The sequence below is a fragment of the Tasmannia lanceolata genome, unplaced genomic scaffold (assembly GCF_043159265.1).
Source record: "Tasmannia lanceolata isolate RefF3 unplaced genomic scaffold, GAP_Taslan_0.1 ptg000012l, whole genome shotgun sequence".
NCBI lineage: Eukaryota > Viridiplantae > Streptophyta > Magnoliopsida > Canellales > Winteraceae > Tasmannia > Tasmannia lanceolata.
Genome location: NW_027518689.1, coordinates 51,711,728 through 51,783,816, shown reverse-complemented (window position 1 = coordinate 51,783,816; position 72,089 = coordinate 51,711,728). Strand labels below are relative to the sequence as shown.

The 72,089-nt window shown below is 37.6% G+C and overlaps 1 long non-coding RNA gene and 1 pseudogene across 2 annotated transcripts; both read right to left on the bottom strand.

Annotated features, from left to right (window-relative positions):
- Positions 1-15,674: 15,674 nt before the first annotated feature.
- On the bottom strand, positions 15,675-67,146 carry LOC143888442 (glutamine--fructose-6-phosphate aminotransferase [isomerizing] 1-like; annotated as a pseudogene). Its single transcript, XR_013254597.1, has 12 exons — positions 66,613-67,146; positions 62,421-62,593; positions 53,550-53,661; positions 53,244-53,389; positions 34,050-34,214; positions 24,645-25,005; positions 24,291-24,541; positions 24,095-24,209; positions 23,686-23,941; positions 23,428-23,594; positions 22,621-22,709; positions 15,675-15,891 (listed from the first exon to the last, which is right to left on the bottom strand). The product of XR_013254597.1 is annotated as a glutamine--fructose-6-phosphate aminotransferase [isomerizing] 1-like (transcript).
- LOC143888441 (uncharacterized) lies at positions 26,088-27,192 on the bottom strand. Its single transcript, XR_013254596.1, has 2 exons — positions 26,908-27,192; positions 26,088-26,824 (listed from the first exon to the last, which is right to left on the bottom strand). It is a non-coding gene; the product is annotated as an uncharacterized LOC143888441 (long non-coding RNA).
- Positions 67,147-72,089: the final 4,943 nt, after the last annotated feature.

Below are 72,089 nucleotides of genomic sequence, written 5' to 3'. Positions count from 1 at the left end.
GGCAATACTTAAATCCTTTTTGTAGGGGTGCTTGAGCTCAAGAGCCACAACGGATAGATGGTACTTGGACAGTGGATGCTCAAGGCACATGGCTGGAGACCCCACCAAATTCTCAAGCATTGTCGTGGGAGACTAAGGACATGTCACTTTTGGAGACAATGGCAAAGGAAAAATTATTGGGGAAGGTACTATTAAATTTAAAGGCCTTAGTATAAAAAATATTTTTCTTGTTGAAGGCCTACACCAAAACTTGCTAAGTATTAGCCAACTATGCGATGTTGATTGTGAAGTTTTATTTAAAAATAACAAATGCATAGTTAAGAAAGAAAAAGAAAGTAAAATCAAATTTGTAGCGGCTAGAGACGGAAGTCTATTTTCATTGGTCCTAGAAGAGCTAGATGACCAAGACGAGAAATGTCTTCCTTCCGTGGAAGACAATTCATGGATTTGGCACAAAAGGCTAGGCCATGCGAATATGGATCTAATGTCGAGGCTTGCTTCAAAAGAGATTGTAAAAGGTTTACCAAAATTGAAATATGAAAATGATCTAGTTTGTAGAGGTTGTCAACTTGGTAAACAACATAAAGACTCTTTCAAACCCAAGCATATTGTAAGCCAAAGGGTTCCCATGGGTTAATCATTCACCTTACCTTCTTATTTTGATGGTAGCAAACAAAATTGATTAGCTTTTATGAACTAATGTGTTGCTTTGAGGTAATGTGTTGTATACAGGAATTTCATGTCATAATCACCATTGCACAACTCTTCACAACACATGGCTTGTGGATCAAGAGACAAAGGAACAAAGAGCTTGCACATACATTGGAGTCATCACCATTTGGAGATGATCAAGTCAAGGAGCACAACATGAAGATCCCACAAGTTCCCCAACAAGTGTTAAGAAGGAGCTTGGAGTTGAACATGCCATGGTGACTCCTCATGCACCTCAACATGCATTGAAGATTTGAGGACAAGTTACAAGAGCCAAGATAAATTTCAAGATGTTCAGTCAAGCTAAAGAAGTCCAAGGAAGTGTAAAGAGCAAAGGCATTCCAAGAAGACTCAAGGTTCTTATTTTTAGAATGTATTTGGAGTCCTCTTGATTTTATGTTTAAATGCACCTTCAAAAGGTTTTCAAAATGATTTTCATACCTAAGTTTTTACATCTTTGAAAACCATACACACACTCAAATATGTGTTTAAAAACCTAGGACTTAAGCCCAAGACCAAAGCCCGAAGCGCCTGGAATTTAAAATGAAAAATGACATTTTACTCAGGGCCGGTCGACCGGGCTATTCCGGGCGACCGCGGGATGCTACCTGGAACTCCAGGGCATCTCGAAATTTATCGGGTCGGTCAACCGAGGTAAGCCGGGCGACCGCGAATATGTTTTCTGGAAATCCAGAAAACATCCAGGTTGGGCTTGGAGGTCGACCGCGATAGTGTTTTTGACCCAAAAATTAATTTCAAATAGGTAGCCCTCGTCGGGCGACCGCCCTAGGGTCGGTCGACCGCGCCGGTATTAAATTTGAAATTCAAACTAAGAGCCCGATAAGGGCGGGCGACCGTCGTGCCTCGGTCGACCGCCGTGACAAGGAAATAGATTCGTTGGGGCTTTCGCAGGTTGACTTTTTCAACCCTGTAATTTACAGTTTCACCCCTGTAAGCCCAATGGTTCTCACCTTGGCAATCTTCTATGTTTTGATGATTCCAAATACAAGTTGAAATGTGTTGTATTTCTAATGTGTTTGATGTTTAAGTGCATATATTGAAGATTCAAGTATTTCAAACACTTGATCAAGGAAAACGGCATGGATCGAGGCTTATACATCCTTGAACACCATTTGAAGCCAAAAGATGATGAAAGCTTGGAGCATTCAAGGAGAGATCTTGAAGAGCCAAAGAAATGGAGGTGATCCATGCAAGAGTTCAAGACTTGAAGATGTACTTCAAAAGACGAAGATTTGAAGGCTTAAGTCTTGTGTTAGATTGTACATCTAATCCCTATTAGGTACCCCACCTTGAGGCATAATGGAGTCACCAAACAACTGACCTTAATTGAATAACAATCCCATCTAAGTCGAATTTGGAAACCCTTGAAGCCCAAAAATTATCAGCATAAAATAACTTGAAAATCGGCTGATTTAGGCTTCTCGGAACTCTGAGAAAGTTCTCGGAGCTCCGAGATTTGGTCCAGTAGCTATTTTCCAAATTCTGTTTGTATTCCTGGAACTCCGAGAGAAATTCTCGGAACTCCGAGACCACTGTGTTGGGAACAAAATTATGACCGTTTGGGATTTTGCCAGAATTACGACTATGCCCCTGTAACGGTCATATTTGGGTTTTCCCTATATATATGTGATCTCTATGCCTTTGAACATATCTCTCTCATTACCAAACATGTTCTAAACATATTAGAGAGTGGTAATCACCCTTGTGCCTCAAATTGAGAAATCTAAAGGGATTAGACCTAGGCTTGAATTTGTATATCTTTCCAAAGAGTGGAATTTGTGTGAGCTTGAGAGCTATCTACCCTTCACGAGGGAGTTGTATTTTTCTATTTTCTTTGATTGTAATTTGGGCGAGTGCGAAGGGACGCGAAGCCATCCCAAGGGCAAGTGTTCGGAGAAGCAGAGCCCTCTCTCCGTGGTGAGGATTGCCACAAAGGTTAAAGCAATTGTAATCGGCACCGATCTTCGCCGTGGTTAATAAGATCAAATAGTGAAGCCATCAACAGGTTTGGTTGGTGGAGTGGAGTAGGCCTCGTGTGTTTGAGGACCGAACCACTTTAAATCTCGGGTGCACTCTTTCTTGTCTCTTGCTTTATATTTGCATTGCACTTTAGATTTAACTCACTCGCTTAAATTGCTTTATTCCTTGATCTCTTAATCCTTCTTTGGAGAGCCTAAATATTTTAGGTTAAAATTTCAAAAGGTAAATTTTATTTGTATCAACCTATTCTCCTTTTAGGTTGCCAATTGGGCCCACACTTGGAATTTCACTTGGTATCAGAGCAAGGGCTCTTGTTAAAAGCCTTAACCGGTAAGAGTTAAAAGATCATTATTTGGCAAAATCTATGGATTTTAAAATTGGTCATGACATCTCTATCCCTCCATCCTTTGATGGAACTAATTATGGGCAATGGAAAACCCGTATGAGGTTCTTTTTAGGATCTTTGGATTTAGAGATCTTAAATCTTGTAGAAAATGGTATTTCTAAAAAGGGGAAAATAGGATCCAAATTGCAAGCATTAAATAGTAGAGCTTTAATTGCAATTTGTTGCTCGTTGTCTCCCCATGTTTTTGAGAAAATTTCAACATATAAAGATGTACATGAGATTTGGATTAAACTTGAAGAAATCTTTAAAAATCATACTTGTCATCTTTCATTAGAAGATTCTAAGGTTTCTCATTTACATGATAGTGTTGTGAATCCTTGTTTAAACACTTTTGATATTAAGAAGGATTTCAACTCCTCAATTTCCAAACTACAAAATGAGATTGATTCTTTGCACTTAGAAATTGATAATTTCTCGCTCAAAAATGATGCTTTGAATCAAATAAACAATGATTTGATAAATGTAAACAAAGACTTGATTCAAAGATGTAAATCATTTGCAAAAGAAAATGAGATATTGGTTTTTGTAAACCAAAATTTGCAAGAAGAGAAGAAAAATGTTGACAATCTTAAATCTTCTTGTAGTGTTTCATGTCCATCTACTTGTTGCACAAAATGTCATTTTTGTGGTAGATTAGGACATTTTAAAAATGAATGCGTGCTTAAATCTTTACCTAAGACTAAGATAATTTGGGTTGAAAAGAACACTTTAGGTAAATCTAAGCCATTTGGAACCAAATGGATGTGGGTTCCAAAAGCCCCAACCTAGTTTTCTATGCTTTTGCATTAGATTAGGGGCATATGCTTAATTTGAATATCTTTATGAATTTGGTTCTTTGTGCCCAAGACTTTTACTTAGATTGTTATATCTTTATCTTGGGAATTTGATTTGGATGATCCCCATTTATTGATGATTGGGGACATTTGATTTAGGGGGAGTTAGAAAATGAGTTATCTTTCAAAACCCCATATGAGTTTTCAAAACCCTCCTTGTTTTGAATTTCGCCTTTATTAAGGGGGAATTTTGATTTGATTTATTCCTTGACAAAGGGGGAGCTACACATTGCATATATATTTTTTCCTTATGTTTAAAACTTTCATCCCTTCTTTTTGTGATGACAAAGGGGGAGAAGTTTTATGGTTAGTATGCTTAAATGTGGCAATCACCTTGTGTGTTGTCATCATAAAAAAGGGGGAGATTGTAAGCCCAATGGTTCTCACCTTGGCAATCTTCTATGTTTTGATGATTCCAAACACAAGTTGAAATGTGTTGTATTTCTAACGTGTTTGATGTTTAAGTGCATATATTGAAGATTCAAGTATTTCGAACACTTGATCAAGGAAAACAGCATGGATCGAGGCTTATACATCCTTGAACACCATTTGAAGCCAAAAGATGATGAAGGCTTGGAGCATTCAAGGAGAGATCTTGAAGAGCCAAAGAAATGGAGGTGATCCATGCAAGAGTTCAAGACTTGAAGATATGCTTCAAAAGATGAAGATTTGAAGGCTTAAGTCTTGTGTTAGATTGTACATCTAATCCCTATTAGGTACCTCACCTTGAGGCATAATGGAGTCACCAAACAACTGACCTTAATTGAATAACAATCTCATCTATGTCGAATTTGGAAACCCTTGAAGCCCAAAAATTATCAGCATAAAATAACTTGAAAATCGGCTGATTTAGGCTTCTCGGAACTCCGAGAATATTCTCGGAGCTCCGAGATTTGGTCCAGTAGCTATTTTCCAAATTCTGTTTGTATTCCCGGAACTCCGAGAGAAATTCTCGGAACTCCGAGACCACTGTGTCGGGAACAAAATTATGACCGTTTGGGATTTTGCCAGAATTACGACTATGCCCTTGTAACGGTCATATTTGGATTTTCCCTATATATATATGTATTCTCTATGCCTTTGAACATATCTCTCTCATTACTAAACATGTTCTAAACATATTAGAGAGTGGTAATCACCCCTGTGCCTCAAATTGGGAAATCTAAATGGATTAGACCTAGGCTTGAATTTGTATATCATTTCAAAGAGTGGAATTTGTGTGAGCTTGAGAGCTATCTACCCTTCAAGAGGGAGTTGTATTTTTCTATTTTCTTTGATTGTAATTTGGGCGAGTGCGAAGGGACGCGGAGCCATCCCAAGGGCAAGTGTTCGGAGAAGCGGAGCCCTCTCTCGGTGGTGAGGATTGCCACCAAGGTTAAAGCAATTGTAATCGGCACCGATCTTCGCCGTGGTTAAGAAGATCAAATAGTGAAGCCATCAACGGGTTTGGTTGGTGGAGTGGAGTAGGCCTCGTGTGTTTGAGGACCGAACCACTTTAAATCTAGGGTGCACTATTTCTTGTCTCTTGCTTTATATTTGCATTGCACTTTAGATTTAACTCACTCGCTTAAATTGTTTTATTCCTTGATCTCTTAATCCTTCTTTGGAGAGCCTAAATATTTTAGGTTAAAATTTCAAAAGATAAATTTTATTTGTATCAACCTAATCTCCTTTTAGGTTGCCAATTGGGCCTACCCTTGGAATTTCAACCCCCAAAAAGTCATATTTCCTTGTGGGCTATATATACACTATCAAAACCTCTCTAAACAACCTTTTGGCCAGATTAAATCTTATCTTCTTGAACCTAAACTTTTATATGAAAGGTTAAAACCTCTTTGAACTTGTATTTGTACATTCTATCAAGAGGTACTCCATAGGCTTTACATTTTATCTTCCTTGGAGTATTTGTGAGCTTTCAAAGTTGCAATCACCCATTCTAAGAGGCAAAAAGAGTTCTTTCTTTTATTTCTTCATTTGTTTGTGAGGGTCTCTGATTCGGCCCGTTAAGAAAGGTGAATCATTGTAAGAGGGTGGTGCCCTCGCAAGACTTTGTGTGAAAAGGGTGTGATCCCTTTGAAGGAGAAGTTGGTGTATGGCTTTGAGATTCACCCGATGAAGAATCTTATTGGTTTAGTGGAGATCCCAAGAAGGAAAACTTGAAAGAGTGGAGTAGGTCAAGTTATGACCGAACTACTTGTGCCTTGTGGATGCTTTCTTATCTCCTTCTCTTTACACTTTGGTGGTTGGTAATCCCTACCATTTACTTGTGTTTATGTTTCATTGAACAAGGGTTAGAGTATATAAGCATAAAGTCATATATAATCCCTATCCTACATTATAATTATTGATTGATAAAGGGTTAGACTTGTTAAGGCTTAGTGGGTAAATTGATTTTAATAATCCACTTAATTAAGCCCCAAAATTTTAATTAGCCAATTCACCCCCCCTTGGATTGTCATCTTGTATTTCACATATCATACTACTTCTAGACCATTACAATTATTGCATATGGATTTGTTTGGTCCCATAAAAACATGTAGTCTTAATGGTAGAAGATATATGTCTGTGATTGTTGATGATTTCTCTGATTTACTTGGGCTTGTTTTCTTGCATCCAAAGATGAAACGTTTGAAAATTTTCGTACTTTGTACATTAGATTACAAGTTGAAAAATGTTGCAAGATTTCAAAAATTAGGAGTGATCATGGAACTGAATTTGAAAACATTCAATTCAGTTCATATTGCAAAGAATATAGAATTGATCACAACTTTTCAACACCTAGAACCTCACAACAAAATGGTGTAGTGGAGAGGAAAAATAGGGTTCTTCAGGAAATGACTGTCTATGTTTCATGATAAAAATGTGCCTAGAATCTTTTGGGCGGAGCTGTTAACACGGCTTGCTATGTCATTAATAGGGTCATGATTAGGCCTCACACTCACAAAACACCTTATGAGCTTTGGAATGATAGAAAGCCCAATATTAATTATTTTAAGGTGTTTGGTTGTAAGTGTTATATCTTAAATATAAAAGATAACCTTCACAAATTTGATACGAAACCGATGAAGGTATTTTTCTTGGATACTCTACTAGAAGTAAATCATATAGAGTATTCAATAGAAGAACACTATGTGTTGAAGAAGTTATCCATGTGAAATTTGATGAACTTAATGAAGAAATGAAAAGATCACATGATGATGAAGATTATGATGTTACCCCCCAAAACACAAACCAAAGCAAAATTGAAAATGAAGTGCCTATTGACAATATTAGTGAAACCTTAGAGACACTAGAGCTAGAAAGTCCTCCTAAAGAGGATGATGATCAAGAAAAAGGGAAACAGATTCTATCCAGTTACCCAAGTACCCAAATCATCGGTGACACCTCTCAAGGAGTCAAAACAAGGTCTCATTATAGAAATATGTGTGAGTTTGCTGCGTTTTTGTCACATATAGAGCATAAGAGTATAGATGAGGCGGAGAAAGATAATTTTTGGATTATTGCCATGCAAGAGGAGATAAATCAATTTGAAAGAAATAAAGTTTGAAAATTAGTTCCTAGAGCTAGAGACCATCCCGTGATTGGTACTAGATGGGTCTATAGAAATATGTTGGACGAACAAGGGGAGATTCAAAGGAACAAAGCTCAATTGGTAGCCCAATGTTACAATCAAGAAGAAAGAATCGACTATGATGAAACCTGTGCACCCGTAGCCCGGTTAGATGCCATTAGGATGCTTTTTGCATTTGCTTGCCATAGAGGATTCAAGCTATATCAAATGGATGTCAAGAGTGCATTCCTAAATGGATATATAATAGAGGAAGTTTATGTTGAACAACCTCCCAGATTTGAAGATTTCAAATTTCCTAACCATATCTATAAGTTGGAAAAAGCCTTATATGGACTGAAGCAAGCTCTCACAGCTTGGTATGATAGGCTTAGTTCATTCTTATTAGACAAGGGCTTTGATATGAAGGTAGATAAAACCCTTTTCATCAAACGTCAAGAAAATGACATACAAATTGTACAAGTATATGTTGATGATACCATCTTTGGATCAACAAATGAGAGTATGTGTAAAGAGTTTGCTCAATGCATGCAAGATGAATTTGAAATGAGCATGATGGAAGAACTCAAATATTCCCTAGGTCTACAAATTCATCAATTAAAAAATGGCATATTCATTAATCAAGAAAAATATACTAGAGAATTGCTTAAAAAGTTTGGGATGGATAGCTCTCCAACAAAGCCTACTCCTATGAGTACATCCACCAAATTAAGCAAAGAAGATCTCGGCCCATCTATTGATCAAAAGAAATATTGGGGTATGATAGGAAGTCTACTATATTTGACTACTAGCCGACCGGACATTATGTTTAGTGTTTGTTTATGTGCTAGATTTCAGTCAGACCCTAAGGAATCCCATTTATGAGGTGTCAAGAGAGTATTCAAATATCTCAAGGGGATTCCTAGTCTAGGTTTATGGTATGAAAATTTCAATGATTTTAACCTAGTAGGGTATTCGGATGCTGATTTTGCCAGATGTGGAGTGAATCGAAAAAGTACAAGCAGCACTTGTAAGTTCCTAGGTAGATCCCTTGTTTCTTTGTTTAGTAAGAAGCAAAATTCAGTCGCTATATCCACTACAAAGGCCGAATATATTGCTGCAGGAGCTTGTTGCGCACAAGTCCTTTGGATGAAGAACACCTTGGAAGACTATAGTCTCAAATTTGATTGTGTTCCAATCCATTGTGATAACACTAGTGCGATCAATCTAACCAATAACCCTATTCAACACTCTATGACAAAGCATATAGAGATAAGACATCATTTTCTTAGAGATCATTCAAAGAAATGTGACATATCAATTGAGTACATTCACACTGATGCTCAACTTGCAAACATATTCACCAAACCTCTAAGTGAAGAAAGATTTTGTGATCTTAGAAGTGGTTTGAATATGTGGTCACTTCAAAAGGTAAAAGAATTTTGAACTAGCATGTAAATACATATATTCTATGTACTTAAATGGTTGTGTGTTATTGAATGCATGGTCATTGTGTCAATTTAAATTTAAAATATACTCAATTGGTACTCTTAGTCCTCTTACACAGTAAGATAGAGAGTGTATCCTCACCTTCTAACTAAGACATCTAATCATTTGGCTTCATGCCTCATCAAGACCATGAACATGTTTATTTGCTTGATTAGTAATATATTTACTTAGGCATGTATTCTATAAAACAGGGGGAGAAAAGGTTTTCTACAAAAGTTTTCTTTTTACAAAAAAAAACGAGGGGGGGGGGGATTTTCACTTGTTTTATCTTTCTCCATTCTTTTTTATGTGACGAAAGGGGGAGAAGAATGGCAAATTGATTATGTTTGCATGTGTGCTCTCTTGTTTCATAGGTATGTTCTATGCATATAATTTTCCTTATCACCATGTTAGCTCTACCTATGCTCATCTTGTGCTCATTGTCTTATGATCCAAATGAATGCATAAATCTCTTAATTTTCACACTTATGATCAGCATATATTGAGGGGGAGGCACAATGTGCATAATTGTTTTGTTAAGGGGAAGCCTCCAACCCCATAATCAATTTAGGTTTGTCATCATAAAAAAGGGGGAGAATGTAAGCCCAAGGGTACATACCTCTCTTGTTTTGATGATCAATAAACCCAAATTGATGGTAGTTTGCTAATGGTTGTTCTAGTGTTGTGATTAAGACAAGTCTCACTCATATCAATACTTGGAGCAAGAAGAAAAAGGGCTAGTCTTGGAGAAAGTCAAGTCTTGGTGGGTATCCTTCAAGCTGTATGGTGTATTGAAGAATCAAGGGATCAACAAGTGCAAGAACATGTTCGAAGACTATATCAAGACAAGAAGAAGCTCATGCAACCACCCAAGAAGATTGAAGATCAAGAAGACTCAAGGTTCATATGTTTAGAATGCATAGGAGTCCTCTTGGCATTACATGTTTGCATATTTTGATGTTTTCAAATCATCTTTAAAACCATTTTTCTAAGTGCATTAATATATTTGAAAACACATGTTTAAAGCCCAAAGACCAAGGCCGTAAGTCCCTCTCATAAATATTTTAAAATCAAGTTTTTAAAGCAGGGGCAGTAGATCGGGCTATTTCAGACGACCGCGGGATGCTACCTGAAATGCCAGGGCATCTCGAATTTTATCGGGCCGGTCGATCAGGCCAATACTGGTCGACCGCAGAATGATTTCTCAATTTTGAGAAATCATCTAGGATGGTCTCGGAGGGCGACCGCTACCCCCTCGGTCGACCGCTAAATGTTTTTGAACCTAAACTTTCAAATCTTGAATTAGCCTAGGGAGGTGTCGACCGCGATATTATTTTCAAGCCAAAATATTTTTCGAACAGGTAGCCCTTGGCGGGCGATCGCGGCGGTTTAGAATTTGAAAATAAAAAAGAGGCGACCGCGGTGGCTCGGTCGACCGCTCCAGTATAGTGAAAGAGTCGTGAAAGAGTCGTTGGGGTCTGCAGACGGTATGTGCAACCACCCAGTTTTATTACAGTTTTGCCCTTGGTTCTTTTAAAATGAACTAGGGCTATTTAAACCCCATCAAAGACCCTTATTTTCACCTTTTGAGCAAATATCAAACCCTAGAGCTTTCTTCTTTGAAAATCAAAAGGAACATTCTTCAAACCTCTTGTTCATTCAATACTTACATTCATTTCTTGTCAAGAGAAACTCCCCAAAGCATTTAGTTTCAATCATTTGGAGTCTTGTGAGCTTTGAGAGTTGCATTCACCTTAAAGAGGCTTGAGAGTTTTTCATTTTCTTTCTTCCTTCTTCTATTTGTATTTGGAATCACAAAGAGGAGTTTCTTGCTTCAAGGCCGCGGTACAACGAAGAAGAACGTTCTTGGAGGCAGAGTTGTAATACAAGAGTGTGTCCCCCTTGTGGAGGTGGAGTGTGCTTGTAACACTTTGTGAGGCGGTGTTGATGAGCCTTACCGGAGTAGATAAAATCCCAAGGAAATACCAAGTACTTGGGTAGTGGAGTAGGTCAAGTTGTGACCGAACCACTATAAAATCGCAGTGTAGTCTCCTTATCCTCTCTCATCTCTTTTGTGGTTTGATTGGTAATCTCTTTCCATTTTCTATTTGAATATAATTTTGAACAAGGGTTAGAACTAACTAGGTTAATTTCATAAGCCCTAACCTTTGGAATATAAAATTTTTAAAACACCCAATTCACCCCCTCTTGTGTGTTGCCCATTGGGATTTCACTTTATATAAGCAACACCATAACCCAAAAATAGACACATTCCACACTTTCTTAATTCCCACTTTCCTAAGTTCCACTCTACCAAGATAGACACTTTCCTAATTCACACTTTCCTAAATAACAGAATAGCTAAAAACTCTACACACCAAAGCAAACCGACTCAAATTTAATATAGAAAGATTAAGTTTCTAATTTTGGTGGACTTGGCTGGGCCCAAAAATCACCGTTTGAATTAATTACTCTAACCAGAGATGGTGTGATCGATCCTAACAATAGACAATAAATATACACTAGAGAATTCAAATGTTATACCCCTCGAAGTGACCTCATTCTAGTATGGTACAATCCTTAGGGTTTAATAATGCATCTGCAAGAACTCTATTGTGGTCTTCTTGGAGTTCAATCATTCTCTTCTTCAAGTATTTCCCATTCATTGCCGTACGGTTTGAAGTGGAAATGGAAAATTTACTAGGCAAGACCAAGAAGGGGTGCAAAAAAAGTCATAATCCACGTGTGAACGATGTCTTTAATTCTTAATAGGATTAGGAGTTAATGTTTTGATCATAGGAGTATTTTACTGGATGTATGGCACTAACGAATTGAAAATTATTGGAGTGGAGTTAGGTAGGGAACACTATAAATATGGGTCTTAGATGCTTCGAACCGGATTTACAAGTCGGTTAGGGGATATTGTTTGCGTTCGAACATAAGCATGGGAGTTGGCAGTCCCATTCGAAGTACCCAATGTTTTTTCCCTACATTCCCACATCCATGTACATATGAATCCTTAAAGGAAATTGCAATTTTATTTTCTTAGTGAAGTCTTGGTGATCCTTTGCTCCTTTTGTAAACAAAGTTGTGAGTTAAAAAAAAAAATTTCTCCGAACATGCCCTAAGACAATCTTAACGAATTGGTTTGTCCTCTATCCCTCCTTCACTTGTTTCCAACCAATCTCTTCTTAATAGAGAACGTAATACGGTTGTAGAGCGCTTTTAATCCACAAGATCTTTGTTCAACTAATCTCATTAATTAATAGTTGTTTCCCTAACTTTTTCTTTGTTTCCACTTGCTGCGAAAAAAGGGTGCAAAACTTTCCTTCACCGACTCGGAACTGCAAGGGGCATTTTGTTTTGGATGGAAAGATGGGTTCTTTCCATAGTTCTTGTGCATCTCGCTCTAACTATCATCCCCTTTCATTTTGGTGATTTCACACTTGCGATAGAGATAGATCTATCATCCAAAACCTTTACCAGGTAAAGATTTAAGGCGGAAAACCCGGGTCTCCTCTCGTGGGCCTGGAACCACTTTGTATTCCCTACATGCTTCCCCATTTCATGTGCTGGATGGTTACTATTTCGAATTGAAGTAATGTGGGAAGGAACCACCAGCTTTAGGACGTGAACAATCATGTAGGCAATGAAAATTCAAATTTTTTTTCTGTTCACTTACATCTCAACTTAGTTAGAGTATCAATACGATAATAACTAGCTCCCCATATGTGCCTCCCCCCATCCTCCTGCAGGCAAATTAGGGACGTAAGGAGTCGATGTCACCCTAATGTTGTATCAATTATATGGCATAAAATTCTTCCATTAGTTCAGAAATAATGTTAGGGGCACTTTCAGGGATATGATTAACGGTCAGTTTTGAATCCACTAAGAAATGCGAGGGGGTCAGTTTTGAATCTACTAAGAAATGCGAGGGATTCATACGGGTCTCACTTCTAGTAAATTGTTAGTGGGATTTGTTACTTATGGAGATTTAAAATCAAAAAGTGATGATGCTTCAAGGAGCGTAATCGCTTTACTTAAGACAATATTCGCCTCGACCAGTAGTGTGCAACAGGAATCCGAGAATTGCCTCCTAGATATAATGAAGCCTAGTAGGAATGTCCTATAGATGTCTGACGACGCTTTGCACAAGCGGAATCAAACCTAAAACACCATTTAAGAATTACAAGCTTTAGAGAAACTCACTAAAACTGTTTCTGCAGAAAAACAGTAGTTAGCACATTGTTTTGTATAACATTCAATCTTTAAAAACAAAAGAGTAAACAAAAAAGTAGGGGAATTTCATGAGAGAAAAGTCCAACAACAACTCACTCTGAAAAGATAGATTTTCTGCTCTTTTTATAGAGCATTAGATGTCTATTCATTCAGGAAAACATCCATTCAAAACACCTCTTGGATTGATTTGAATAATAATCATTTGATCACACCTCTTTACGATTTAAAAGTTTTAGATCATTCACAAGATGTCCCTTGTGTTTGAAAATCATCCATGACTGTTGGGAAGCAAAAGACATGAAGAAAGGTTGAAAAACAGAAATGAAAAGCCATGTCTATTTGCTCCCAACGGATAGATTTTCGAACATCTGCGGTCGACCGCGCTTCCGCGGTTGCCCGCCAACATGCTTCTGTTCCTTTTATTCTTTCCAATCCAAATAACCGTGGTCGACCGGACCTTCCGCTGTCGACCTCCGATACCTTTCTGGAAATCGTTTAAGTTTCCGGTAACCTATCCGCGGTCGCCCGGGATACCCCGGTCCACCGGCCCTGTCTTAAAATTATTTTTAATTCTCTTTTTATTTTGATAAAACATCTCAAATATTTTGACTTAGCCCAAAACATTTTAAAAATTTCCAACATAAATGTTAAATTTACGTCCTAAATATTTTAGGCAGCAAGGGGCCATAAATGAATCTCGGTCGTTGTGGTTTTCTCTCAAGTGTCGAGATCTCTGTTTATATCTCGTCTTTTTGTAAATCTATACGAAGTCCCTTCCTATTTTCCTACCATCATTATAGATACTGGATGCACATCTCTCTCTCTCTCTCTCTCTCTCACAATCCAGCCACGGAACCTCACCATCCACCTCTGTCACAACATTGTTCTTTCTCCAAAGCCATTCTTTCTCCTCAACCATTCTAGCCAATGCTACAGTTCAGGAAATGTATGTCCTATCCAAAAAAAAAATTTGAAATGGTATGTCCTATCCAAAATTGATATGCATATATTACAGAAGAAGACAAAATTGTTTGCTTTTCTCATCTTTGTAGAATGACTTCTTCAACCATTTCAGGTAAACATTTGAAAGCTTGCAAGAGGAAAGAATTTCTCCACATGTTTGATTATAGAAGAAGTTCAATAAGTTTGCAACATATGTCCGTGAACTATGAATGGTGCGACCGATCTCAAACTGGAAACATCAAATGTGAAATCTAGACTTTAGATAATAGCCATATCTAGCAGTCCAATGTGATTCTAGGAAATAATTTCCAATTATCTCATAATTTCGTCATTTGGCATAATACTTTGCTTTGCATAAACCAAAGGATCAAAGGCGTCCATCGATGCATGTCGGAAGCAGTGAGGGAAGTTGCATTTATCCAAGTTCTTGCGATGAGTATCCAATGTTCTCGTTGCTGTTCTGATTGGTTATGAACAACTCTATTCTTAGGACATCCTTGATTCGCTTAAAGAGGCAGTGCGGATTTGCAATGATCCCGTGATTGAAGGTGAATTCAGCCAGTTCTGGTTTGGAATATTTGACGGCGTTTGTGAAGTCCAATTCACCTTGGAAGATTTTCGTGTGCGAAAATAATTTTTGCTTGAAACTTTGATAAACATGAAATGAGAAAATGACACAATTGTTTGGCGGAAATCTAAGGCAATGTACATATCAATCCATAGTAAGGAAAAGATGTTTGAGGGCAAGAATGGTGTGGCGGATCCCAAAGAAGAGATGAAAAAGAAAGAAAGAAGAACATTTGTAATTTGTGTGTACGATGTATTTCGAAATTAGTAGGTTTAGGACTTGTAGTTGTTGTTAAATGACTTCAGCCTTTTCACTAGGAAATCCCGATCAGCTGAATCCTAAGTTATGAAGGACTTTCAGATATAGTTATGGACATAGTTTTTAAATGGGCCGCGTTAACTCGATTTGGAACATTAACCTCAATAGTAGAGGACCCTATTATTAAGGAAAATTTTCATGGGTCACTCCTTGTCATCTACGATGTCTGGACGTCTGGTAAAGGGAGGGTGCTACTGAGTGACATCCCACTAGTCACATTACACCACTCATTGTTACATGTTTACACAAATACACAGTTGACAGACACTTGACTCTTCATTCAATACGTAAACACTCCACATATGGGGTTCCACAACCAGTTATTAAAGAGAAAAGTGTCGCCAAGTCTTTCTTGTACCAAGACTTGTTTTGTTCAAGTCAAGACCTTGCTTTCAAGATTTTGAGTCTTTTTTTTATAGTAGTTCCCCTTACTTTTATTCATGAAACAAGTCTACTAATACTACTCTATGCCTAAATAAATGTCCTTGGTTGTGATCTGATTCCACATCAGTGAACGTTAGACTTGATAGAATCATCCCCAATTGTTTATGGAGTGAGCGGTAGTTATAAAAGGTCATAGTATGAAATGGTTTAAGAGGATTGAGAAGAAAGTAACTTTCAATTATGGAAATCAACATAGGGTCGAGCAACTGCAGATAAGATTATCGTAATTCATACAAACCAATTCATCTCCAAAAGTGACAAAAACCATGCCATCTGATAGTGAACTTGAGATAGGTGGCCAAGTTGAGGCTTTGTCCCAGTTGGAATCCGATTCAATTTCTAATCAAGGAATCAAATCAACATAATCATATACCTGCAAGAAAAGTAAGGATATTAGTGAGCTCATAAGAAAGACCAGCAGGAAATTCAATTACAGTCTGATTTGGAGATTAATACAAGAATCAATAGAGAAGCTGGGAATAGCTACTGTATTGGTCGGGGGAATGATGAAGAGCAACAGAGCCAGATTGAGAACATAGTGATGCAAAAGGTTAATAAGGAAAATAGTAATGTAAAACTGATGGGAATCAAATCTTTGGATATTTCTGTCAAACAACCAGTTACTCCAAAACTGTTGGAGAAGGTGTTATTAAGTCTTTTATACTTTAACACTGCCCAGTTACTCCAAAAGCTTAAGCTGTTGGAGAAGGTGTTATTAAATCTTTTATACTTTAACACTGCCCCTCACGTGTGGCCCCTTTTTAGGGTTGGCCTACACGTGGCACATGTGCCCCCCCTCTTTTGGGCTCTGGCCATTTGCTTGTGGATTTTTACTAGGGAAATGATATCACTCCTACCATATTTTGTACCTCCACACTTTATTAGAAGGTACGGTATGGCCCGCATCATAGGATGATCCAAACCGTCCATTAGATGGGCCATAGCCTAAATAGCTTGTGACCCAAAAATCATTTCGATAGGTTGATGCTAACCCTCCGATCTAGAGAGGGTTAGGATGCCCTCTAATATTCAGTCCCACCATAGATCGGAGGGTTAGGATCAACCTATGGAAATGGCTTTTGGGGCACAACCTATTTAGGTTGTGGCCCATCTATTGGATGATTTGGATCATCCTACGGTACGGGCCATACCGTACTTTTTAATAATGTGAGGACTGAGATCATCAAAATATGGTGGTTGTGATATGATTTCCCTTTTTACTATCATGGAGGTTTGTACTCAGGACCTTTTCTCTGATACCATGTCAAACAACCAATTACTCCAAAAGCTTAAGCTGTGAGATCGGAGAGTATAGAGTGCAGCATGAAACGATTTGTTAGCTGGGTTAAGACCCACATTGGCAGGTCAAAGAGATATACTTCTCAATGTTCAATGTCTTGATCTGGAATATCATAGGGGTTAAAAATAAACCCTCTGTTAGTAGATTGAAATATTTGATCAAACTTCACAATACTCTTTGTAGTTGAGGTGTGCCCAAGGATATGGATAATGTAACAGATATCAATGAAATTGCAAACAAAATAAGTACGGAACATTCTATGGCAGATGATGCGCGGCCGAGGATATGGATAATGTGGAAGAACATATTATCCTTCTCTTAAGGGAAATATTATCTGCAATGGAATTTTCTATTACTCACATTTGTAGGGAAGGTAACCTTGTTGAATACAGCTTGTCCAATTATGCTTGCGACACCATCACTAATTCAGGTTTTAGGATTGCACTAGCCTCCCAAAGGATTGTAGAGGAGATGCTAGATGCAACCAATTTTGGATTCCTTATATTCATAATAAATAATATTTTTTCCTTGTTAAGGGAGTTTTATTTTTATCCTCTTCTTGCATTATGATGGGTTATAGGCAAGGTTTCATTCTCTATCCTCTTCTCGCTTTAGGAGTATATAATTTAGTGCAAGAGCAATATTAATTAAAAATGGGTTGTTGAAGGGGATTTCAATGCTATTCTTAATCGGGAGGAAAAGGCTGGAGGGTGGACTCCGTCTCTCAGATCTATATATGACTTTCAAGATGCAGTGGAAGGGGTTCGATTAGCGGATGTTGGTAATAAATTCACTAGATGCAATAATCAAGAGGAAGGTGGTAGGGTGAAGGCTAGACTTGTTAGTCCTCTTAAATCGTATATGGAGTGAGCAGGACGTCCAAGTCAAAGTAAGTAATCTATCAAGAACTTACTCCGATCATGTTCTAATTTTAATCTCCACTAAACTGAACATGGTGATTAGAAGGTCTTTCTGATTCCAGAAGATGTGGACCCTTGATGAAATATTCATATATATAGTCAAAGAGGACTGGCAAAACCCATTTATGGGAGTGAATTCTATATTCTAGCCGCTAAATTGAGGGGCCGAAAGTTAGGCTCAAGAATTGGAATAATGCGGCCTTTAGGGATGTGTTTGAAAATATCAGCGGCAGAAAACTCGGTTACTCTGACTGAAAATATGTATGAAGAGAATTTGCTTACATTGGTGAGGTTCTAGCTCTAGCTTGGCAGAAACTCCATAATGCTCCCCTAAAGGAAAAGATTTTTATGAGGCAGAAATTGAGGGATAAATGGTTAAAAGAAGGGGACAAAAATCCTAAGTTCTCCACACTTAAGTAGCACAGATATTAGCAGCCTTAGGCATAATGGTGATTGGGTGGAGGACCCCTAACAATTCAAGAAGTAGCGTGCTCCTTCTATAGTAACCTCTAGTCAGAAAGATGGATTTTTTTTTAATAATTATGACATTCTTGATATAATTCCTAATATAATCACGGATGAGGGTGATTCCATGTTGATGTCACGGCCATCAGAGGAAGTATTAAGCAATTGCTTGTTGGCATGCCAGCCGATAGTGCGCCCAGTTCTGATGGCTTTGATAGTACTTTCTTCATTTTTTATTGGGAGACTATTAAACAATAACTGGTTATAGCTATCAAAGAATTCATTTCATGTCACCTCCTTCGAAAGTCTTACACTTCCACCTTCATTACTATTATTCCTAAGGAGTAGCCAAGAGGTATGTCTAACTATTGTCATATTAGCCTTTGTAACTTTATCTACAAAATTATGACTAAGGTGGTCACTAGTTGCTAAAGTGATATACTTGAAAACCTTATCACCAAAACATACTGCATTTGTCAAAGGCAAGAATATCATAGACAACATTTCTATTGTGAATGAAATGATCAAAAATACTGATAGGAAGGACTATGAGGACAACATGATATTCAAACTCGATATGGTTAAAGCTTGTGATTGGGCGAGATCAGATTCAGAATTGCCACAATTTGGTTTTAGGATCTCTCTCATTCACATGATGAAGAATATTGTATCCAATTGTTGGCTTCAAATATGCATTAATGGTGAACCTAAGGGCCTTTTAAATCAAGCAGGTATCTTCGAGAGGGCGATCTATTATCCCCTCATTTCTTTATTATCGCAGAGGAAGAATGGAACAAGAGCTTAGGAAAGTTATTCCAGGATCGGAAGGCAGGCTATTACTTTAGCTTGTTGCATCCCCATAGCTCATTCTTTCATTGCTAACGATGATATATTATCTTCTTCATATAGATTATTTAGACTTGGTCAATTTGAGCCAGGTAGATCCTTTCACCTTCTTCATGTAAATTTTCTAAAGGATTCATTAGCCGACCCTAACTAGTGTGGGACAAAAGCTTAGTTGAGTTGAGTTGAGTTGAGGTGTGCCTCTATAAAAGGGTCACCTAAAGATTAAATATTTCAAAAGTCTAATTGAAAAAAAAATCTCCCAATGGATTGAAGAATAGAAAGGAAAACTTATATCTTCGGGAGGTAAGCGTGTATTACTCAATCATGTTATGTTATATCTTCCATTCCTATATATATCCTGTCTTCTCTAAAAAACCTCATGTAGTTCTTAGAAGATTGAAAGTATACTTGCAAACTTTTGATGGGAAACTATGGGTCAGGGAAGAAAGAACTATTGGGTGGCATGGGATAGTGTTTGTAAGCCCAAGGAAGTACCAAGTCCCTGTGGGATTTCATTAGCGCCTTTAGAATCACAAGTATTCACAATATGCTCATCAAGTCTACTTTTAGAGTGACTTGAGGAAATCCAAGTATCTAAAGGGCTATGTTTTAGCTGACACTTTGCATTTATTGCTGACACTTTGAATTTATTGCTGACACACATGTCCTGCCATGTCCGACATGACATGCGTGTCCACCTATGTCGACACTCCTTTGGACACTTTTAAATGTACTGCCATAAGTGTTAGATTTAATGTGGGTGTGTGGACACATTTTTGTGCAATGTCAAGTGTGGCATTCTGTTTTATTATTGTATATTGTGCTTGCCTCTTTTATTGTAAACTCTTTTTAGCTCTTCTTTAATTAATATTTGTTGTTGCATCATGTATACTTTCTATTTTTAGCCGTGTCCCCATTTCTAAATTTTGGGGGCCTGCCGTGTCCGACACTCCGTGTCCGTGTCCACAAATCATAGCTAAAGGGTGTGTCCGTGTCCACAAATCATAGCTAAAGGGTGAAAGCTTCTATCTAACCGAAAGCAAAGCAGGTGATTCTAACCAGCAGAAAAAGACATGATCCTGGTGAAAGATGAGCGGATTAGTAGTAGTAGAGAGATAATGCCACATTTTGGAAAAATGGTTTTGCGATTCTCCTCTTATAAATCCAAGTATCATGCCTAAAGAAGAGGATCCGGACCACGTATTTGTTGAAAGTGACATAGCTTGAACTATCTAGAGCCACTTTACCATCTATCTTGGTGTGCCTTTTATAAAAAATCAGTCCATCAATGCTAGGATTATTCAGTGGCTTGAGCTTGAGAAGTAAATCAACAATTGGGTTTGCTTTGAAAGTTATTCCTTCTCTCATTACCTGGAAGATATGGAGGGAGAGATGTAACAGACATGAAAATCTCTACTAAGCCTGTCCACATTATTATCAAGGTTTTCATTACTTGGGGAAAAGTTCTTCCTAGTTTTTTTTCTCATCTTCAAATTGTTCACATTGGGAAGCGTAGGCCTTTGGGGAAATTGATATCAATCCCAAACCAATAAAAAATCGCTAGAGTTATTCGAGTGTGCTCAAAAAATCCAAAGAGTGGAAAGCTAAAACTGAATACGGATGGGGCGTCTGAGGGTGTCCTGGCTCACAAGGGGTGATGAGATAGTAAAAAATCACACAAATAAGATGGTCTTTACTTTCTCTCATGATTATAAGATTGGGACTAACCTGCGGGTAGAAGCTACAACAATGCTTGATGGTCTTAGACACTATAAAGATTTTAGTTTTTTAGATGTTTGGAGGGAATCTGGTAGTAAGCTATTGATTGATATGATTAATGCAAAAAAATAATAATAATAAATGAATCACCATGTTCTATCAAATATGACTGGAACTTCATTCCATGATCCTTGATTTGAAGCCAAAAGAGTCCCATCAATTTAGAAAGGCTTATCAAGTAGAGAATCATCTTGAAAATTATGCCTATGAGATAAAATATAAGAGTTATGTTATTGTAGACAGTCCTGAAACGGCTATGGGAGCCTTCAGATGGGGTGTAAGCTTCTTGGTTTGGAGGTAAGGTGGTATACCCCACTCTTTTAATCTTTTTTATCAATAACATTTAAGATACTAACCTGGGTCCCTAGATCAATTCTGAGTTAAAAACAAGTTCATAATAACAAATAGTTTTAGAATACATTAGTCTAATAAATGTGTACAAACTATGATTTGTGGACACGGACACGGGGTGTCGGACACGGGGTGTCGGACACGTCAAACTCCCAAAAATTAGAAACGGGGACACGGCTAAAATAGAAAGTACATATACTCATGATTTGTGGACACAAATTCGTGTGCCGAGTTTCGACCAAGTTTCGACACGGATACGATGTATCTGATATGGAAACCCATAAAAAACTAGAAATAGTGTCACACTCATACACATACATACATATAAAGTTGCTAACACTTCTAGCAATACATTTGAAAGTGTCTAAAGGAGTGTCGACACGTGTGGACACGGGTGTCGTGTCGGACACGACACGACACGTCTGTCAGCAATAAATTCGAAGTGTCGGCCAAATCATAGGTACAAAGTAAGTTTAAAATTAATAAAGGTGTAATTATATATTTATACGTGGATGAAATGTTAATATGTAGTACTAATCTTCATATTATTAAAAGTGCTAGAAAGCTTTGGTTATCAAAATCTGACATGATCTGACATGTTGCAGATTTTTCTTCCCTCGCGGGGTGGGGGGGTGTACAATAGTGAGAAGGAATAACAACTCGATTCTACCTCAATCTCATTGCATAGAGAAAATATTCAAGAAGTTTAATCACTTTGAATGCACGTGGGTTTCTATACATTTTGAATTCAAACTTTGGTTATCGTAATACTAGAACTATTTCTCGACTACTAAGGTTATTAGTAGTTTCATGCATGTCATGACATGTAGTAGACCTGATACAGCAATTGAAGAAGCAATTCTTACGGTATTTGCAAAAAAAAAAAAAAAAAAATTAACTTGATATTCTTTTACCTTTTCATATGTGCTTTCACAATTGTGTCTGTTTACTAGTAATCTTGAATGCTAATAATCTTGAACTTGAACAATAAATTTGAGCTATTATTTACAAGAAATACATGGATTGCAATCTCACACAAACAAGAAAATCCACGGGAATGCGATAATCCAGTTTATATTTGATTTACATACTTTTGGTTTACATATCTAAATGAATCTTTCAATGAATACCACTTTAGCATATGGTTGCCATTTTTCAATTACAAGCAATGATTAAGAAAGAAAGTGTAGGGAAAGGTTGAGAACAATAATCAAAAGCAAAGAATACAGCCTGAATTACCAAATCTCTGTTATCTCCATTTCATTAATAGAATACTTGTACAACTGCAAACTATTTAACTGTTTAGACCATGATGGTAGAAGGCAAACAAAAGAAAATGGGGCCTAAACAGAATGACACCCTTCATTATAGTAAAGAAGTTAAAATTAGCACTCTGGGTTAAAAAGTAAGAACAGATAAAGAACATGGGATTTTCTAATACCTTGTCATCGCTGAGTTGTCACGCTTTTCGCAAGATTACGAGGCTGGTCTACGTTAAATCCACGTAGAACAGTGAGATGATCCCAATAACTGTCACAAATACAGAAAGAGGAATGAAGAAACTCGACATCTGAAAATAGAAGCATAATAAAGTAACACTCCAACAGTAATCATCTACAGTTGAAGCTGGTTCGCATTGTGTATATGTCCACAGTTAACTTAAGCATTGCACAAGAAAATTTATGAGCATCTCATACAAATGATCACAACTTGATCTCCACCAAAACAAGAATACAATCTGTACTTGTACTAGTTCTTTGAAAGGGCTGATGTATTTAAAATTATAAATGACATGCTGACTATTTTCTTCCCATCCATGTTTCCAAAAGCTTATGCACAGTTTCACAAAGATGTACATGTACAGGTTTACAAAGACAATAGATGTATTTCCAAAGAAGTTTTAAGAAGCACACACACACACACACACACACACACACACACATATATATATATATATGTGTGTGTGTGGGTGTGTGTGTGTGTGTGTGTGTGTTGCAATATTTCATGTTAATGAAAGAAGAGAAGCTACACATCACCAACGTATACATAAGAATCCCTCCCTAATGAATTGGACTCAACCCAAACCCAACCCGATTTAAGGTAAAAGCTCAACCCGAATTCCGAAAAATCAAGAGTTGCACCCTATCATAAAGGAAAGAAAAAACTAGAAATATTTGCATAAATTATTCAATATGACCTATAATATGCAATTCTATCCAAAATGAACAAGGTGACAATGACAGCATACCTGCAATGGGACTATATTAACTATTGGTTGGAGACAATCCTCGACCTGAGGAACCTCAATCACTACAGCTTCCACTGGAACAGACCGATGATGCCTCTCCTTTTGAGCACATCACAATTAAGCGACCTTTACGAGCATGAAGTTGCTGAATTACCGACTGTTGCTTGCTGCCATAAAGTACAGAATATATGTGAGTACTAAGCAAAAGTATTCTCATCAAATGAGTAATGCTGACTGATACACAACCACGAAGTCAACCTGAAACAACCATCATGTGTAGCAATAACAATAATTGGGCGAGTTTCATCGACTAATGCCAATGGGCCGTGCTTCATTTCACCTGCATATATTCCTAAAGTGGGCAAAAGAGCAACTTCTTCCACTTTCAAGGCACCCTCGAGAGCTGTGGCATGGGTGTATCCTCTGCCAAACATGAGAAGTAATTGTTCGTTCATTAAAATTTTTGCCAGATCCTTCATTTCATTGTCAAGTTTCAATACCTCTCTAACTTTATCTGCCAAAAGAAACAAGATATAAAAGGGTCAATACCTTCTATGCCTTTTGTTATCTTCCATTCTATTCTTGAGATAATGGAATTAAAGTTTTTAGACTCCCATGCCAATAGCTCATTGACAGAGAAAGATAAAAGAGACCATGTGAAGCATACTTGGCAAGTCACACAGTCCATTTATTACAGCCTCCCTTCTTGCTTGACTGGATATTGTGTCATCTCCAATAGCTAAAGCAATCATGGCCATCACTACAATTTGACTCGTGTACGCCTGTTGAATTATAGTGGTATTCACATTAGAACTGTGACAATACAAGTAAAATCAAGGAATGTAAGAGCTGTAATTAATTACCTTGGTACTAGCCACACCTATCTCGCACCCAGCATTTATGTGAACACCACATTCTGTCTTCCTGGCTATTGCACTACCGACAGTATTTGTTATGCCAACACATAGTGCTCAATTCTTTTGGGCATATTCTAATGCATGCAGTGTATCAGTAGTTTCACCGGACTGACTGACAAAAACTGCTGTATCATCTCTGTATATAGGATCCTTCATGTCCAAGAGAGAGCTTGCGAGTTTCACACTAACAGCGACACCTAATTCCATCAAACCATTACTAAGGATAAAATATAGCAGCATCATTATCTTAAAGTGTTTAGTTAATAAGAAGTAATCTGTTGACATGCCAAATGTACTTACCAGAAAGCTCTTGCAGAAATGATTTTGCAGCTAGAGCTGTATTATAGCTTGAACCGCAACCAATGAGGACTATCCGTCTACTACACCTGATTGTTTTCAGATGATCCTTAAGGCCACCCAAAAGGACACTCTTAGCTTTCCACGAACCTCCACATATAAGCCTCCCCCTCATTGTTGTCGTAAGGGACTCGGGCTGTTCATGAATTTCTTTTTGCATGAAATGTTTGTACTTTCCTTTCTTTATTTGCTCAACCTCCATCTCAAGAACAGATAATGCACGATGCACTGATGCAGGTCTAGGAAGACGTCCATGTTTTTCAGGCCTGTCACCGTCAAACTTGAGGATAGATACACCTCCATCCTGCAATACCACTACCAACAGTAAGTACAGTTCTGATCTTCATGAACTTAGGCAAATTGCAGAAGCAATACATAAGACATAGTTAGGAACAAAATCAGAACCAAACTGTCAATTATACCCAGCATCATACTAGGGGAATCAACATAACTGCGGAGCAACAAAGTATAACAGCCATCAAAATCTTAGAAAATGACTATGCAAGCCAATGTTTCACTTTATATACTACCAGAAATTAAATCCATAATTGTAGTGACAAAAACTTACTCTTTCAATGGATTTCATGAAGGAATCTGAAGAATGTACAATTATTTATTTTTTGGTGGCTAAGGAAGGCCAATAGGCTATTATTTTTCCGCCAAGACTACTCATTGATGCAGGAGTACATGGATGTGATCCCAGGCCAGTTAACAGGAGGATAACCTCCTATGAGGGATATTCAACATCACATAAAACTCGCCTGAAGGTCTAGCTTTCCAAACAAACCAGCATATAGAATGAGCCCCAAGGAACATCAAGAGTTCCAAAGATGGTAGATGAATTATTGAAGAACGGGATGATCAGGGAGGGTGAAAGCACATGTGCAGTGTCGGTCATTCTAACACCAAAGAAGGATGCAACATAGTGTAGGTGTTGACAAAATACTATCAATCTCAAGAATTGCAACTTCTAGAAAAATCCGCTGATATTGTGGGATACATGGTATTAGCTATAGGCATCAAATTGGATCAAGAGTAAGTGGATAATATACTTACATGATATGTGCCTACAAGCATTCAATTGGGTCTGTACCTTCTGTGGTTTGGCCAGGAACATCAGTTATGTCATCGCTCTAATCACCATTCCTCTAAAGGGTGGTGCATTTTAGTGGACGGCAGAGGCAGAGAAGAGCTTCAAGTTGATAAAGTAGAAGACCACAATGGCTCATATTGTAGCTTTTCAAGACTTCGAGAAGGTATTTTAAATGGATTGTGATGCCTCTCACATGAGCATTAAGGGTGTGTTTGGCGTACCGTTTGAAATAGCGTTTGAAACGGCGTTTTGCAAAACGGCGTTTTGGTTCAAAACGGCGTTTTGGTGTTTGGTTGGCCAGATCAAAACGGCGTTTTAAACGGCAAACGGAGGTATTGTGTGTTTGGTTGCAAATGCCCCAAATCGGAGTTTTAGTGGTAAAATGACCAAAAAGGGCATTGTTTGGTTGGCCTCAATGTAACTCAATTATTCTCTCATTAGGCCAATATTAGAAGGTCATTAGGATCTCATTCAACACAATTAAAATTAAACATCATTGCCATAACTAGTTATACTATTGTTCACAAAAAAATAAATTTAAAAAGTGGCACAATGAGTAATTTATATAGAACATAATTCATCACGAATGCGGTCCCGAATCGAACCCATGAAAGCATCATCATGTGCATAGTCAAATGTATCATTCTGATCCATAGCATGATCATAACCCAAACCAACATTAACAGTAGGCATATATGTATCATCATGGTCAGCTCTATCGAACTCCTCATCACGACTTGCATGCTTTCTGATGTAGTTGTGCAGTGACATTGATGCTACAATTAGTTGTATCTGGGTATTTAAATCGAATTTAGGCATTCTGGATAGCAAGGCCCATCTATTTTTCCATACACCAAATGTGCGCTCTATAATGTTCCTAAGAGAGGCGTGTGCTTGATTAAATTGCTCATTTGAACCACTTATTGGTTGAGTACCATGTCGAAAAGCTGGAACATGTGACCTTTCTCCCTTGTACGGGGCCAAGATCCCTTCATATTGGGGTAGCCGGCATCAACCACATAATATTTATCTACATCAAAATTTGAAAAGAAAGTTATGTAAGATATTATATATTATATTATATTAAATTTATAGTATTATTTGTGTACTTACCTCCCCGTGGGTGAGGAAAATTAAGATCCGGCGTACGCAGTGCCTCTGAAAAAATCCTTGTGTCATGAGCAGCACCTTCCCATCCTGCCCATGTAAAGGTGAAGCACATGTCAAAGTCACAGCATGCCATGACATTTGTTGAGGTGTAACCTTTCCTTCCTCGATATGGAATTTGCTCTGCTTGAGGCACAATCACTTGAATGTGGGTGCCATCAATAGCTCCAATACAATCTTTGAAGTATGGATAAAATTTTGCCCTATTTTGGATGTATGCAGGAATAATATCATTGTAATTATTTTTTCAAAAAAAAAATATCATTGTAATTAGGCTCTGGCTTAATCATATCAGACGAAAATCGCATTGCACAAGTTAAGATTTTATGAAATTGCCGGCTAATTGTCTCTCCAGAATGTTGGAACCGCTCCTGCATATACCTATTAGAAACGCCATGTCCTAATGTCATCAGAAACATTGCCATTATCTCCTCAATAGACATTGCTTTCGTTGGTGTTAACCCATATCTTGTTTTGAATAAATTACACAAGTTCCTAAATACATGTTTCTCCATACGAAGTTGCTCATAGCATCGGTTTGGTGCACCATCTAATAGGTCCATGATAAATTTATGCCCAGTGTATTTACTTGTTCGGCAAGGTGTCTTGCAAAAATACATAGAATAATACCTAATTGCATCTTGCACACCTTCAACAACCATGGCCATCAAATCTTCATCATCATAATCTTCGTCACTGTCAATTGATTCAATTGATGCATCTGACCCATCTCCTGAATCCATATTCCCTGCAAATAAAAAACCAACAACTAGCATATTCAAATCCCGTATGGCACACCAAGGGAAGATGTTACTAGTATGCTCCAGGCCTCTGTAGTGTAAAAACAGTTCAAAATAAATTGTATAAGAATGAAAAAGTTATACATTGTCTTGAGCTTGTTCAACTAACATATAAAAACCAACCAGTTCGAAATAAAAGTAACAACCAACAAGTTGCAATACTCAAAAAACTATCAGAAGTTCACAACCATCGATCACAAGATAAAAAATAACGCCACTTGACAACATCCAAGTAACACAAGTTTACAACCAACAGATAGAAAACTAATCAATGGGCTGGGGATAGTAAACATCGTCATCATCGAATGACGGTTGCAATGGGACTCCCAACTCATAATGTAGCCAACCAATCTTTGTTTTGTCATCTCCCATAGCCACCCACAATGCACGATTCTCTTTCACCTTGAACAATTTGCAAGCGGCATAAAAATTTAGTGACCCCCTCTCATAACCTGGCAACAAGGCTAATTGCGTCACGATTTTAGTCATGTCAGCATCAAACTTCGCCATACGGACAGATGTAGTCGTTCTCCTGCTTTCCACTGCAGTCGCGAGACGCTCTAAGTTTTTGGAAATATGATTTGCAACCGATCTTCTTTTTGCAACCCTTTGTTTTACATTAGGCTCTTTCTTCCTTGCTACTACATCTGGTTCCGTCTCATCTTCACCATAAACAGGCTCATTCGAAGATACTGGTGTGCCTACATCTTCATCTCCCTCTTCCTCTATATCAAATGGGGTAGATGCTTTGCTATTTTGTGTCTCAACTTGGGTTGCAGAAGGAGAAAATGCAAGTCTTCCAGTTGCAGAAACATCTAAGAACAACTCCTCAAGATCCCAGCACCTTTCCAAGGCTCGACTCCTAAAGCACGCATACTTTTTATTTCTCTACACAAAACAAAAAAAGAAACATTATCCTTTTAATGAAATGGAAAAAAACTTATAATAAAAATAAATTAAGTTTAAGTTTATTGATTACCTTAATTTGAGTATCCCACCAATCGTCTGATGCATCTATGCAATGCTTCGCATGATCAAAACCCAAACCAGTTGCACTGGTCAACAAAGAATGCCACAACTGCCACTCCTTTTTAGTCGAGTCCCAATGATTTTTCATTTGTTCCTTAGTGAATCCCTTGCCCGTCTTCTCATTAAAACCATCAGTTGCTAGCGCCCACCCTTCCTTGCTCAAGTGTGAACCGGGTCTAAATCCCCTCCTAACTAAGTCCTTACATATGTCAATCCAAGCATAATGGCTATCAATAGAGAGCTTTCTTAATAATCTCTTTTCCATTTGCCTTCCCTTTTGTAGTCTGGGAAGATTTTTTTGCTTGATCACTTTCCATCTAAAAAATTCAAAGCGTAAGCAAGAAATTCTCTACACAACTCTACAAGGTCAAGCTACAATAGAGAGTATAAAAAGGGGATTTAACAATGGATTTCTAAAGCTTTGTGTTCTAAAAGAGAGCTTAAAAGTTTATTGAGAAAGCTAAGATTTTGTAAAGGAATTGCTAACTAACGTAAAAAGGAGAAAGGAACAGAAGGAAAACCACTACCAAAAGCTTTAGAGAAATATCTGAAAATAAGGGCACATTCCAAACGCTAGATGCAAACAAGCTTTCCAATATCCTGATGGGGTAGCCGTAATGCTTCTAAAGAAAGATAGAATTAGAATGAAGCATTTTAACAACATGCCAAAAGAAGAAAAACGAATGTTATTTTTTACTAATTCAAAAATCATACCAATGTCCAAAAGCTTCAATTTAGCAATGAATTTGTCTCTAAATCAACACTTAAAAGGCAAACAGAAAGAAGTTATAGATCCTGGTTAGCAAATGAAACAACAAGTGATTGTTGAGTAAAAGACTTGGATGGGCAAATAAGTTAGTCAGGCCAATAGAAAAACACATCATTAAAAGAATGCCAGTGCATCCATAAATTCTAGCACAAACAGCCTGTCAAAGATTCAAGGAAACAATATAAAATATGATATTACGAATTAGATTCCGTGTAACCATGATGATCATAGCTGCATCAGAACAGATCAGAAGCATCCGTCTTTCTAAGAATCATAATGCATTTAGGATCAGATCCAAGAGATGTTTTTGTGATATAGCCTTTTACCATTTTCCCATCCCTTCATTAATTTATAATAGTTGTTCGGCTGGACCAACTTTAGCCACAAAAAAATTGGAAAACAAATTACATAACAAAATAGTACAGATGGTCAAAGACAAACACCACTGTTGATGCATCACATTCAAAAGGTGCATATCAAGCTTCAAATCTAACTACCTAATCTGTACTGCCAAGTTACCACTGAATATGCAGTTCAGCACCATTGAGCAATTGTGTTTCCAATAAAAAAAATATATGCATATTAATCTTGAAATCTAACATCATTAACCACATCCAAAGAATACATATTGAACTTTTTTACATTGAGCATACAGGACGAATGTATAACCGAACTTACAAAACATGATCTTAGCTTATATGATTACCAATTATATAATTACCACAGATACAGGCCCAAGCACATTGTTCTTCTGATCTAATCATGACTAGTAAGCTTAACTGTGTCAGATTTGACATAAAGATCAAGCTAACAACCAGACAAGAGCGTTCTAACAGATCTTTTCCATATAAAGAAATAAAGGAAATAAATTAATGAAAATAAAATCATTCACTAAAGATCTGATGTTAATGTAGAATTCTCAAACGAAACATTTTCAGACAGAAATCACATAAGTTGCAGGCAAGACTTTCTCTACATTTTAACAAATCAATAATGCAACTTCGTGCTCCCTGTCAATAGATATACGAATTTGAGACTTACTAGTAAATAAACAGTAAAAAGAAAAAAACAGAGGCTTCCAAAGAAACATGAAGACTGCCATCAATAGCTCCAATCACATAGATTGCAGGCAAAGAAACAGAGGCTTCCAAAGAAACATGGATTCCTCTCTACGTTTTAAGGAATCCAAAGAAACAGAGGCTTCCATGGTTTACCAAAACCCACGAAACCCCAACAAACAGAGAACCAGAAAACCCTATTTTGGGTTTTTAGAAACCCTATTTTATGAGATTTAACAAGATAAAAAAAAAGGAAAAAAAAAACAGAAAGAAGAGAGAGAGATCCGTACCTGCTATGAAGCTTGGAGTCTGAGGTTGCAAGGAGACGTCTGGAGGTGGAAGACAAGTCTCGTGTCTTCTTTTTTTGGAGCACAGCGAGAGTCGAGGAAAATTTCGTTTTAACTTGCCAAAAAAACGAAGGTGTAAATATGGGTTTGATGAGGGTAAATATGTAAAAACCCATAACCTAAAAACTCCGTTCAAAACGGCGTTTTGCAAACGGACCTCCCCCCCTCCGTTTGCAAAACGCCGTTTTGAGGGTTCAAAACGGTGTTTCAAACGGCGTTTCAAACGGTGGCTGTGCACCCAAACACTCCCAAACGGCCGTTTGGCCCCAAAACGGTGTTTCAAACGCCAAACGGTGTTTTAAACGGTACGCCAAACACGCACTAAAGCAATATTGAGCTAAGAAGGCCTTCCTATAGCTTTATTGAAAATCTGAGCGACACCACGCGTCAGTACTCTACATATGACATGGATTTTATGCCATCATGCATGCTCTTCAACATTGACGGTATTCCATTATTCAATAGGAGTTCATCCTATTTTCAGAACATGAAGCTCTAAAGCACATTAATGGGCAACATAAGCTGAGTAGTTGGAATGCCAAATGGCGGATTACCTTTAAGAGCTTATCTTTGTCATTTGACGGAAGGAAGGAAGTCAGAACAGAGTTATTAGTGCGTTGAGCAAAAGAGTCATGTTGTTGACCTCTATATCTTCCAGTTATCAAGTTTGACATGATCTCAAAGTTATATGTAGAGAATACAGTTCTTTGGCGGCTTATCTTTGTCATCAGTCGATGATGCACAATAACATTATCCAACTACTAAAGATGTATCATACATAGCTAGCCATGGCTACAGCTAAAACACTGAGTTGTACACTTCACTGTCAAAAGTATTATTGGCAGCCTAAAAGAGACAGTGGAATATAGCACTAACTCACACAGAGTTCGCTAATAACTCTTTATACAACAAATCCACAGAAAACAGTCCATTCAGGATGGTGTATGGGAGAAATCCCAAGCCAATAGCGTTCTTGATCTAGTATCATTTCCGATTGTAGTATAGGAAAACAAAATTGCAGAAGAGATGGTGACATGCATTAGGGAGATCTATAAGTAGAGGTGCCAGATGCAAGAGCAAAGAAATTTAAATTACTAGAGTCCAGTTCACAAGAAAGAAAAGAAAACAAGAGTTTTACAACAAAAAGATCAGACTATATGCCGTTGTAAAGAAGATTGGAAGCAACGGTTATGGGTTTCAATTGTCATAGGACATGGAAACTTGCAACGTCATCAATATTTCAAGCTTGAAAACTTGCAACCATGGTTTTAAATTTCGGCCGAAATGTTTCGTTTCGACCGAAATATTTCGGTTGCGGTGGAAAACGAAACAAAATTCACATTGAGTCGGAAAAGTACCAAACTTCGCCAAAAGTTTCAAAAATTTCGGCCGAAACGCATTTAGGAAATTTCGGTGAAATGTTTCGGTGAAGTACAAAATTTCACCGAAATTTCGGTGAAATTTTTACAAGATTTCGTACCGAAACCGAGATTTAAAACCTTGCTTGCAACATCATCAACATTTCAAACTTGAAGTAGAAGAACCATGAGGAGGAGATTGGTGTGAGAAAGCTGCTGAACACGAGGTAGAGTTCTTCTCCAACTGTGGGAGAATGATGCGTTATGGACTACCAAAGGGTTAACATGACCTTAAAAGGGAAATTAGGAAGGTTTTATATTTAAGTGCTTAGTTGGTAATTTTATTTAAAAAGTTGTGGCAATTTCGTATTAAAGGTCATGCATTTACTTTAGAGTAGGGATTTAAGTGGGGTAAATTGTTCTTTTTATATTTCATTATCTAAGGTTTAAAAAGACAGCCAAATCCCATGAAATTTAGGTTAATGGGTTTATTTTGGAAAATGAAAAGAGAAAATCTTCTCCCCTTTGGTTTCAAATTCGAAGGTGCAAATTAAGGTGGATCTTAGAGCCAAATGCCAAGTATTTTCCCTTCAAGTGGTTTCTTTCTTTTTTTTCTCTCTTCCCTAATCTCTTGATTAGAGGCATGTTGGAATGTGTTCGGTTTCACTCTCGGTTAGGCACCCAGTCTCCCTAGCAGCACGCAGGAAGAATAATCATATGGGTAACCAATTTGGTAACCGAGAATAGAACCAAACAAATAGCATCTTCACATGTTAACAACCTTCTCCTGGTTTTTTGCCTTTTTTCTCACAATGGCAGAACAACCCCTCCTATTAATTTTTTACTTTTTTGAACCACAGATTAGGATTTATTTATTATTGTTCATAGAATTGTTTTTTGCCTAATCTCCTAATTTTTGCCCATGGTCTATCATTTGGGCATTGATATTTCTTTGCAATCTCTTTCTATTTGTAGGAAGCATAAGTACCTTAGCCCGTTCTTGCACACCGATATTTCTTCGTAATCTGTCTTTTTTCTGAATAAAGCTTGTTAGTTTCTACAAAAAAAAAAAAAAAAAAAAAAATCCATTTGACAGTTTAGGATTGTTTCATGCTTTATTTGCCTCGAGATTCTATTTTTCATTTTGTGGTGGTATTTTTCATTTTGTGGCGGTTTGAATCTGTTCCAATAGAAATCTTGAACTGATTTTAGCATGTAAAACCCTTTCTGGGACTGCATCAATTTATTATGATTTTTTAATGGTACCAATTTAATTTGTTATGATTTTTGAGTGTTTTCCATTTTATGATTTTTTTCGAGTTCTTTTATGCTTTTTCTCCAAAAAAAAAATCAAGCATATTGCCCAGCATATTAGTGAGACATATGCGTCGAATACAGATCATGCAAATCTTGCATTCAAGTAGACTTCAGGAGACTCTTCAATCTGAGATTGAACCTTGGGATAAGAAACCTTACAACAATTATGCATAGTTCATATATCATGAGAAAAACAAAGGATGTTCATCAGAGAATATAGTAAGAAGAAAACTCTACTTTTTCATATCCAATCCATAAGTAGCCCTAGGAGAATCAGTATAAAGAACTATACATAGACAAACAATATGAAGCCAAAGAGAAGAAATATGGAGGTAGAAGCAAAAATTGGAAGCTTATTGCTTAACCTAAAGGGTTAAATCAGAGGCATGCAAATAAAGATAGGGAAGCACCTTGAGATGTACGACTTCATCATCTTCGATCACCAACACTTTTTTCGTGTGTTCTACCAAAGCATGGGGATCACTGGAAAAGAACAGTTCTTTGGGTTGTCCATTGCTTGTGAGGAAATTAAAATCATGAAATGATGTTCCGTTATTCACATGTTCTGCCGATTCCTGTTATAAAAGTGATTTCTGCATGTTTAAACTAATCACAGCTAGAAACAGAAATAAAAAACATACTAGTAACTCTCATACCCAATAAAGGGTGAATGGTCAAATAATCTGTACCAAAATAAGTTATAAATAGACATAAGCCCCAGTTCAAAATCAATTCGCAATTTTCCATTAGGCTGCATACAAATTCACATTCATACATAAGCGAAAGACACCAATTGTAACTATCTGAAGAAGATCAGAGCAAGAACCATGGGTAGTCCCTTTGTTACAATAAGTAGCTCAAATACTTACTTTTCCTGATATAAATCCGACAACCTTCGTGAAAAATGAACTTCAGCCATATTTCACCACCAGAAAAATATAACCTTAAATGAGCATCTGCCAGATAAATTTTATAAGTTAAACGCAAGGTTTTTAAATGTCGGTTTCGGTGTCGGTTTCGGCCACAATGGAAACCGAAATATTTCGGTTTCGGTGGAAATTTCGGCCGAAATCATGTAAAAATTTGACAAAAATTTTGGTTTACTTAAAATTTCCACCGAAAAGTACAAAATTTCTGTGGAAATTTCGGTAATTTCGGTGGAAATCTTTACATTTGGTGGAAGTCTTTTACATTTCGGTAGAAATTTTGTAAATAAGGGTGAAAAACAAAATTTAGGTTAAAATTTCGGATTTCGGCAAAATTTCAGGGAAATCATGTAAAAATCCGATTCAATGTAATTTCGGTTTCGGTCCCAACCGAAACCGAAATATTTCGGCCGAAATTTCGGATTTCGGCCGAAATTTAAAACCATGGTTAAACGCATGGTTTTAAATTTAAAACCAAGTTTCGGACTCAGCCAAAACCGAAATTTGGGCCAAAATTTGGTAAAAAAATTTGCGCTGAAATATCTACCGAAATTCGGTAAAAAATTTAAAAAATATCATTTTAACGAAATTTCGGCCAAAATTTCTGAAATGTCGGCCAAATTTCAGTTTCGGTATTAACCAAAATCCAGAATTTTGGATTTCGTTCGAAATTTAAAACCATGGTTACACGTGCATGCATGACACATGATGTATCATGCACATGGTATTTCAAAGGAACTTTCTATGGGAATGGAAGGAAGAAAAGAAGAGAATGCAGCATTTGGTTAGATTGGACAAGGTGTGTAGTCCAAAGGAGAAAGGTGGTTGGGGCTTGGGCATCTTGCCAAGCATAATATTGCACTATTTGGTAAACGGCTTTGGATGTTTGGAAAAGAAAGGCATGCTCAGAAGTCTGGAAGTCTTCTAATAATCTATGTGACTCCTTCAACTCAGGAATTAGGTGTATGAAAGGAAAGGGAAATTTGGTTAGGATTGGGGAAGATATATGGATTGATGATGGTCCTTTGCGCCAAAATTTTATGAGCCATTATAGGATCTAACAATGAGTTATCGTATCATCGTACTATCAGAGAGTAGGGAGGATGGAAGCTTGAGGTGGGTCTCGTATATTAATCTTAAAGACGATGAATTTGATTGTCTCATCTTATTCTCTGTTGGAAGATCGTTTTATTTCACAAGTTAACGAGCATCCTAAAGAAACCTGTATGTTAAAATTGATCTTCAACTTCCTCTCCAAAGATGAGTCTCAAATGGTTCCTTGGTACAACATATGGAAGGCATATGTTCCACCTCATATTCAATGCCTCGCATGGACTGCTTTACTCAAGAATATCAATACGACGGAACGCCAGCAAACAAGATGAGGAAACGGTTGATCACTTGCTGATTCATTGCTCCTTTTTGCTTTGTATTTGGAAACGAGTCTTAAGATGGTTTGGATTATCTTGGACCATGCCTATTCACATCTCCGATATATTAATCGGCTGTAGATGCACTCATCTTGGTTCCCTAGGGTTTTGCTTGTGGAAGATGACTTTTTTTGCTATGATCTAGTCTATCTGGTATGAAAGAAATGGTAAACTGTTCGAAAACAAGGAATCATTCTCCGGCCAACTATTTTAAGCTATGATTTGTGGACGCGGACACGAGTGTAGCGTGCCGACACGGACACGGAGTGTCGGACACAGCAAACTCCCAAACTTTAGAAACAGGGACATGGCTAAAATAGAAAATATATATTATCATGATTTGTGGATATGGATTCGGGTGTCCAGTTTGGACATGGATACGAGTTGTCTAAATGAGGTAAACACAATATTCAATAAAAAAAACAGAATGTCACACTTGACACGATACAAAAACATGTCCACATACCCACATTAAGTCTAACACTTCCAGCAATACAAGTAAAAGTGTCCAAAGGAGTGTCGACACGTGTGGACACGCGTGTCGTGTCGGACACGGCAGGACATGTGAGTCAGCAATAAATTCGAAGTGTCGGCCAAATCATAGGTTTCTGGGAATAAAATCATCTACCATTCAATGGGATCAGGTTCACATTGAGTTTTGTGGATTACGTACCCAAGATTTCATCAGCAAGTGGTCAGAAATCCTTCTTGGTCACATTCACATCCCGAAGAAAAATATTTCTGTATCCTGCATCAGACCTCCTGAAAATGTGAAAAAGTTTAACTTTGATGGAAGCTTCTTGGGCAATCCAGGGCCAACTAGGTTTGGTGGTGTTTTTCGGCATAGCAACGGCAAAGTTTTGTGGTCTCTTCTAGTTCCAATGGAAGATTCAATTGTAATGAGACAAAAATTAGATACTTATAATTTTTAAGAGGGAGATGGTTGGCACTCTCTTATAATTGAAGGAGAGTCGTTCAATGTCATATCATTGGCAAAGGGCAACAGTGAAGGACTATGGAGACCAACCAGTTACATCGACGAAGGGATAGATTTTTGTAAAGAAGGTCCATTTTCCTTTTCTTTTTTCTCGAGATGCACCAACAATTTACCTTTTTGCACTTTTTGTCTTTCTTAATATATCTTTATATTTTCACAACAAAAAAGGATTTTGACAGTTGAGTAGTTACCGGATTCGTCATCCGCCTTCCGACCCTCGATCCGGGGTCACACGATCCCAAACGTGGTTCGCTAGCGACCCGGATCGCCAAAAATGACAACCCGCGGCGACCCCGCATGAGAGAATGAGAGAGATGCATGTAGACTAAGGGAGAGATGGAGAGAGAGCTACAAATTTTATATTTTTTCGGTAGGATTGGAACTATAGCTTTCTCTTTGAAAAAATTATGTAGGGCATACATGAGGTTTTTTTATTTTGTTTATTAAATGGATGTAGTATGGACTATGGAAGAATATTCATATATTCCAATGGGAACTTTCTTTTTGAAAAAATATGTATGACATAAATGAGGTTTTCATATTTTTGTGTATTAAATGTATGTAGTGCATACTATGGAATGATATTCTTGTAAAAATATATGAAATTATATATATATATATATATATATATATATATATATATTTGTGTGTGTAAAGAGAGAGAGTGAGTCCGAATTAGCGCTCCAAACTGACTGCAACCCCGAATGGCGAACCAACATAGCATACCCTCATCATACCGCGTACCAGGCTACCATCGTACCCCGTACCCGTTCCCGTACCATGTACCGGAACGAACCACGTTCCAGGTAACATTGTTTGACCATTTACAGAACAAGAAAATCCTAATTATAGATCATTGTGCTGTATGACTTGAAGTGGGGAAATCGGTTCACCATCTGTTCATTCGATGTAGGTTTGCTAGAGAGGTTTGGTGGAGCATCCTCAATCTCTTTGGAATTTTGTGGGTCTTCTCGGCTTACATGGATGAGGTTTTTTAACGATGGGATTTTGCCCCTTGGCCATTCAAGGCAGAACATTATGGAGGCTAGCCTTTTTTGCCCGCATTTAGACGATATGGAAAGAAAGTGTTGAATAACATGTATTAGGGGTAGTTTAGTCATGACTTGTTAGATAGAGGGTATTGTAGTCATTGTACATTGTTGCCCTATTTGGGCCTATATACACATCATTTACATGAGGAGCTCCCTAGTGGAGCCTCTCCATCCTTCACTCTTCTTCTTCCTCTCTCTCTCTCTCTCTCTAACCCTAACTCATTTCTAACATGGTATCAGAGCCAAAGGGCTGATCCTCAAGAAAGAAGAAGAAGAGTTCCTCTCACCTCCACGCCATTCATGCCATGTTTGCATTCTCTCTCTCGCACGCCACTCTCTCCATCTTTTTTTTCCTTTTTCGATTGCAAGTCCCTACAATCTATCTCTCTCTCAGATCTTTCTCTTTCTCAGATCACTCTCTTTCCATATATCTCTCTCACTCTTTTGGGTTTTACGGCAAATAGTTTGCCATAAAACCCCTAAAATCTCCCCTCTTTTTTATCTCTCTCTCTCTCATCGTATAATCTCACTCTCTGTCTCTCTCTCTCTCTTTGTTCGCATTTATTCCCTTTATTTTCTCCTCAAAAGACCCCCTGAAATCTCTCTCTCTCTCTTCAAGTTTTTGTTATCCGAAAAAAAAAAACAAAAATAATGTTTGTCTTACTCGTGTAAACCCATCTTGGGTTTTCCTCCACTCCAAATCTCTCTTTTTTTTCTCTTTTTTATAGATTTTTTGCCTATAGCCTTTGTATTTCTCATCTCATCTTCAAGGTGCACTCCAAGTGTTTTGATAAATGTCTCAAAGGGGTTTTGTGCCCTGAAAGTCCTCTTTTCGTTTTAAGTGGAAGGCCTTCGGCTTCAACTTCAGGGGAAGTGTTGTCTTGTATTATTTCTTGTGGTTCGCTTATTTTTTGGGTTGATGCCTTCTCTTTCTTTACATTGTCTAGTGTTGTCTTCTATGTATTGTTTTCTATGTCTTTTATGGAGTTCTTCAAGGTGTACACCAAGTGTTTACTCAAATGTCTAAGAGAGGTGTAGTGCCTTGTTTGTCTTTGTTTCTTTGTCTTCTTCTTCAAGGCACATATTAATTGTTCGATGAAATGTTCGAGAGAGATGTGGTTCCTTGTTTGTCTTCGTTTTTCATCGCAAGTTGAAGGTATTCGACCTTCAACTTGGGGGCAGTGTGGCCATGTTTTTCTTGGAGTTATTCATTTCTCTTGATGCTGTCTTTTTCTTAGTATTGTCTTCTTGGGGGAGTGTTTTTCTGTTGTTATGTTGTCTTTTCTTGAGGGAGAGTGTTGTCGTCTTCTCTTTATGATCTTCGTTCGTCCCCTTGGTGGTTGTTATCATTTTTCTTGTTGTCTTTTCTTGTCATCTCCGGGCACATGTAGTCTCTCCTGAGGGGAGTGTTGTTGTGTTCTCCTTATGTTCTTCATTATATCCTTATGTTCTTCGTCATATGTCTTCTCTTGGCGTCACAGTTATAAATTTCGTTTCAATTCGTTTCGTCCGAAATGGACGAAACGTTTCGATTTCCGTAGAAAACCGGAACGAAATGACAAAAATTTCGTTTCGTTCTAGATTTCGGCCGAAATTGGCAGAAATTCGACCGGAATTGACCGAAATTTATTGAATTTGACAGAAATTTGACGAAAATTACCGAAAAGTTTTGACCGAAATTTCGTTTTGGTGGCCAAAACGAAATGGCCACCGAAACGAAATTTACAACTATGCTTGGCGTAGTTTTACACATTAGTTTCCGTCTTTATGCCTTATCTCTTCGTGTTGTCCGTCTTTATGCCTTATCTCCCTTACAGGCAACAGCTTCGTTTTCCTATCAACCTCCGGGCAATGGTGTCCCCATCGCTGGTCGGCTCTCTTACAGGCAACGACTTTGTTTTCCCGTCAACCTCCTTATCCGGATGATGGTGTTCCCATCGTTGGATGGTTCTCTTACAAGCGACAGCTTCGTTTTCTCGTCGACCTCTCATTTTTTCGGGCGATGCCGCGATGGTGACCCCATCGTTGGTCGGCTCTCTTACAGGCGACGGCTTCGTTTTCCCATCGACCTCTCTTTTCCTGGCGATGGTGTCCCTATCGTTGGTTGAATCTCTTACAGGCAAGGGCTTAGTTTTTCCATCGACCTTCTTTTCCGGGCGGTGGTTTTCCCACCGTTGGTCGGCTCTGTTCAGGCAACGGTTTCCCTGTCGACCTCTCATCAGGAGACGATGTTCATGCCGTTGATCTTGTCACCTGACGATGGTTTCCCCATCGTTGGTTGGTTATTCTCTTTCTTCTCTTCTTATCTTCAGGCGACGGTTTCCCTGTCGACCTTGTCTCCGATGGTTTCCTCATCAATGGTTATCTTCTATTGGCGTGGTGCTACATAGCTGGTGTTCCTACTCGTGGTGCTTCGTTGTTCTCATGTGCGCACTATTGGTATGCCTATTTTGCTCGATGGATAGTTGTTATTTCCCTACCGAGGTGTCACCATTCGATCCTTCGTAATTTGCAAATGCATTTCTCAAGCTCTCATTCAAAGGGAGGCCCTGTTTTTTATCGCTCTAGCCTTCACGCTGATTCAGGGGGAGCTGCTCCGTTTGTTATGTTTTTCATTGTGTATTTACCACACCAGCTTAAGAATGAGTGTTATACCAAGCTGGATGTGTACGAGCTTATTGTAAGTTTTGATATATGTTCCTTTTTGTTGTAGTTCTTTGTAGCAAGCTGGAGTTTCATAGTATATACACGAAACCTTGAGGGGGAGTGTTGAATAACATATATTAGGGGTAGTTTAGTCATTACTTGTTCGATAGAGGGTATTGTAGTCATCTAAGAAGCACGGGTACGGGTACGGGGTGCGGGTACGACACGACACGGGTACGCAATTTTCCAAAAAACCCGGGTGCGGGTACGTTCGGGTACGCCGAATATAATAATATATTTTAATATTTTATTATATATTTATAAAAATTACAAAAAATAAACAAAACAATAGGAGAGCAATCAAATAATCAGTTTTGGGCTCTCAATTGGTAGCCACAATCTCAAACAATGAAAATACAAACAAACAAGTACCTAACAAACGAACAAAATTACATAAAGCCATTTTGTAGCTCACTTTTTTACAAGAGAACAACCAACTAGCAGCATATGTTTTCCTATTCATTTAATTTATCTAAGGTGTATGTTCTCTCCTGAGAAAATGAGCCGCGAAATGGTTTTTTGCAAAATTGCCTAGCAAATCCCATATACAACAGTAAAACTTATTATGGGACTGGCAAATCCCAAAATTGCCTAGCAAATCCCATGTACAACAGTAAAGATCTAGGGTTTAAGGCCCTGTTCGTTTCAGATTTTGAAAACCGATTGTTCTCCCAAAACCTATTTGTAGATTATGACAGCTGATTGTCAGCCCTAAACAGGTTTGAGGCTGATAATCAGTTGCCAAAATCTCAAAAGAACAAGGCCTAAGTTTGGAGATTATGAGCTATGACAACCGATTGTTAGCCCTAAACCTATTATTGGACAAAATAGGTTTGGGGAACACAATCAGTTGGCATAATCTCAGGGAAAAAGAAAAAAAAATGGGAGAAAGAGAGAGCAGTAGAGAGAGAGAGAGAGAAAGGAATAGAGAGAGTTGTAGAGAGGGAGGGTGAGAGAGAGAGAGAGAGAGAGATAAATACCTTTGTGAGAGAGGGAGGGAGAGCCAGAGAGAGATTTTCCGTCGGGAGAGGGAGAGGGAGTCGGGCTCGAGAGAGAGAGAGATTTGCGTTAGGGTGAGAAATAAAAACCTTTCTTTTAAGTGTTTTTTAAACATCCCCCCACCTTTACTCCACACACCCCACCCATTACATTGTATGTCTCATTTAACCCCCCACTTTTACCCCACACAGCCCCCCATAACTTAAGTAAAAAAAAAAAAAACAAGTGAAACGAGTCGGGTGCATCGGGGTGCGCACCCCAAACGTACCCGACACACACCCAAGTCCCAAAATTGAATTTTTTTTTAAACCCACAGTTGGGTGCGTACCCGGAACGTACCCGAGCGTACCCGTACCGGATACGCACCCGACATGGGTACGAGGGCTTTTTTAAAGTACCCGTGCTTCATAGGTAGTCATTTTGCATTGTTGCCCTATTTGGCATATATACATCATTTACAAGAGGAGTTCCCTAGTGGAGTCTCCCCATCCTTTACTCTTCTTCTTCCTCTCTCTTTCTCTAACCCTAGCTCATTTCTAACATAAAGGACTAATCGAATGTTAAAAAACAAATCCAAGACACATAGGACCTTCTAGAAGGCTCTATTATTGATTATTCATTGGGCAGGAGTGCTCCTTGATTTTAGGGGTATTTCCTCAAGACGTTAAGACAATTGTGGAGAGACATCCAGTAACCAGGTATTTCCTTCTCATCCTACTCCCAGAAGGACTAGCCCTAGTGCAGGGATGCTGAAAGTCAATTTCGACGGATCAAGCCGAGGAATCCAGGTCCAGCAAGTGTGGGAGATTCCTAAGTGGGTTTTCTCAGATCAAGTCGTCTCTAATGATTCTAATGAAGCAGAGGTGTCAGCAATATTGCACGACATCCCGTGGTGGATTTTAGTATGCCTACTCCGCTTATTGTTGAAAGAGATTCTCTCAATGTGATCAGATGGATTAATAAAAAAGACTCTTTCCCTATAAGATCCCCCAATGTAGGCAAATAAATCTAGGGGTGCAAAGAGTTCTATTCCAAAATATTTGGTGATGGCCCGTGCCAACGTCAGTTGCTCGTCTTGAGGTAATGCCCCCCCCCCACCCTCTCTCAGGGTTCTAAGGATTTTGTCCCCTTTCTTGCTTTTAATACATTTCTCATCTTCATTCAAAAGAAAAACGGTGCAAAAAACTGATACCAAGTGAATGATGGTACAAAACTGATTGAGTTAATATGCTTTGATGTGATCATGACAGTTGCAGTTACTGCTAGGATAAAGAGGATTATTAGAAGTGGGAGGAGACCATGAGGCAGAAGATTCCTGATAGTAGTAAGAACCAAATAAATGATACCATGAGAAACATATCTCCAACAAAGCAAAGAAAAACCAATGAGATCATGTGACAGAGGGAAAAAACAAAATATCCAAAAAGGGAGATAAAGGCTTAAAGATTGATGGAACCAAACTAAGAACAGGTTTCATCACCATGTAATGGTAATTGGAACTGAAAATAGATGAAACTGGGGAAACAGAAATGGAAACAAAGGGAACTGTTGAAAGCCATGTAAGTTGCATGTTTATTAAAGATCTTGAACTCAAAAAGTGACCTCCAATTGAGAGCTCTGAGGAGATGGAGAAAAAGAAACACCAATACTATTTCTGAACCAAAAGAAAGGAACGGATAATGGATTGAAGACGTGGATTGTTTCTTCAATGTTGTGGTGTTGGTTTCAGATAAAAAGAACATATGTTTACCAGCATTATTTTCCCATGAGAAACACGAGTATTTTAGTGATTCCGGAAATTAAAGAAAAAGGAGACTTGCATATTATTTTTTCCCTTTTGTAACATTAGATTCCATTTTTTTATTTTAGACGAGACATGTGAAGAACAATAGAGCTTGAATTGATCCTTCTCTTTGCATAGACTATCGATAAAATCACTTTCTAAGTGCAAAGGCAGCAAGAAATATGGATGAAAAACAACATAAAAATCATGGCATTAATAGAAGAATCTTTCTAGCATTTATGATAACATGAAGCATATTCTACCACTAAAAACTGATCACCACATATAGTAAACTAGTAAAGGATGCACGTGCATTGCACGTGCAACTAAAGTGTTATATCTAAAGTGTTGCTTGGGACCATCCCATAAGGCATTTCGCGAAGCGACTGTTGCATGCAGAGCAGCCACCTCAAACAAATTAAATGCAATCAGAGCCTATGTGGCTTCTATCATGCAACGGATGCTGGGCGAAATGCCTTCTGGGGTGGTCCCTAGCAAATCCCCTAGTGTGTTATAATAACATAATTTCATAAAGTTGGGAGAGAAACTCGCTTTGTGGAAATTTTGAGAGAGAGGCAGAGAGCTCCTAGTTGTGTTGGTTTCAAGAATTAAGCACAATATGTGCATTTGCAGAAAGGTTTTTTTTACATGGATTTTTTTATATGCGTTCCATCAGCCATAGATCACATAGATTTATCAATTAATGTTTCCTGCATACTATAGATAGCTTGTGTAGAATTAAAGGGTGTAAGGTATCAGACAGTACAACAAATATGATATGATCATGCAACCAGTTTCAGAACCTTTTTTTTTTTTTTTTTTTAATGGTAGTTTCACTCATTTTGCTAGCCAGGATCATTCATATCTCAATGTCTTCCTAGTTGGCCAGTTTACATTAATCAACATAGAATTCCATGCAGTGAAATTTTTTTGCAAAAGAATAATATCTTATTTTCGATCCATAGCTTTTTCCTATAGTAACAAATAATACCATATGATTCTGCACAAATGAGTGTGCCATTTACGACTCATCAATACCGAATGAATGACGTGCGTGGATGTTGTTAGCTTCAGATGGGGATTGGTCGTTGGTGGTCCAGTATCTGGTAAACATGCTCCGAGATAGGCCTCATGTAACCGGATTTATGGCCAGTGCAGCATGCTATCTGCTTCAGAAGGGCTCAAAAACACCTTGACTAAGAGGAAGTCGAACCATAGACGAAAGCCCTGCTAAATTCACCTAAAAAAGGATATATGCAGATCCAACCAAACTATAGAAGGGTTTGCAATGAGAACATTTCTGGGTTGTAAATATCAAGTTATAAAGAGAGGGAAAATCATGTCAGTACAAATAGAATGGTTAGTAGGGGTTGGTGGTTGCAAGTTAGGGATGAACATACTTTGGTTGCACTTTGGTTGCAGAAAAGCATTTAAAATGAGACTTTAAATCCCTTGGGCGAGAACAAAATATGATAAACAAAAGGAATAGTCCTGGTTAGAACTATTATAACACAAGAACATATGGATTTTGGGGTTTGGAGCATCTGGAACGTATGTTGGTGGTTGCAACTTAGAGATAAACATACTTGGGTATTTGCAGAGCAATTAAAATGACATATTAGCAACAGGTATTCAGTAAAAGATAACCACCAAACATAATAACACTTGAACTCCCACGCCGAAGGGTTTTGGAATTAGATGAGTTTGGTAACTGATTAGCAGGCAGAAAAGAGCCAATTACATTAATCGTGGCCATCAAAATGTATTAAAAAAAAATTGAAAACTTAACCCAATTAGTTCTGATACTTCAATTTCATATTTCTTGTGAATATGAAATAAAAATATAGCATTTTTTCGTCATTTGGAACCTCTTATAGCATTTCGAAAAACCAATCAGCCAGAACAATGAGAAAGGTACAGCAAGATGAAGGAACAGGCTTTACCAAATCATGCAAGCCACCCAATGGGCAGTGATAGAGCTTGCCCAGAAAAGTCAAGTGTCATCATAGCTGCCAAGGAATATGGGAGACCACTCAGAGCTGTGTTATGTAGGAACGAAATCAAGTGCCTATAAAAAATGGAGGATAACAATAGCTCGTTATTTGTTCTTTGTCAAATCAAGATCTACAAGAAAACTTGGAATGATTCTCCAACTTGAAGTTACACAGAACACAATTGGATTCCCAAACTCCAAGGGGAATCTAATTAGCTGATAAATTAGAGTTTCTCATTACCCAGAGATGTAATGGAAGTTTGATCCTTAAAATAGATGGAAGAGTACTTATGATGATGAATGGATAATAGATTAAAGGATAAAGAGCAGCAAGCAGAAGAGGAGAAATTATATGGTGAATGTGCATTTAAGTCAGTATTCATGGTACTACAGAGGTACCGCCCTTGATATCTGATCGAGCAGCAGAATCTTAAAAAGCGCGCTGCTGTTGGATGAAATCTCAAGGGCGGTACTACCGATACCGACTTACATGCGCATCCACAGTATAAAATCTTGCAGAAAAGTATGGTGTTTACAAATTACACTCTTTTTTTTTTCAGATTTTTATTACCTGAGCTACTTCTGTCTCAAGAGACAGCAGTTCTAATTTTTAGAAACTCAAAAATAATTTAGGAAATATGAAGAGGGCATGACAGATGACACTTTTCTTTTAATGGGACACAATGGGGCCTCTTGCCTACATACAAAGGCTTTGGAAGCATGCCTTAATCCCCCAACAGTCAGTATACCGATGGCTTCACATTGAATCCAATAATCAGTTTTCGACTCACAATTTGTTATCAAAATCCAAAACAAACCAGACCTAAAAAGTGACTGCATTTTTTCCATCACATTGAATCCAAGATTATTACAATTCCGAGTAAATGAATTTTCCACCTCATTCTGGACATCCTTTCCTAAAATGACATTATTTTCTCCATAAGAATAAAACAAACAAAAAAAAAAGGAAAATAATGAAGTAAGGAGTGCCCTCATCAAAATATAGTAGTGCTGATAACATTTCCCAAAAATTAATGAGCTGAACATAATGCAGCCAAAAAAAAGGAAAATAACGATTCACATAAATTTAGGATTCACATAAAATAGAGGAGTACTTTTCCACAAGAACTGCCTCATTATAGCCTCACACCTGTCATATTTATGCAAAGTAATGCCTCTAAATTTGGAGCTCCCACGAGGAAACAAAGTTGAGATTGTTTCCCAAAAAGGATTCCATTAGCAAGAAACATAAGTACATAACTATCAGAGAATAATGGTAATTGAGGCTATAAAACACGAAATTAAAGAAATTAATTATTGAAATCTACTCACCGCATTTAGGCCTCGGAATTTTATGGCAGCAATGTCTTAAGTCTCTGCTGCTGCTTCCTGGGTGCCTACAAAAATACACTAATTTGAGATTAGAAAATAAACATGCATGTTTTCATTTTAATCTGATGCAGTTTAGAATGTATCACATGATTTTTTATTTTAGAGGATTCAGGAGAGATATTTTACTGTGCCTCATGTGAGATTTTTACTTGGTTAAATGGTTGTCTTGAACTAAATGAAAGTGCCCAAGTAGAGATCTTTGTTCCATTCTACCCCTTCGATCCTGGCTTGCCACCTTTCATGTTGATGGTGTTTGCAACATATCAAAGAAATAACAGTCTTTTATCCCAATTGGATATTTTAAAAAAACTTTTTGACCGGTAAAGTTTCTCTTAAAAAAGTTCAATCAATTGTAAAGTCTCTATTAAACAGCCATATATTGAGCACATAAGTATTTTATGTGAAACCCTAAAGGATCGATCTGTCATAATTCAATGTCTACTAATATTGGCAAATAAATATTGCTAAGTGACCCAAAGTAATGGGAAGTTGAGCTTTCATTTAAAATATTGCAATTTTCCCAAGATAAAATAGTAAAAACAATAAAGAAGCTTACGTAAAGAAGCTTACGAAGATTGGCAATGGAGGTGGAGGTAACGATGAAGAGAATCCAAATTGATGAAATATCCTCCTATCGCCATTTCCTGTAGCAATTCTGCCACATTTTCATCCTACCATAAAAAAAATGGCAATGGATGAATTTAATGCAATCTCCAAATGAATTTATTAATGAACATGATAAATATTATTGTCAAATGCTTTACTACTAAAAGGGAAAAGCCTGTGAAAGATACATAAAAGATAAAAACACAAAAGTTAAGAACATTGATGGCTGCCACGATGACACAAAATAAGGATGTCTTGAGTCTTGACCCCCTAGAAATTGGTTATGTATCCTAAAATTTGTTGGGATGACGGTTTAAAATGTAATGGAAAAAAAATTGAATCCACAGGGCATAGGAAATTATCTGGGTATTTATAGGATTCCTCCTTAACGAACAGAAGGAAACTAAAATGTTGTTTGGTGTTAGGGGGTAAGATTTTTAAATATTATGAAAATAGCCAAAAATAAATGGAAATTTAAAGCGTATTTCCGTACATTGACACCATTCACTCAAATCTAGGATGCTCTATAAATTTTTGTGGTTGTGCCTGGGACACGGTACAAAATAATTTCGCACATTAGGATTGGGATCCAATGGACATGGATTGGATCCAGCTGTTATATCCAAACCTTATGATCTACAAATGATGCATATGATCCTAGCCCTTCAACAAAAGAAAGGCTTTCTCAGGCATTATTCCATAAAGTTTAGTTATTGAAATATGCAGATCAAACATATAGAATATACGCCTGTTGTGGTGAAGGACCGTGGCTGAGAAGATGAAGATCCTTGATCACTGATGAACACATTTATGTGTGAATGGTAGTGGTAGGAAACACGCATTTTTCTCATTTAACGCGGTGCTACTAAGGTATTTTGTGTGTTTCTGATGTTTCAGGGTTATTTATGGATTTTCACGGAAAATAGAGCTAAGAAAATGGGAGCACAACTCATTTACCACAATACCCATCATTTGAAGAATTCAGATCATCTTATGGCCCACCAATTGGTCGTTTCGAATAAGCCTTGGAAAATCATTTTAAGGGTGAAACCAATTTAAATGGCGAGCTATAAAATGGATGGCTCAGATTAGATCATGCATTTGATTGGTGGGACACAACCCACTTGTTTAATGTTCGGCCAAGCTTGATAGAAGGACCCCACCCACTAATTTTCTAGAATTCTTATTGTGGACCATCGTTTGTACGGTCTAGATTGTTCTTTGGAGTGATTTGAAAGGCACAATCCTATTTATCTAGCAGCCCATAGATGGACCATTGGGATAGTTCCATGGTGCACAAATATCTCTCTCATACAATAGAAAGTGAGCTTTGACCAACGTTATATGGGGCCCATTATTTTATCTAGAAATTGAACGGGGCATGGCCCATTTATGTGCAGCCAATTAATTGGACGGTTTGTGAGAGTGGATTGGAAGGGACTACCATGTATATTGAGGGCTAATCAAGTGAACGGTTTAGATCAATCAAATGTGCAGTTTGGATCATTTTAATTATGGGTGTTATTTGCTCACATTTTGGCCCTTTAGATGGACTGCTTGGATCATCTAATGAAACTGATTTTGGGCATCACCTATTTATATTGATAGCCCAGTAAATTGACAGTTGGGATCAACCACTAATGGGAGTAGCACATTGACATTATGCCCAACAATTGAATGGCTAGGATCACCACTTGAGAATAGCCCATTTACAATTGTAGCTCAGTAAATGGAGGGTTAAGATCATCCAACGTGTGGTTCAAATCATATGGAGTGAAATTTTCGTCCAACATATGAGTGGGTCCCAACCATATACGGCCACCCATATTGGCGTGAATGGCATGAGTACAAACAATTTAGATCTGTTGCTTTTTTTTTCTTTGCATGGATCGGATGAGAAATGGAAAGTCACCTACATGTACATGCATGGTAAGAAAGAGAAAGAGAATGGAATATTACTAAAATAGAAAGAAAAGGCAAGCATTTGTTATAATTTAGAAAGTGGATTTTATGGTGACTTGCCATATTTTTTTTTGAATTCACGCCCAATTTGGGGAAAGCAATTCACGTAATGGCATGAGTCTAAGAAGGGTAGTCATCATTACATGCATGGTGTCTACAAAAGTTAGAAAGTTTATTACTTTTGCATGTTTGACCATGGAAACCAAGTTGGAATTCATTTTAGTATTTCACTTTATAAAAAGCTATTGAACATCTCTCTTTAGTATTTTTAGTGGGAAATGTTTCTTCTATTATGGGGTATGTGTTATATTGAAAAAGGTGGGGTCGGTTACAATTTGATTGGGAACTTGCTTTTCTTGCTTGCAAAAGTATTTTTGGAGGAAGTTGTTAGCAAGAGAAAGAAAATAAAAAAAAGGGAAACAACAGTGGTCGATTATTTTGGGAGAGGAAAGTACAATTTTTTTTATTGGAAACAAATTTTTGGAAATTGTTTTTCTTGAGAAACATGTTATATTGGAAAAAAAAGAAGAAAAAGTGAAATATATAAGAAAAGGAGGGAAGAGAGAAGACAGACATTATTTTCTCTTTTGTACTATGCTTTTGCTCAAACTCTCTACTTCTCTGCCACTCTCAAGCTCTCTCTCTCTTAGGTTTTCTTGTTCTCTCTTGCTCTTTTTCATGCTCTTTTCCTTTTCTACTCTCAACCAAGGATCAATCATCCACAGTTCAATCCAAAGTAACACTAAAGCTTGAAGAGGAGGATTTGGCCAAAGTTGGAGGAGAAAAAGACTAAGTTCTATTTAAGTTTTGTTATTTATTTTAAGTTCAATTTGATGTAATTTTGTTTCAATTCAAGTTAGTGAAGAAGTAATTAGCTTTTGTTTAATTTTCTTTCAAGTTCTATATGGCAATTCTTCTCCCATCTATCTCGTTTATTTTTGTTTTTCTTCCCTTCTTCATGAGTAACTAATTCCTAATTACTTAGGGTTTAGTTGAAGCCATGGGGAAGGAGAAATATTTATAATTCAATCAATCTACTCAATTGAAAAATTATGTAGGATTTTGTGTTTGGAAAATCCCAATCATTTATGCCATTGGCTTTCCCCTTTCGTATGAATGATTGTTGATTAACAAATATAAAGTTCTATATAATGAATATAAATTGGAGACTGGATTTGATTAATTACTTATAAGGAATGACATCCCTTTGATCTTATTCCTTATTAACTAGTTAATCGAATTTTCAACCCAATTCAAGAGTTGTTTTAATTAATCAATTTTATCCAAACCCACGGTGGATTCTAACCCTAAGTACTCTTTTATATTGAATTAAGGTTTTTACAATATTCCAAATTACTTTTGCAATTTTCCAATTTACTTAAGCCCTTAGAATTTGGTTTTCTAATTAAATTAGATAAGTAGTCAATAGAGATCATTAAAATTTGGTACACTTTGCCTAAATTAGGATTTTAAATCAAAAAGATCTTAGTTGAATTTGATTCTTAGATTGAATAGAATATACGCTTATATATAGTGTTGGTTCCGAGGTCAAGTCCACGGAAATCCTGAGATTTTGCCAGGCAACATAATATCATAACTAGTATTCTAATCGGTATAAGAATAGGATTGACAACTAGATTTCTCTTCCTTGAGTTCGACCCGTATTTACACGATCCGTGCACTTGCGGTTATTTAATTTCTCTAACAATCACCACACTGTTCAGTTGATCCAGGAGAATGAGAAGGATGCATGGACTTATGATATTAGCATTCCTCACAGCAATGTGCGTAAGATAATAAAAAATCCGACTTGGTTGATAATTTTTACCCAAGATAGGCAAACCAAAATATTTTCAGAACTAAAACCAGAATATCAATGTAAAACCTGATAGTTCACTTCCCATCTGTCTCCATTCCATGAATTGAAGAATTCATAGAATATATATGTGATAGTTCTACTAAAAGACATGGAGCAGGTCTTCCAAAACTGATCTAATCATTGAGTATGAAGACATTGACAATTTATCTGAGTAGCATTTGTCAATATAAAAATGGACAGGGGCCAAACTTGTAGGGAATCTAACCGGGTAGAACTCGCCCCTAAAGCTAGCCTTTAGAGGGGGGTGCCCATTCCCTTATAACCCATCCACATCCCATTCATTCTTCTGATTTGAACTATTTGCTTTCGTGTGGAACCCCAACAGAACTTGCCAATTTCTCTAAATTAATGTCTAAATTTTCCATTGTTTGTGTTTTAGAAGAGGGATACATATAGCTATTTCAAAAAAAAAAAGAAGAGGGATACATATCAATAGAAGCGGGATACATATCAATACAAAGTATACAAAACTTACATTCTGAAGGTCTTTTGTTCACAGGAACTATACCATGAGTACATATGACAACATTAAGGCTGCAAAAATCAGTCTTCAAAAAGAAAAAGACAATAAAAAAAGGAGAATCAAACTATGCGAATAATACGAATGTGAAAGAAGTGATAATGATTCTTTAAATTGATAATGGATTCAGATGCAATACATCATGACACAATAGTACACATTAATGTTATAAATAGAAAGAAAAGCATTTGTCAATTAGTAATAGGTGAAATACTCACAGTTGTATAGTGAAACAAAGTCATCAATTGATGCATCGCTGCTTTTGATTCTTGTTTCAAATTCCTTTGAGGTAAGTTCAAAATCATGGCGGGAGAATCAATTAAGGAATAACAAAAAAAAAAAAAAAACCATGTGAGACAACTGAAACATAGAGGACCATAAACAATACAACATACAAAATCCATTATAATTACTTATCAAGATAGCAATCTGAGTTGTGCCATTGAGGGCATAAGTCATCATCGTAGAAAGCACCCTGCAATAAGAAATAGACCTGCAAGGGGGCTTCCGCAAGCCATGCGGCATCACATATCTCAAAGGAAAGTGAAGTCCCGAAAACCCTTCTTCTCCGCTTTATCAAACAGACGGGATAAAACCCTTTGGAACCTTTCCGATTTCTGAGAGAGGGAGGCAGGAGAAACCAGAGCTAAAAGGTCAAAAACTGAGACGAAACGCTTCCCTTGGATGAAAACGCATGGCATGGTAAAGCAATACAGGTGGCGAGATTTTTGCACATAACTCGAGAGGCGTGAAATGACGCAAATGCCCCTGCAATATTGTACCTGATGGGAAGATTAACAAAGCAAGGGCAGGGAATTTTAACAAAAGGAGTAGACGAACTTTCACATGGTTTTCCCTTTTAGTAGTAAAGGATTAACATAGTAGGAACACAAGAAGGTTCAACAGCAGAAAGACTGATCCATATGCCCAAAAATGTAGAAAAAAAGTATTGACTGTGTGATAAGTAAAAAAGGAAAAAAAGCTTCTTAGATTTGCAAAAGATAAAAAAAAGAAAGCTACAACACAAATTATTTTTGTTCAATGGATGATTGTGAAATGCATATTTATAAGATAATTAATTATCATGACGTAAAACTTTGTTCCCCAAACCATCATATAACTATACAGATTTATTTTTTACGCAAGATTTAGAAACCGACAACACATGTTATTTTTGTTCAATGGATGATTGTGAAATGCATATTTATAAGAGAATTGAGTATCATGAGGTAAAACTTTATTCCCCGAAACATCATATAGCTATACAGATTTATTTTTTATGCAAGATTTACCAATAGAAACTCTCAAGTCATTACAGACACACATTTTGTCAAATAAAGAAAATAAGTTAGAACTTACTTTGACACCCAAGAGCAAGGGACTACCAAGTTTGCATGCAACCAACTCATTTGGATAATGTGGGCTTTTGAATATGAGTGCATATGCTCCTTCAAGATGCCTCATAACTTCCACCACAACTTGACTAAAAGTAACAATCTGGTTATCTGCAAAATAAAGATTCCAATTGAATAAGTGAGGAAAAGTAAGCAAGCACCTTCCGGTGATTGTGTGTCAGAGCTCAATAAATACAATCCATTTGGTATAATAGAATTAATAAATCAATCTGTCACTGATAAATTTAAATTCTAAGATGAAATTGATTACATAGTCCATCATTTGCCTTATCAAATACAAATTTTGCAAGCTTAGGAATCACTTCTGTGTCTGTATCTGATTCGAAGGTGAACCCTTGTCGGATTAATGTCTCCTTTAAAACCTGATGATAAGGAAAATAGTATAGGCCCATATCTTGTTTTACTATTTCAACTCAACAATAATTGAAACTGACGGATGTATCCAACAGTCGTTACCCATGTTGAATTCCAACTAGATTAAAATATATGGGTGAATTTTAAAAAAATATTGAGGTTTGCCAAATCCAACATTCATTACCCATGTTGGATTCCAACACTCATCCTCATACCAGCCATGCAACATAACTAAGCCCTTACTTTCAAGATGATTAACAAAAAGTTAACAGATGTGTTAAAGTTCGATTTTACTAGTAAAAAGGCAAGCCCGGTGCACAAAACCAAAAAGAAAAAAAAAAAAAGATCCATCGAGATCCAAAGGTTAAAAAATGATAGCATCCAAATTATACATACAGCATATAAGAACTATAAAACACAATATATTTGCTTCCAAAGGCGCACCAGAGCCGTATGTCTCTAAGGCAAGACATTAAAAAAGCCTCAAGGTGTCAAGGAAAAGGCTTAAATCTAGAAAGACGTAAGTCTGTGGGGGGAAGGAATTCACAAGGCTTAAGCCTTTCACTTGAGGCTGACACCTTTCAAGACTGCGAGCACAACAAAAAACTGCCAAGTTGACATCCAGAACACAACACGCCCCTCCCCCCCCCCCTCCCCAATTTTTTATTTCCATCCTTTTCTGCCATCCCTTAACCCAAACATCTACTAATGTTAATGTTAAGTGAGGTCTGATAAAACCCATTCGAAGATCTAATGATGTTTTTTAGAGATTTTTGAGGTTTTAGGAGATTTTCCCTAGATCTTGTTTTTGCGAGCTCTCACTCGTTCAACAGAATCAAAATTTGTCGCTTCAAATGGTTTTCTTTCATCAAAACGAAGCAAATGGCGGTGGATTAGTTTGTGATTGTGCACTCATTCACTAGGCGAGCTAAAATCAATAATTTACCAAGTTCTTTACACTCATTCAATTTTTTATTTTTCTTTTGAAATGGACTCATTGAAAGTTTTTTCACAGATATTTAGGGCTATGAGGGCGTTTTTGATCTATTGGGTGTAAACATTGGTGATAAGAAAGATTTAGCATAGAGATCTGCAAAGAAAATTGAGGGAGATGTCAAAAGGGGGCATATTTGATGTCTATGAACTTGTTAATCACTCTGATATCTATTTGTATTATTTGGTTGGAAACATTGAAATGATAGTTGGATACTTTATTTTGATTTGTGTATTAATGGTGGATGATGATATTTTGTTGAAAATGAAGCATATATAGTTTTTATAGAATTTTTAATAATTTTTGGTATGGATCATAATTTTTATTTATTTTTTAATTTTTATATTGAAAAGTTAGGGAATATTCATGAAGCATACAACACTCTTCTCACCTTCTATGCACCTCACGTGTTCTCGCCTTCGAAAGCATTGCAAAATACATATAGAAAATTCAGAAAAATTGCCTAATACAATAATACTAAAATAAATATGAAAATTTTTTATTATCTCCTTACATTATTAAATTTTAGTTTTTATTTTTTTATTATTTCTACATTATTTTGAAATAAACTTTAAAGTAATATACACAACACACATACAAATTTCATGTTTTCATTTTTATTTTTATTTTCAATTGTATTTGTAATATTTTTCTATTTATCTTGTCAAAATTATGCTATTAAAATTTTTGTTTTAAAATTCTGGTTTTCTCTTTGTTTTTGGACGCAAAAATGTGAAAACGTCATATTTTTCTTTTTTATTTCTTTTTTCTTGTTAAATTGGGATATTTTTCTATCTTTCTCAGGATAAAACCTTAAAAACAAAAATATTCTCAAAGTAACAATTTTTTTTGCTTTTTTTAAGTGAAGTTTTTTATTGATTTCGATAATTGACAAATTTTAGGGCTTTTTAATTCAGTGTTTTCCATATTTTAAATAGTTAGAGGGTAAAGATCAAATGTATTTTTTGGTTTTATGAATTTATTACGGTGTGAGAGAGTCTGTCACCCACATCAACACAGTCACCCATCCACACAAAACTCAAGAAAGCAACTTTAATTTGCCCCCTTCAAGTTAGGAAGGGGTTTCATTTTATAAATAGAATAGATGAAGTAACAAGCAACAATTGCATTAAGGTAGTCCATGTTTTGAAAATCGAAATTGAATGGTAAATCGTAATAGAGATTGAATCCTATCAGATCGTAAATCATAAGATTCACTTATATATATGTAATATGTATATATTAAAAAATATAAACAAATTAGAGAATAATAAAATAGCCAATTATTCATTTTTCATCTAAATCCATTAAAGGTAATTAATTATTTTTCACCAAAAAGCATTAATTTAAGTAGAAATTACCACGACTAGTTATTCAATATCATAATATTAATCGTTTTCTAACAATATTGTCCCATACTAATCATCTATTTTTATTTTCCATCCAAACCCATGCATGTTAGATAGTAATATTAAAAATAATAAAAGACCCAAGTTCATATCAATCCTCAAAGTCCCAGACAACAAATGAAAAATATCAATTATAAAAAACTAGCAAGTCATTGATGTTGTCCTCATTATAATCGTCACCCTCTTTCGGGGAAGTAATTCCCTCAAGCATGTGCACTGTGCATGACTAGTTTCAACTGGTTAGATTAGTTGGAACTCCTCCTCTGATATCTTCTTCCTTCTCATGAGACGGCTTTGAAGGCTTCTTCTGACGTAGAAGGGAAAATGAGGTCTTTCAACAGAAAATCCTATTTTCTTTTATACAAAATTTAATTAGGATAAATAACATGAACCAAATGAAATTATGAACCTTACGATATATGATCAGATCGTAAGATTCAATCAAAACTCGGAAGATTCATACAAATAATAAGGTTCAAATCGTAAATCGTAAATCGTAAGATTTTCAAAACAATGAGCGTAGTCACTAGTTCTTTGAGTGATGAAGCATTTTATTAATGAGGAAAGAAAGGGGGGAAACCCATGACTAAGTTGGTTGGTGTAAGCAAAAAAGAATAAGCAAAGAAACTACAAATACAAAGAAAATAAATTAATACAAGATAAAGATATTAATTTGGCAGGAAGTTGTAAATCTCAAGCTCAGCCTTATTGACTCCGACTCAAGCAGTCCATCCGCATCACTATTAGTCATTCTCCTAACATACTAAATTCTAGCCAGAAACCCCTCAAGTCACTCCTGAATCTCTTTGATCATATCTGCAGACCTCCACGGATGATAGCGGCTCCCATCCATCAACCTAAAAAAGTTGAAGGAGACTCCTTCCGCTATCTGTCTGCCCAAACCTCTATTCTTTGAGTTGATACCCTGCAAATAGTGCCCTCACTTTCTCTTGACCCCAATGGGACCAGAGAAAGCCCACTTCGTAAGAGCAGAATTATCTCTCAAAACTTTCCCAACAACAGGAGGACCAAGGTTACAAATGCTTGCTTGGACCCGTAAAATTAAGCTTCACCCATTCGGGGTCTTGGGCATCCACCTCGGAGGCTACATCTCAAACCTATATTTATGATGCAAACCTATAAGCCCTGATACCAAATTAATGCAAATCTAGCTCTAATATCAAATTGATGTGAATCCATGAATACCAAGAGAGAGAGAGGGAGTAGATAATCAAGATCAAGAAAGAGAAGTGATAGGCGGAGAAAAGGATATCGGTATATGAACACAACCGAGGGGAGAGGTTTAAGAGCCCAACTGAAGAGGGGCAGTTTATTAATCCAATTGTGAAGGATTAAGAAAGAAAAAAGAAGGGAAAACAGAAAGAGGGACAAGAAGAAAGAGTGAAGAGAATAGAAATGAAGAAGTGAAAAGGGTGTTTAGGGATAAAAAAAATTGACCTAACTCGAAGCATCACACTTCAAAAAAGGTATCACCTCCTATCAACATAAGAAAACATTAATTTGTATCATATTCAACTGTTTTCAGGGCCAATAAGCCTTCCATGACCTAACTCGAAGCAACACATCAAAAAAGGTATCACCTCCTATCAACATAAGAAAATATTAATTTGTATTCATATTCAATTGTTGTCAGGGTCAATAAGCCTTCCATGACCTAACTCAAGCAACACATCAAAAAGGGCATCACCTCCTATCAACATAAGAAAATATTAATTTGTAATCATATTCCATTGTTTTCAGGGCCAATAAGCCTTCCATGACCTAACTCGAAGCAACACATCAAAAAAGGCATCACCTCCTATCAACATATTCAATTGTAATCATATTCAATTGTTTTCAGGGCCAATCAGCCTCCCATATTTTATTTTTTTGATGGCGTAGGGTATCCCCACCAAATTTTAGGGCGGGACTATGCAATCCATATGAAAATTTTAAAAAAACAAACTCCTAATCCATATTGAAAAACAACTCTCTAGTTTGATTGGAACTGATATTATATTTAACTGCTAACTCCTTATTGAAATATAAGTTTTATTGCTTGGACTCCAGGTGCAAACCAGGGGATTAACTATGGGGACCTTTAGGAGCTCATGGGGAGACTTCACAGTTAAATAATCAAACCATATTCCCAAAACAGATAAACAGACGGATTTAATAAATTTCATCATAGAAAATCATGAGGGCTAGCTTTAGAAATAAACCATCAATGAAAGGATTCTATATGAAGCAAGCAACAAGCATAACAATTTCCAACAAGTAAAAGATGCGAACAAATGGGTCAAAATATACTAAATAACTCCTCTCAATACAAGTAAACTAGGACTTTTCAAACCGACTAGGAGTCCTTACTCATTATGAAAACCAACTCACTTCAAGCCCCACAAATACAAGGACTACTATGTTCGAATGTGGGCCCTGTGGTTACTTAGGGCCTGTTTGTTTTGGATTTTGAGAATCAATTGTGAGTCTAAAACTAATTATTGGACTCGAATTTAAAGGTATTTAGCCCAATCATTAATATTGGACTCACAATCGGTTCTCAAAATCCAAAGCAAAATGGGGCTTGATAACTTAAGTGATCGATTAAAAATGACATAAATCCCTACGATTAAAAAAATGACATAAATGCCCTCATCACTGAAAGTTGTCGTAATAAACATGTCTCCCCATTTTAAACACATATAACTTAAATAAACTATGTGATATTGATGAGAAAAGATTTGGGTACGCCTCCTATAACCTAAGGGACTAAAAATACACCTAAATGACACTTAAAATTAGAATATAGGATGATCCACATCATACTTTCTCGCTTGAAAAGATTCACCTCCGTCGAATAAAATGATCGGCATGACTGGTGGGCATTTTTCAGCTCTAATCCTTGCACAATCTTCAAACAATAAACACCAATTGCTTTGTTTCCTTAGATCTGTAGACGCTAGTTCGTGTACTCAGATATAGTAGAAAAAATTTACCAGGGATCGAGACACTACGATCAGTGCCTTTATTGGAGTGATTTGAAACTCCCGCTGACTATGTCGAACGACTTTTCTCTCTCAGGCATCCTAGATGACGGTTGTTACCCCTTTTATCATCAGATAGTGTTCATGGACTAACTTTTGACAGAAGCAAATCTGAAGGATGATTGCCGCTTTTTGAATCATGAAGTAACGTGAGGGAGCCACGCACTCTATTTTCATTGGCTGATGAGAGAAGCTCTCGGCAATTACTTGATGTTGAATACTTTCCGAGCTATCAATCCTCACACGCAAGCCTAGATCTAGATGGCTTAAGTAACTTGTCTCTTGTACACTTGGTTGGCCTAGTATATTCGGTAAATTTTCTTGATACCTTAGACAAACAGATAGTTTGGACTTTAATCACACGAGCTTTGACTTTCTTGGCTTGCTCCTCTCAAATCATTGTAGCTCGTAGTATTTTACATTCTAAAAAGTCTTTGGAGCAAACTTTTTTCAAAAATTCCCTCGTACCAATCTAACGAATGAAAAATGGTTTTCCCACTGTGTTGTTTATGTTTCAGTGTTAACCACCAATATAAGCCACGCCGGGCCAAAGTTATCCTCGTAATGTAAATCATTTGTTTGTCCCCAGATTATAGTACCATAAATATGACTCCAATGCTCCTACCTAATCAAGATATTGTTGCTTAGTAAATCCATAAAATCTTGGTATATATCTAATCTTCATAGTTTATTGATTACAACCCATAAGCCCAGAGATCTTCTTGTGATGACCCTGCGATTCTGATAAGATATTTGAATATGGCACCAGTTCTAAATTGCTGTAAACCTAAAGGTTCTGATACCAAATTGACGCAAATCCAAATCCATTTTTGATACCAACTTGATGTGAATCCATGATGACCCAGAGAGAGAGAGAGAGAGAGAGAGAGAGAGAGTACATAATCAAGCTCAAGAAAGAGGAGTTATATGAGTATAAAAGGGAGTGGTTTAGGAACCCAACTGAGGAGAGCAGTTTATGGGCCCAACCGAAGAGGGTAGTTTATAAACCCAACCTAGAAGGGTGAAGAAGGAAAGGGGAGAACGAAGAGAAGAGAATGAGGGACTAGAAGAAACAGAGAAGAGGAGAAAAGAAAGTCAAAGAGGAGTCTAGGGATAGAAAACCGACCTAATATCAATGTTTCAAAACGCAGATGCGGGTCAAAACGCTGTCGAAGAAAATCCTAGTCGATTCGGCACGACGCGTCAAGTACTCGGTTGATGCGGCTGAGTACTCGGTTGACGTGATCATAACTCGAGAGAGTCACATGAGTTTTTATTAGCTTTGTAGCACAAAACGGAGGAATGTGACCACGGTAAAGGGATTCGAACCGTGGGAGTCCACAATGACGCGAGGGAGTTTTAAAACTAAGCCTAATATGACACACCACATTTCAAAAAGACATCGGACCCTGTCAACAAAGAAAACATCAATTTTTATTCATATTCAACTGTTTTTGGGCTAATAGGCCTTTAATATTTATGAAGTATGCAAGTTATACAATTTTTTTCTTTTTATAATAAAAAACAGAAAGACATCTTATCTTTGTTGCAAAATAACGTTTAGTCTAATTAGGACTCCTATTATACTTAACCATTAACACCTCACTGGAATAAAACCCAATTACATGGACTCTCCTTACTACAAGTAAACTAGGACTCTTCAAACCAGCTGGGTTATCCTAACTCACCATGGAAACTAACCCACTACAAGACCCACAAATACAAAAACTCTTATGTTGGAATGTGGGTCCTCGTGGTGACTTAATAACTTGAGCGATTAATTACGAATGACTTAAAATCCTTATATCGGTTAAAATTTTCATAATAAACATGTGGGCCCCATTTTAAACATTTATAAGTTAACGAAACCAATTGATATGAGTGGAAAAATATTGTGGTACCCCTCCTATAACCCAAGGGACTTAAAAGACACATAAATGACACTTACAACTAGAATATAGGCGCTAGGATGGTCTCCATCATCTTGCTAGCACAGATTCCCTCCAACACCATCTAAGATCTGTACTAGAGGTAAACTTGAACCAAAGTAATGAATTCAGCCAAGATTTTGCCTTCATGAAGATGAAATGCAGTCTTCTGACAGAAATTTTGAAAATATCGGCATTTGTCTCCTTCCATAAGACTCATATCGCGGCCAACAACATTCTTCATAGAATCGATCGTTTTGTCAGCGGAGACGCAAAGGACTAGTAGTCCAATAAACCAGCCATCCAAGCAAGAAACAACCATGACACAACATACTTTCTAAGGATGCGACTCTAAACATCCCTAGCAAACTTGTAGTGGAGGAAAATATAGCCTACTGATTTGCCTGCCTCTAAGCAAAGCGTCGAAATTTTCAATTGGGCCATGGAGACAAGTGAGTTGGAAGTTTTAAACTTGTGTGCGATGTCGTTGCTCCAATATTTGAGCATGTACAAAGGTTGGCTAATGAGTCAGCTGATGATTTTGCAAAAGAGAGGGTGGGGACAAGAAGGCTCGTCATTGGCAATTAAATCATATTATGATCCCCCGGTCTGTGGATTCCAAAAAGAAAGATCTATACACCCAAACACCAAAAAGCACATGCCAAAGAAACAGAAAGTCTCACCATTGTGGAAGGTGGCAGACATACATGACAGGATTCATAAAAATTCTCAAGCAACGGTGTTCCATATCTTCAACGTATGTTCATGGAGAAGTGAATAGGCAATGCAACCCAACAAGGGCCTTGATGAACAATTATGCATGTAGAACTCCTCTACAGATGTTGATTTTCTACAGACACGTCGTATTATGAGTATATTCTGCTCTTCCTACTTTGATGGATGAATTTTCAGTTGACCAAAATGAAAAATGAAATCCACAACATATTAAAAGGCCGGAAAAAATTCTCCATAAGTGATGGAAATAAAATCATCTTAAGCAACTTCACAAATAATTTAAAATCTTAAAATAACTTAGTATAGTCACACCAAGGGAAATAATAGACATTCTGAGAATATCTGTCTGCTACCAATTCAAATATATATTTGGCTAAACCTCTATTTAACAAAAAAAAAAGGAAAGAATTGATCCATTATTCTTAAAAACAATAAATGCAAGGAAAAGGGATGGCAACAAAGTACTAGAATCATGTATCGACAACTCCACATTGCAACAATATCCCAAAAATATTAAAATATTAATCACCAAAAACTAATGAAGATGGATATAAACAATATAAAATTCTCAACAATTACAAACAAGGTATTACTAAAATTTGAAATAGATACAAATCAATATCCAAATAACAGGCAAAATGAAGCAATTAAACGAACCTCATAATTGGTAATAATGCCATTGTGAACAACAAGGAATTCATTCCCTGGACCGGATGATTGTGGGTGACTATTTCTTGGGGAAGGCACCCCATGAGTCGCCCACCGAGTATGAGCTATTCCAGTGTGAACGGAGAATGATTCTTCCAATTTCAAATCCATCGAGTCTGCCTCTGTAAACAACAAAATAACCTCAAAATCATCATAACTTCCAAGTTCTTGGAAAAAAATTAATAAAGGTAAGTACAAGAAACACGAAGACTCATTTCCTTTCATTTATATATTGGGAATCAATAATTTGAGGTAACTCTTTCCAAACATTCATGAATTGTTTCTTCTTTTTTCAGGCTAAGGAAAAAAAATTAACGAAGACAAAATAAAAGAAAAAATCCTTAAATCACAGTCAATCTCCAATGCCTCTCTAAAGCAAAAAATAAAAATAAATACAAAAATATTCCAAAACAAAGACTAAAAACAAGAAACATGTTAGAAATGAGATTAGGGTTAGAAGAGAGGAAGAAGAAGAGGAGTGAAGGATGGAGAATCTCCACTAGGGAGCTCCCATGTAAAATGATGTATATAACTATATATAAGGCCCAACTAGGGCAACCAAGTACAATGACTACAATACTGATGTAGAGCGCAATCGGAGGCGTAATTTCTAGATCGTGCTGAAATTAAATCTATAATTTTTTTTTTGGATTTTCTTTAAGGGATAAGTGCTAGATCTTACTTCGAGCGTGGGGACACACGAGATCGGATCAAGCGCGGAGTCGGCGAAATGAAATTCTTACTTTCAACAAGTGTAGATGGGAGAAATGGCAGAAAAAGCTACCTTCATAGCCTACAACTCCATTATCTCAAGGAAGGGGATGAAGATACAAGAGGAGTGAAGCTCTCTCTCAAACGAGAAAATTCTCTATCAAAACTCAAATCATCAAAAACTAAGCAAATGAGAGAAAATAAGAGGCTTTATATCTCAGCCCTAATACAAAGTTACTTCCTAAACTACCCTTAATATGGAAAAGACCATTAAGGGCATACACTAAATGCGAAATTGACATGTAAACTAAAGACAACTAAAAATGATAGAAAATCAATAGGTATTCTAATAATGCAACTACCCTAAGGAGATATGAAGACTGATGTAAAATGCCTAGGGGATGCTCCTGCATCAAATACCCTCTCTCTAACAAGTAATGACTAAACTACCCCTAATACATGTTATTCAACACTCCCCCTCAAGCTGGAGTGTATATACTATGAAGCTCCAGCTTGCTACAAAGAACTACATCAACAACTAAAAAAGCACAATAAGCTTACACATCCAGCTTCGTATAACACTCCTCAATCTGGTGTGGTGATTACATAATGAAAGCATAATACTGAAAAGGACAGCAGTGGACACAATAAACAGCATCAAGATCAATGGCCATCAAAAAGAGTAGCTCTCCTGAAGTAGCACAACAACGAGAGCGATCAAACAGGGCCTCTCCCTGAATGAGAACACGGCGAACAAATCCGCAAATCACGAGCAATGGAGGCGCCATGGCAGGAACATCTACGATCCAGCAAGCAAAAGGGACACACCAAAGGTGTGCACAACGAACATTGGCGAAGCAGCACAACGCCAAGTGAAGATGATAACAACCGATGGGGAAACCATCGGAGACAAGGTCGGCGGGAAAACAGTCGCCTGGAGAGAAGGGATAGAGAAAAACGATAACTAACCAATGATGGGGAAACCATCATCTGGAGACTAGGTCGACGGCATGAACATCGTCGCTCGAAAAGATAAGAAGATAGGAAGAGGATAACCAACCAGCAATGGGGAAACCATCGTCTGGTGACGGCATGAACATCGTTGCCTGAAGATAAGAAGAGGAAGATAACCAACCAATGATGGGGACACCATCATCTGGAGACAAGGTCGACGGCATGAACATCGTCGCCTGAAAAGAGCCGACCAACAATGGGAAAACCATCGCCCGGAAAAGGACGGAGAAGATAAGGCATAAAGCCGAGAAGACAGAGACTGACTAAGAGCACAACAACACTCCCCCTCGTGCGAAACTACATGAGCCCGGAGATGACAAGACAAGAAAAGACAACAAGGAAGACGATAACAATCACTAAGGGGACGAACGAAGAATGTAAAAGGAAGACGATAACACTCTCCCTCAAGAAAAGACACAACCACAAGAGAAAGAACCACACTCCCCCAAGAAAACAATACTAAGACAACACTAATACTCCCTCTTAAGAAGACAATACTAAGAAAAAGACAACACTCTCCCTAAAAAAAGGACACAAAGAACTACATGAGAACACTTCCCCTTAGGTTAAAGGCCAAATGCCTTCAACTTGCAACAAAAAAAAGACAATCAAGGCACCACACCTCTCTCGAACATTTCATCAAACACTTGGTGTGCGCCTTGGAGAAGATAAAGAGACGAAGACAAACAAGGCACTACACCTCTCTTAGACATTTAAGCAAACACTTGGTGTACGCCTTGAAGAACTACATAAAAGATATAGAAAATAATACATAGAAGACAATGTAAAGAAAGAGATGACAATGTAAAGAAAGAGATGACATCAACACAAAAAATAAAAGAACAACTAAAAACAATATAAGACAACAAGAAAAACAATACAAGACAACACTCCCCCTCAAGTTGAGGCCGAAGGCCTTCAACTTGAAACAAAAAGAAGACTTTCAAGGCACAAAACCCATTTTGAGACATTTTATCAAACACTTGGGGTGCACCTTGAAGATGAGATGAGATAGACAAAGGCCATAGGCCAAAAAGCTATAGAGAAGAGAAAATAAAGAGAGCTTTGGTGTGGAGGAGAACCCAAAATGGTTTACACAAGTAACACATGCATGATTTTTTTTTTTTTTTTTTTTGAGATATACGACATAGGGAAAATGGGTTAAACACGAAATGGGTTTTGACGAAATGAGAGAGAAATAGTGAGATTTTAGGGAGATTTTGTGGTCTCGGCAAAAAGGAAACGAGCAAGAGAGTGATTTTCTTCAAAAATGGGTTTTACAGACAAGGAAAGAAAGAGAGATTACGAGAGAGATATTTGAGGGCTTCAAGATTTGAGGGAGAAAAAAAACAAGGGATTTGGTTTGCGCAACACACAAACTTAGAGATAAAGATATGCGAGATAGAGAGAACAAAAAAATGTTGTGAAGGCGTGAATGGCGTGGTGGGAGATAGACTCTTCTTCTTTCCTTCTTAAGGATCAGCCCATTGGCTCTGATACCATGTTAGAAATGAGATTAAGGTTAAAAGAGAGGAAGAAGAAGAAGAGGAGTGAAGGATAGAGAGTAGGGGTGTAAACGAGCCGAGCCGAGCCGAGCTTGGCCAGGCTCGGCTCGGCTCGTTAAGCTCAAAGGCTCAGCTCGGCTCGGGCTCGGCTCGGCTCGGTCAGGCTCGGCCAGGCTCGCGAGCTTTATCGAGCTTGGGTTTATCAAGCTTGCGTTATAAAGTTTCGCACACATGGCAAATGTTGCTAGCAAAAGCAGATAAGAAAAAAAAGTAATCATTACAAACAAAAAGTAAATTAGCTGAATTTATAAAGTTTAAAATGAAAAATTACCAAAAAAAGGCAGTAAGTTATGACAATTAAGAAAAAAATACCAAAAAAGGTTAAAAGTTATGACAATTACTGGAAAAAATAAATTTCCGAATTTTCACAACCGTTTGATACCCTCAGTTTGCAGATGATGTTGACATGACATACGCACCCTCAGTACATTTTTGCAGATGATGTTGACATGACGAGCCTTAACGAGCTGAGCCGAGCCGAGCCTGGCCTAATTCGGGCTTGGCTCGTTAAGGATTCGAGCCGAGCTCGAGCGAGCTTCCGAGCCCGAGCCAAAATTGACACCCTTAATGGAGAGTCTCCACTAGGGAGCTCCCATGTAAAATGATGTATATAGAAGGCCCAAGTAGGGCAACCGAGTACAATGACTACAATACCCTCTCTCTAACGAGTAATGACTAAACTACCCCTAATACGTGTTATTCAACAAAACATAATAGAAAAACACAGAAACTATAAAATTACAACTTCAAATTGGAAGCAGATCCCCATGTTCGATCCCTATAAAAAGAAAAACCTTTGAAAACATAGAGCCCTAATTTTTGAATTTTTTTCCAAGAAAATAAATCTTTACCTTGGTAAACGTATCGAACGAGGGACTCGATCTTCCCTTCCTGACGAAAGACGAGAGGCTTTAGAAATTTCTCATTTGAATCCAAATAAATATCTGAATCGATTGAAATCCCAGCAGAATCGTAACCTCTGTATTCTAATCTCCTCAATCCATTAAAGAGGACTTCTAGAATGTACCTTCTCTCCTTCCTCACCTTGTAATTCCAATAAGCAAAAAACCCACACATTTTAGAGAATAGTCGAAGGAGGGAAATACAAACCCTTTGAAGAAGAGAATAGTCGAATTTGGGAAGGTAGGCAGGGAAATGATATCTGCGCCAAGTGTTTTGATAAACATGCGCATGGTAGTTGATATAAAATCGGTGTGGGTTCGGTTTCACTTTTTCAGGGATAGTTTGAGACGGAAAATCCTTTCAAAACGGGATTTCTAGGAAACGTGTTTTCGTTTGGCTATCAACCCTCCAAATGAGGCCAGGATCCTCTATTCCTCTTTGCTTTGGATCTTTATAATTGGTTTTGAGTCCAAAACAGATTATTATACTCAAATTTTCAACTTTGGACTCAAAACCAATTATCAAATTTAGAACAAACAAGGCCCAAGTATTTGAGATGTTTTCATTTCGTATGGAATTGTTTACACCCATTTTTTTTTAATTTGAAATTGGTCATGCAAGACCGAGCTGTTGATTGATGATATGCCCGATAAGGTTAAAGGAGTTACGCGCTAATTGTCACTATCCAGTAGAGGGAGGCAGCAATCATCTTGAAACAAGGGAACTTGATAGAGTTGGGATCATGGTTTAAAATTTCGGTTTCGGTAACCGTTTCGGACCCCACCGAAAACCGAAATTTCTGTCCGAAATTTGGTAATTTGGTTCAAAATTCCGGACCGAATTTTCGAAATTTCAGACCTAAATTCCGAAATTTCGGCCGAAATTTTGTAACACTTTTTTTTTTTAATAAATAATGGCATTTAATCGAAATTTCGGACCGAAATTACCGAAATTCGGTAAATGGCGAAAAATGAAATTTCGGTAAATTCCGGTTCGGTCCCCACCGAAATCCGAATCGGTCGAAATTTAAAACCATGGTTGGGATATGAAGTTGATGGTTATTAGTAGACCAGGTGATGACGCCAAAATTCGTACCTGAGAATCGTATGAGCATTGTAGACGGATCCGGCTATTCGGGTTGGTAGAGCTTCGATCAGTGGGTGCCTGCACTCACAGAAACAACGTTAGAAGGGCCCCCGAAGGGGGGCTCCGAGGCACCCTCCGACGCTCAAGTCAGAAATTGGTGTCAACAGACATCTAAGCAAAATACCAATTCATAGAGAACTAGAGCGTTTTGGGGGTAGAGGAAGATTGTCACCTTTGAGCGTTGGGGTACTTTTTTATATGAGGGGATCTCCATGGCGCCAATGAGGCCTTTGATTTAGCCCACGTGGGGCGTGATGGTTGGGGATCAAATCGCGGGTATATGATTTGGGTGGAGGATAAAATCTTGGGGATATGATTTCCTGGAATTTTGGGTGGAGATCGTGAAAGGTGGTCTTGGCGGGATGTTTTGAATTCGAATTCGAATGTGGCGCCTTATGTGTAACGGTTGCCTAGATTGATCGCTTAATGGCGAGATTCTTGTGATCGTGTATGGTTCTTCTTGAGGGTCGGTACCGATAGTTCTCTATGTGAGTTTATGTTGAGCCATTTGTGTGACATGGTTTGGTCTAAGGGTCGGTACTAGGGGTGGCAATCCAACCGAAACCGATACCGAACCGAAACCGAACCGAAAATTCGGTTTCGGTTTGGTAAAACCAAACCGATTCAAATTTCGATTTGGTAGAACCAAACCGATTCAAATTTCAAACCGAACCGAAACAGAACCGTTACCCCCGATTTCCAATGATTATGAGTAAGGGGTGGCGAAATTGGCCGAACCGAACCGAATCGAAAATTCAAATTTCGGTTCGGTTTCGGTTTGGTATAACCAAACCGATTCAAATTTCGGTTTGGTTCGGTTTGGGGGTCAAACCGAACCGTTGCCACCCCTAGTTGGTACCGGGCATACCGATTTTACCCCCAACATACTACCCCCTACTTTCTTGTCCCTTTATGTGGGTCAAGGAAGTAGATAAGTTTTTGACAGGTAGCCCAGTACTGACCTTTAATAAGGTGCTTTTATATGCTCGGTCGAGCTTACGGAAGTTCGGCGATAGGAAGTTCGGAAGTGTAGAGTTTATCCTTGGTGTATCCAAACTTTGGCGGAGATGCTTTGTTGGAGTCCAAGTTGTGTCTCCTTCAACCTTTGGAAGTTGAATGCCCTTGAGGAAGGGCGATCGATGATGGAGAAGGTAGACGTGAAGGAAAATTATCCCCTTCCGGCAAGATCTCTATACGCAACGGAACAAAAATCGCATAGAACTTTAAAATTTTCTTTTCCATCTTGCTTTTGTCCAAGATCCTAGAGTCTAGATTAGTTAATTATTTTAATCAAACATTAATAAATACCTCTTTGAAGAAGAAATCAAGTAACCACGCTGCTTGATCTACTCCTCGAACGGTTGCGATCGTTGTAAACGTCGCGGACTCCGCAAGTTGAACCGATGGATTCTTTTTCTTTGCTCGGACTACTGTGGATGTGAATAACTCGTATTCACCTATTTAAGGTCTGATCTAATCAGTACCTTTGTTGTAGAGAATAGAGAAATTGATTGGAAGCCTTTCTCTTCGAAACTAATTCAATTGGAAGAGAAATAAAGAGAGAGAGAGATGGAAAAGTATTTTTCCAAAGGCGGAACAAGAGAGAATGAATTTTTTAGTATTCCACACTTGAAATTTTGTTCTCCCCTCTCTCCTTTATATAAAGTAGAGTTTTGGTTTTATAAATTCTTGTTTCTCTCTCCCAATTCTAATCCAATTGTGAAACCAACTTGAATTGAGACTCCTCGAGTGAATGAGACTCTCCCAAACCTCCAAGGCTGTGTGGGGACACTCAAGATATATGGAAGAACGTGTATGGATGCCTCCCTCCAGCCCTTGTGGCCTTATCTCATAAGAGTTGGTGTTGAAAACAAATTGCTTGTTTTGTAGATCCTACAATTTAGCAATTCTTATCCAACAAGGAGTTTGAGTGCAACTCAAAGTCCTTGAGCAATTGGGACTCTTTTCTCAAGCTCTCCAACTAATTTAGGAGTGTTGTGGGCCCCACAACACTTATCTAAATGTGTAGTCCTATTCCAATTCCCAATTCCGTTCCAATTCTGCAACTTTTGCGAAACCAGTTTGAGAATAACTATCCTCATTTGGATTACACATTATTATGCTTATTATTAATTAAATTAATAATAATGTATAATAATTAAATAATTAACTAATAATTTAATCGATTAATGACTCACATCTAATGGGAGTTATTTTTGCTCCAATTTGTCTTCGAAAAATTCTCTTATTGTCTTTTATTACTTTCCTAACAAAGACATGTATAAATATATATATATATATATATATATATATATTTAATATCCACATTAATCTAACGGATCATATTCGTCCGTGCAATTACATAAAATGCAGAACCCTGATCCATTTGGATGTTACTGGGTCATTCGAGTTGTGAGTGGGATCGTCGCAGGGATCCGACGGTCAATCCTGCAGAATCCTATGGTGGCCCCCACTGCGATCTCGCTCTGTAGTTAAACTACAGTCGCATTAGGTCAGTGGCTTCCATCGAGAAGTAACCCTGAAGATGACTGTCAGATCATCTTACCCCTAATCACATCATATATGCGCAAGTCATTTCTTCGTAACCACATCTACTGAGTTGAGTCATACGGGAGGTGGACACCATTTACCCCCTTGACCCACTCTTGGTATACCATTTTGGTCAAGCGGTGTTCGGCCTCCAAATGCATTTGTAAAATCCTTTGAAAATAATTCATTGTTTCATAAAACTTTCCGATAAACGTTTTATCAAATCCGCCTGGCCAGGCTATTTAATAGGCCCACCGCTCTGACAAAATTATAGATGTCAATCCCTAAATTTTAGGGTGAAGAATCCCTTGTTGAGTATCACTATTGGTCTCGAGGGTTTGCTCTAGGATATAGCTCTATCCGAATATGACTCTAAAAATAGAATCACTATAAGATAGACTAAGACCCTAGAACGGACCGGCAGACCAATAAGATCCCTCAGGTCTAAGGACTTGTGAAGGGTCCTGTCTGGAAGAATAACTTTATACTTTCTTGTCTACAAGTTGTTCTTTATTTGATCCGGTTCGGTTACGCGATCCAATTATCGCACCCACTCTTTTTGGATCTGTTAATCCTTTGAGCATGACATTTCTACTATGCTACCTAAGGACGAACATGTGTCAATAAACAAGCACATCACACACATTCATTATTATAATTACCCATTCATGTCATGAAATAAACCTTTATTAATTTATAAATGTCATTCTGCTGGCTTTTCAGGGCATTTAGTCTAACACGACGCTCTACCGAGCCCTCTCAAGGCTACGATTTTTTCGGAGTACCTTTTTGTTGGAGAATTTGGAGAAGGTAGATACTCTACCGAGCCTCGCAGGAGGTTGGTTCATAGTGTACCTAACGTTGGAGAAATTCGATGATGGTAGAGACTCTACCGAGCCTCAAAGGAGGTTGGTTTCATAGTGTACCTAACGGTGGAGAAACTGTCGATGGAGAAGGCAGACACTCTACCGAGCCTCATGGGGCGTCGGTTTTCGAGCGAACCGATTGGAGAATTTGGCGAAGGTAGACCCTCTACCGAGCCTCAAGAGGCGTCAGGTTTTGGTCTCATCTTTTAAGCAGATAGACGCTCTACTGAGCCTCTAGGGCATCGATTTATGGGTCATATCTTTTAAGTAGATAGACGCTCTACCAGCCTCTTGGGGCGTCGGTTTATGGGTCATATCTTTTAAGCAGATAGACACTCTACCGAGCCTCTTGGGGCATCGATTTATGGGGCATATCTTTTAGGCAGATAGACGCTCTACCGAGCCTCTTGGGGCATCGATTTATGGGTCATATCTTTCAAGCAAATAGACGCCCTACCGAGCCTCTTAGGGCATCGATTTATGGGTCATATCTTTTAGGCAGATAGATGCTCTATCGAGCCTCTTGGGGCACCGGTTTATAGGTCATATCTTTCAAGCAGATAGACGCTCTACCGAGCCTCTTAGGGCATCGGTTTATGGGGCATATCTTTCAAGTAAATAGACTCTCTACCAAGCCTCTTGGGGCATCGATTTATGGGTCATATCTTTTAGGCAGATAGACGCTCTACCGAGCCTCTTGGGGCGTCGGTTTATGGGTCATATCTTTCAAGTAGATAGACTCTCTACCGAGCCTCTTGGGCATCAGTTTATGATTCATATCTTTCAAGTAGATAGACTCTCTACCGAGCCTCTTGGGCATCAGTTTATGATCCTACCATTTACTGGCGAGGGTAGATCCTTTA